This window comes from Muscardinus avellanarius (assembly GCF_963383645.1).
Source record: "Muscardinus avellanarius genome assembly, chromosome: 7".
Lineage (NCBI taxonomy): Eukaryota > Metazoa > Chordata > Mammalia > Rodentia > Gliridae > Muscardinus > Muscardinus avellanarius.
This window is the reverse complement of record NC_137793.1, coordinates 23,965,568-24,036,173: the sequence shown is the minus strand read 5'-3', so window position 1 is coordinate 24,036,173 and position 70,606 is coordinate 23,965,568. Positions and strand designations below refer to the sequence as shown.

Sequence of the window (70,606 nt, the reverse complement as noted above, 5' to 3'; positions counted from 1 at the left end):
GTTCCCATTCTGTACAATTTGCCCAGGTGACATGAATAACTCAGTGGTTTTGGGTCTATTCGAAGCTGTGGGCCCATTGCCACAATCAATTTGAGAACATTTTTTTTGTGTGTGTGTGTTGGGGGGGGTACTGGGATTCCTGGAAACCCTTCTACCTCCGGGCTACACTCCCAGACCTATTTTAATTTTTTTTTTTTTGAAACAGGATATCTTAAGCCAGCGTGGCTGGCTTTGAACCTGCGCGATCCTCCTGTCTCCGCCTCCCAAGCGCGGGGATTACAAGTGTGCGCCACCACGCCTGGCCAATTTGAGAATATTTTCATCACCCCAAAAAGAAATCCCCACCCCACCAGCAACCATTCCCCACCCTGACCCCGAGAACTCTGTAATCTACTTTCTGTCCCTGTAGATTTGTCTATTTTGGACATTAGTGGAATCACACAGTAGGCGGTCTTCCATAATACTTGGCACGATGCTTTCAAGGTTTCAAGGTTCTCCTCTGCTGAGGCACGTGGCAGTACTTCATTCCTGGTTTTGTTTTTTTTTTTTTTTTGGTTTTGTTTTTTTTTTTTGCAGGCCTGGGGATGGAACCCCCAGGGGCATTCGACCGCCAAGCTACACCCCCTGCCCTATTTTTTTTTTTCATTCTTTATTTTGAAACAGAGTCTCACTAAATTGCGGAGGACCTCACTAAGTAGCTGAAGGTGTCCGTGAACTGCAGTATTACAAGCGTGTGCCACCATGCCCGGCTTCATTCCTTTTTATAACTGAATAATATTCCATTGGCTGGATATGCCGCATTTTACTTATTCAGTCTTTGACGGACAGTTGAGTTGTTACCCTTTGGGGGGGTGTTAGGAATAGCGCTGTTCTGAGCATTCATGAACAAGACTTCATGGCGTGTCTGTCTTTATTTCTCTTGGTGATGTATCTAGGAGTGGAATCTATATTCTTTTAAATGAAAAAAAATCCCCCACGTAAAAATGTTAATAGTACGGAGTGGGTTTGAAACGTTAGCATAGCTTCAGTAGAACTGGCGGACTTTCTGACTGAGGGCTACAGCTGTACCGGGCATGTTCTAGAACTTGGAATATTTGCGCACAGGCGCCCAAATTCTTACTCCTGTTGTCCTCAGTGAAGAGGCCCAGAGATGGAACTATGACAAGAACGGGACTTCGTTCAATGGAGTATTAGATGCCACTTGAATTTAATCAACTGTTTGAGTTTCTTGACACCCACCCCTGAGAGTCAGTAACTCAGCCCGGAGGGAACAATGGCAGAAACTCATCATCGGGACCCAGGAGGGAAGCGGTGACTCTCTGTCCTCGCCCACTTTCGGCGTGTCCCTCTGGAGCCGGGATCCTTCCCTAGGTCCCCGGTGTGGGATGCCTCTTGAGTCCAGGACAGATGCAGAAGGGGAGGAGAAGGCCGTCCCCGTCCACCCCAGCCTGGCGCGCAGGATGCAGGGTCCACTGCAGCCGGGGGGACAAGGGCCCTCGAGGGCCGGGTCGGCGCTGGGCAGCCTTGGGCGCTCTCAGAGGATACACAACAGACACATCCTAACACGGAGGCCCTGCGTGCTTTCCGCTCTTGCGGTCTTAATGTGCATCTTTGTTTTTAAAGAAGATGCTCCTGTGCTCATGCATGGGGTGCCTGCTGTGGGCCAAGTGTTCTGAGGGACAGCCTAAATTTGGCCGCAGAATCCCACAGAAAGTAAGACAAGCAAAACAGCACAGAGCCCCCAGCTTTGTGTTGAAATGGCAGCTCTACAGGAGACATATTATTTTACTCTACCTCACAAATACATCATGTTTTATTTAGATCATATAAATACTGAATATATATATATATATTATGCTTTTTTGGTACTGGGGATTGAAACCAGGGGTGCTCTACCTCTGAGCTTTACCCCCAAAAGGCCTTGCTTTTTTTTTTTTTTTTTTTTTTTTTGGTGGTACCGGGGGTGGAACCCAGAGGCTTTCTACTTCTGGGCTATACTCCCAGACCCATTTTATATTTTATTTGGAAACAGGGTCTCACTAAGTTGCTGAGAGCCTCACTAAGTAGCTGAGGCTGGCTTCAAACCTGTGTGATCCTCCTGTCTCAGCCTCCCAAGCGCGGGGATTACAAGCGCGCGCCACCACGCCTGGCTAAGGCCTTGCTTTTTTTGAAATTTATTTTTATTGGTGCATTGTAATCATACATCACATTGGAATATAAGACTTGAGAGGATATACAAGCACACATCATCCAATTAGCCCTCATCCAGTCCCATTCCCTCCCCCTCCCTCGATCCCATGCTTGTTTGGTGATTAACTTTGATACATATGTTTATGTACCTCCTGCTTTTTAAAGAGGCTCCATCCTCCCTTATTCCATACCCTCTGATTGGTCACCTTAATTGCTTCACTATAGGGCCCTTTCTATAGCTCGACCACTTCTTGTTGCCCCTTTCCTCCTAGTTATTGCTGATAAGGGGAAGCATCTGGTTTTAATTTTCTGCAATATTTCTCTGTGCATGCCGCGTTGCAAATACCGATCCCACTCTTGACAGCCCCAGTTGTGGCCTGGCTACCCGGTGGACTGATCCAGACCTCGCTGGCTCAAGCAGCGGCTTTGCCTCATGGGAGGCCCCGATTCTGGTCTCGCTGGCCCCGACACTGGTCTAACCCCTCAGCTGGCTCCGATCCTGGCCTCGGAGGCCCCAGCACCGGCCTTCCTCACGGCAGGCTCCGATGCTGGCTGATGGCCCCAGCATCGGCCTAACCCCTCGGCAGGCTCCGATCCAGGCCTCGGAGGCCTCAGTAGCGGCCTTGCTTCACGGAAGGCTCCGATGCCGGCTGCTGGCCCCGGCACTGGTAAGGCCTTGCTTTTTAAGAATTTTTTTGAAACAGGATCTTATTAATTTGTTTTGTTTGTTTTGAAACAGGGCTCAAACCTGCAATTCTCCTGTCTCAGCCTCCCAAGTACCCTCCCACCACCCTCAGCCTCCCACCACCCTGCCTGGACCCGTGTGATGTTAATAAAAGTATATCTTCAACGGAGAAAATTTAGAAAATGTAGAAAAAATAAAATACATCCATAAAAACCACCTATGATCTCACATCACCCAGGGACGATCAACATGTCATGTCTTTCTTGCAGTCTTTCTTCTAGGTGTTGTCTTATATTATGGATATTTGTGTTAAGACAGGAATCATCTCGTGGTGTTTAATTCTGATGGTCCTGGCAGGGGCTCAGGGCCCTTGGCAGGAGGAAGCATCTTTAATGCACCTTCCTTCCCAGGGGAAGCCTGGATTTCTTCCTGTTTGTGTACTAATTCATCTCCACATCGCTATCACCTGCAGAGCCCAGGACACAACTAGCCAGCGCTGGCAGGGAGGGTTTCTAGAAGAGCCTAGGCTGGGTCCTGAGGCTGAGCCCAAGGTCAGGGATCCTGCCAGGCTCCAGGGCCTGAGCTCTCACTCCTCAGTCGGGGGAGCAGGTGCGTTCCCATTGGGAGGACCTGCGGGTGGGTCTGGCCTCCGCCCACGGCACAACTTCTAAATCAGGGCCCTGGATCTGCTATGCAAGTGACAGCTGAGAATCCCTGTGGCCCGGTGTTCTCTGCCAGAGTGACCGGGAGTGGGGGTGCAGAGGGGTGCCAAACAGCAGAGACCCTACTGCACCTCTTACCAGTCCTTCTCCCCAGGCTCACTGAGTCAAAAAGGAACTTCTCAGAGGAAACAAACAAACAAACAAACAAACAAACAAAATGGAAGCCGGGCCTGGTGGCGCACGCTTGTAATCCCCGCACTTGGGAGGCTGAGACAGGAGGATCGTGCAGGTTTGAAGCCAGCCTCAGCTGGTTTAAGAGACCCTGTCCCCAAATAAAATATAAAATAGGTCTGGGATTATAGCCCAGAGGTAGAAGGCCCCTGGGTTCCATTCCCAGTACCACCAAAACAAAACAAAACAAAGCAAAATGAACAAACAAACAAAACGCTCAGGCATGGGAGATAGCAACCTCAGCCTGGGAAGTAAAAGTGCTGGTTTCCTCCTTCCAGCAGTAGTAGAGCAAAGTTTTACCAAGATGGAAAAATAAAAAGAACCATAGAGGTTTGGTGCTGTGACTACTGCCCCAAGCCTCTCGGGACAGGTCTAGCTAGGAAGTGGGTGTTGCTGGCCCCACATCTCTAACGGCGAGGTAGAAACCGAGGCTGGAGAGTGGGGCGACTTGACTGTGGTCATATAGACAGTGGGGCGGCTCCAAGACATGCTGTTCACTCTGATGCCCCCTGCCCCAGCCCTGGTCATCCTGGGTGGCATGTGGCCCCCTCTTGGGCACTGAACTGGCTGATTGCCCCAACCCCCTCTCCTGTGCAGCGGGAAACCTGGCCTCCAAACCTCCAATACTGAATCTCAGTTTCCTGCAACCCCTAGGCTGGCGGCATGTGCAAATATTTATCCAGTAAATGGATACACAGAGAGGAAGCCTGCAGAGGGGGCCGGGCTGGGCTGGGGCTCTCAGCGGCAGACTATTGGCCTGCATAGGCCGTGTGCGTGCGCGCATGCCTGGACCCAGGCAGCACGGTGCAGTGGTCAAACACACAGACTCTGAGGCCAGGCTGCCCAGGTCTGAAGATCTCAGCTTTTCAGTGATGTGACCTTGGGCAAGTGACAGCCCTTCTGTGTGCTTGCCCCCCACACCCCGCCCCGTGAAACTATGGATTGGCCCATGACCTCTCATCTCCAGTGCAGCAGTGCTAGCATAGGAATTAGCACCATGCCTGGCGCAAAGCAAACCTTTTGGAATAAAAATGAAATATTGGGGACACGGAGTCACAATTGCAGATGAAGGGCTTTAAACAAGGGAGTATAGCCGGGCGCAGTGGTGCACGCTTTTAATCCCAGCATTTGGGAGGCTGAGACCTGAGGATCGCGGTTCGCAGACAGCCTCAGCTACTTAGTGAGGCCCTCTGCAACTCAGTGAGACCCGGTTCCAAAATAAAGAATAAAAAATAGGGCAGAGGGTGTAGCTCGGAGGTCGAATGACCCTGGGTTCCACCCCCAGGCCCATAATAATAATAACAATAATAATAACAACAACAACAACAACAACAACAATAATAATAATAATAATAATAAAATAAACAAGGGAGTAGCCACTGGCACCAGGAGGCTCCTTGGAGGAGGTAATGTGACTGGGAGAACATTATCATTCTATGGGGAGTCCCGAGGAGTTCCCTGGCTTGGGAAAGGGAAACTCACCTCAGGGCCCTCGAGGTCCCTGGCTTCCATGGCGAAAAGAATTTCAACACAATCCAGTCAGAGACAAAGGCAGAGGTTTAACTCAAGAAAAATAAAAATAAAGCTGGGCATGGTGGCGCACGCTTGTAATCCCAGCATTTGGGAGGCTGAGACTGGAGGATCTTGGTTCGCAGACAGCCTCAGCTACTTAGTGAGGCCCTTTGCAACTCAGTGAGACCCTGTTTCAAAATAAAGAATAAAAAATAGGACTGGGGGTGTAGCTCAGAAGTAGAATGCCCCTGGGTTCCACACACACCAGTACCACACACACACACACAAAAAAAATTGTGGGTATGATTAGAGCACCCACATCCTGCCATTAGACCTATTTATACTTTATTTGGAAACAGGGTCTCACTAAGTTGCTGAGAGCCTCACTAAGTAGCTGAGGCTGGCTTCGAACCTGTGCGATCCTCCTGTCTCAGCCTCCCAAACGCCGGGATTACAAGCGTGAGCCACCACGCCCAGTGTCCAGTGGTTTTTGATGAATGAAGTCCAAGGGCTAATGAAGGGTGTAAAATTACGAAGGCTTATCTTACATCATGGAAAGATAGAAAGACAGACTAGCTCCCGCACAGCAAAGGGCTCGTGAAAGGGAGTAACTACAACCAACCATCCAAGATTCTCCCTGCAACTTTGACTCGTCCTGCAGTTTTACCTCTGCTTTTTATGGGATTGATCAGAATTGCATCTTGGGACCCAAGGTCTTTTGTCAAATTTCAGTCCTTAATTTGAATTGTTATCTGTGGGCTGGCGGACTTTAATCTTTTGGGGCTGTCTGGTCTGCCTCCCTGCTTTGATTACCCTGGGACTCACCTGAATTTCCCCCTGCGGAAGGGGCTGAGGATTTGCTTTAATTTCCTTAGATCTTGCCTGGCCATTGTTGTCCCAAGTCCTATTAACCTTGCCTGGTTTTGTTCCTTTCGCAGATGGTTTATCTTTACCTTTTCTGACCCTAGGTGCTCTGCCCTAACTGCCTAGTTTTTCTAGCGCCTCAGGAGGGAGGAGGAGGAGGGAGGAGGAAAGGAATGGAGGAAGGACCAGGAAGGAAGTAAGGGTCAGATCCGGTGGGGTGGGGACGGAAGGGAGGGGAGAGGGAACCCCAGGTGCTAAGATATTCGGAGGACTTCCTGTCTGCCTAGCTCAGTGCATTGTGGGATACAAGCTGGAGGAAGCCTTTGGGGGGCAAATGTGTGGAGCTTTACATTTGGGAAAGAGAGCTGTAGAACTCAGCAGCAGAACTCAGAATGGACTCTAAAGACTTCCCTCTCCCTGCAAGGCCAGTTGGCTGGCTTCTAGAAAGTTCCACAGATTCCTGAGGGTCTGACCCTGTATGTAGCTCTGCTCCCAGCCCAGCCTCCAGCCCACAGCGGGAGGGTGTGGACTCAAGTTGGCGCCAAGGAGGAACTGCCCCAGCGTAGCAGCTCTGGAATGCTGTGGCTGCAACTAACTCGCTCCAGATTTACTCAGTTCCCGTCAGAACACGAAACCAGAGGGAAAAAAAACCCCCGAGGCCGGATTGATCAGCTCGGAGCTTAGCAACAGCACAACAGGCTGCATCAGCACCATCCTCAGCTAGGTGCTTCCCAACAGCCCGGGGCAGCGCGGCTCTGCCCCTCTGATGGCCCGCAGAGAGCTCGCCCTGGCCACCAGGGGTGGTGGCTGCGGTGCACACTGCATGTGCGGCCAGGGCCTTCCAGGGGTGGCTGGACCCCCGGCTCACCCACAAGCTCCCTGCTGCGGGCACCCAGTCCTCTAATGCAGCCAGCCGGGGCCTCCAGGTTGGCTCCATTGATGGACGGATTTCCAGATGCACACAGAGGCTGGGGGACTTGAGAGTTTAAAACATCCAGGCCGCCCTGGCCTCCTCCGGCACATCTGGCTGGCCGGGAGCTGAGCTGCTCCTGACCCAGTATTCCACCCCGCCCCCCCCTCCCCATGCCAGCTTCAGGCTCAGTGGCCAGCGCAGTGGTATAATCAACTATCTCGCATATTGAAAAATTTAGAAATTGCGGTTTCAAACACACACCCGTCCGCTCTCCTTAACCCTTAGCAGTCTATTTATTGCTTCAGGGGACCGTGAGTCTGGAGAAAGGGCTCTGGGAGGGGAACGTCTTCATGGGTAGGTGCCGAAGCCCGTCCCCTCTGTTGTGGAAGGAGCCTGGTGCTCCTGGCTGCAGGCAGGGCACATAGTAGATGCTCCGGAGGTAGCAGTTTTTCTGAGTGTTGCATATGACACTGAACCCCAGCAGGCAGGAAATCTGTAAATGAGGAAAGAGAATCCCAGATTGGGGCTCGAGATCACACGGCCAGAAGGGGCCGAGGCCAGTGAGCTCAGGCCTTGCTGTGAGCAGCCTCTGGTGGGTCCCCCGGCGCCACCTCTTCTCCAGGGGTTCAGGGAGAAGGACTGTGTCCAGGATGGGAACTCCAGGGTGCTGAGCACAGGATCCCGCTGGACAGCAGGACCACAAGGAGACGGCCTGGATTCCTCTGGTGCAGCCATTGTGGGGAGGCAGAGGACTGTCCAGGGATGGGGACTCTTTTTTTTTTTTTTTTTTGGTACTGGGGGTGGAACCCAGGGTCTTTCTACCTCTGGGCTATACTCCCAGACCTATTTAACATTTTATTTGGAAACAGGGTCTCACTAAGTTGCTGAGAGCCTCCCTAAAGTATCTGAGGCTGGCTTCGAACCTGTGCGATCCTCCTGTCTCAGCCTCCCAAGTGCGGGGATTACAAGCATGTGCCACCACACCCGGCCTGGGATGGGGACTCTTGGCTCACCCCGACCTCTCCTCCATTGGAACTTGCTCTAGACTTTGCTGCAGGGACAGAAGTCAGGACAGACTGTCCACATTTGGGGCCAGGAATGTGGCCATTTCCCCATCTGTCCGCCTCAGACTCACAGTCTGACTTCATTAATAGGGCTCAGAGTGCCCACTGAGGACAGAGACCCGTCCCGCCCTTCGGGGTCCTGTCTCAGGTGCTAGGAGGTGCGCAGTGCCCTCCTCCATGGTCCACAGCCCTGGCTGGAGCCCCTGGCCCACCGCTGGCTAGCTGGCCAGGGCAAGGAGCCTCTCACTAGGTCTCCGTGTTTTGCCACATGGGAGCCAAGAAGGTGAAGCGGCTCCTGTGGGGTGTTCATGTGGGGCGTTCCTGGCAGGCACACCACATATACTTCATTAGCACTTTATTATGGGAGACACTCCAGTGCTCCCACCCCGGGCCCGGCACCACCAGCAACAGTGTCACCTGGGAACCTGTTAGAAACCTGTTAGAAATGAGAATTCCCCTGCCCCACCCAGACCTGCTGAATCAGGAACTCTGGGGGCTGGGCCTAGGTTCTGTGTCTCACAAGCCCTCTAGGGGATTCTGATGTACACTTATGACCGAGCACCACTCTTTAAGGCCCCTGTGCCACTTCTCTGCCCCAAAGCCTCCCATGGCTCCACACTGCTTCTGGATCAAGTCTAAAGACCTGAGCCAGCATTCGAAGCCTTCTCCTGTTGGCCCTGGCTACCGTGAGGCGTCGGCCTGTTCCCCAGCCGGGTGATAGGCCGCTGAAGGCACAGCCTGTGACTCAGGCCTTGAACCTGTTTGCCTGCATCTCTCCAGGCTGGTGAACAGAGGGCAGAGAAAACGATGGTGTTTGTTGGCCCTGCGTGTGGCCCCTTTTGCTCCGGTGCTTGGAGCCTCTGTGTTCTCATCCATCCAATGGGGACAGCGTGTCCGCTAGGTCACTGTGAGGATCAAATCAGATCACCCATGGGTGCTCAGCCTGGTGCCTCACCAACAGCAGGCATCTTGGGGGTCTAACTTATCCCAAACTCGGGGAAGAGGTTTCAGAAGTCTGAGTTTCTCAGGCTTTACAAAAGGAAATAAACCATGTATTGCATAACACGTCGTTGAGGATCTTCTCCTATAAACAAAACCATGGATGCTTCTTTTTTTTTTTTTTTTTTGCGGGTCTGGGGATGGAACCCAGGGGCATTTGACCTCTGAGCTATACCCCCAGCCCTATTTTTTTATTCTTTATTTTGAAAACGGGTCTCACTGAGTTGCAGAGCCTCACTAAGTAGCTGAGGCTGTCCGTGAACCACGATCCTCCGGTGTCAGCCTCCCGAATGCTGGGATTACAAGCGTGCGCCACCATGCCCGGCACCATGGATTCTTCTGCATCAAAATGTATAAACACATGAAAGTGGAAAAATAAGGACTATAAAAAAATACATAGCTTTCCATCTGTTCAGGGTCATGCTGAGTCTCGTGGGCTGTATCCAGAAGGCAGTAGGGAGCCATGGAAGGCTTTAGAACAGAGAAGTGGCATGATCAGGTGGCTGCTTTAAAAGCGATACCCAAATATGAATGCACATGAGAGGCTCCCGAAACACTTGTTAAACACACACTGCTCAGCCCCACATGCTGTCGCTGGGACCTCATGGCTGCAGGTGAGGAAGGCAAGACCATCATCCCACTTTACGGGTGACAGAACCCCGAGGCTTGGGGCTTTGTGGATAGGGTGTGAGTGGAGTGGACCAGGCTTCACAGGCTCAGGGAGAGGCTGGTAGCAGAGGAAGAACAAAGCCATCGGGGTTCTGGTCCTGGTTCCCCCTCATCTTGGCTGTCTCACCAGCCACGCCACCTTGACTCCCTGCCCCTCAGTGTCCCCACCTGCAGATTGGGATGAGCGGTCAATCTTTGGGGAGGCCAAGGAGGAGAAGCTGAGATGGGGGTGCTGGGAACTCTGCCAGCTCTGCACTGACTTGAGACTGCCAGATGGAGCTCCAGAATTCCCCAGGCTCTGTCCCAGTCCACACCCAGCGTGCCCAGGCCTGCTGGAGAGTCCTGCCCACGGGTCTTACCTAAACCCCGTGAGGCCCATCGGTGCCACTCCGTGGTGCCGGGGCTCCACACTGGAGGGGGCACGGGGGCGGCTTCCTGCCTCCTATCGCACGCCTCCATATTTATCCAGAAGAATTAAAGTCAGCAGATTGCAGCGGTGCGTGTGCACAAGTCATAGCAGACAAGTTATAGAACCAGCTTAGGTGTCTGTCAGCAGATAGATGGGTAAAAAAAATGTGCTACATACCCACAATGGTGTTTTACTTAGCCGGAAAGAAGAATGAAATTATGCCATCTGCCACAAAGTGGATGGAAGCGGAGAGCATTATGTTAAGTGAAATAAGCCAGGCTCAGAAGGGTGAGGGCTGTGCTTCTTCCTCCCCTATGTGGGAACCCCTGTGGCTTCAGGCCTCATGGTCCCTTGCTCTCCCTATCTTATTTATTTATTTATTTATTTATTTATTTATTTATTTATTTGGTGGTACTGGGGGTGGAACCCAGAGGCTTTCTACCTCCGGGCTATACTCCCAGACCTATTTTATATTTTATTTGGAAACAGGGTCTCACTAAGTTGCTGAGAGCCTCACTAAGTAGCTAAGGCTGGCTTCGAGCCTGTGTGATCCTCCTGTCTCAGCCTCCCAAGCGCGGGGATTACAAGCGTGCGCCACCACGCTCGGCCTCCCTGTCTCTTTTAACAAAGGCACGAGCCTTCAGGAGGGAAGGACGTTCAGGTAGATCTCACATTGTTTATGTATCTCTCTATTTATAATCATTCATTTCCTGGAGCCAGGCTACCTGGTTCCAAATCATAAGACCTCTTGTTTCCAGCTGGGACCTCGTGCAAGTTACTTCCGATCGCTGTGCCTCAGGTTCCCTGTCTGTATAACTGAGCTAGAAGGGGACCCATCCCCAAGGGCTGTCGTGGGGCGAGGGAGCTAATGTTAGCAGTGTGCTTGGCAGAGTGGGGCCCATGGTTAACCACCAGTTGTATTCATTTTATGACAACCTTTTGTGGGTAGGAAGTGATTCCAGTTTTCCATTCAAGGTGGCAATATAACAGTTCCTTCCAGGAGCGATTTAGCTCACGGAACCAGTTAATAACAAACTTTAGGTTTTAGAACAAGTGCTCTGCAGGCTCAGCAAAAATCATCAAAGTGCTATGTGACCAACTAGGTTTGGGGTAATGATGCTCTGGCTTTTATGTAACCACCTCAAATAACTTTTACTTTGTGCCAGCCTCTCGTAAAGTGCCTTATTCATATTTGACTTATTTGAATTTTTGCAACCCTGTAAGGCAGAAACTTGTACCATCTCTGTTAGACAGGCGAGGAGACCGAGACACAGAGAATTGCACAGCCAGTGAACAAACTTGTAATTTCTGGTGCTAGCATCTGAGCTCTTGGCCGCACAGCCGGGAGGGCCGTTTTACAGAGGAAGACACTGAGGCCCAAAGAAAGGGGCAGGGACTCCTGAGTCTGGGATGGACAAAAACTGAGTATAAGAAGAACAGTGCTCCTGATCGCCAAGACAGAGTCCAAGGCCTGTGAGACAGGCCTTTCTTGTCCCTTGGCTCAGCTGCTCCTGTTGGAACGAGCTTGCTCTCCTGTCTCACAGACAGCAGTGTCCTTGCAATGGTACCATTTCTGATGAGTTAGGCCACTTTCCTTGGGAGGAATGTGGGGTCGCCTGGGGAGGTGACAGCCCTGGGGCCGCCCCACGAGCCAGGCGCTTCCTCTGTCCTGCTGAGTCTTCACCCCCACTCTGTGACATGAGCATAGGGAAACTGAGGCCCAGCAAGGTGGGGTGACCCATCCTTGGTGACACAACTGGGAAGAGGCCTGGGTGGGGTGTGAACACAGGTCCTGGGGCGCCGTGGGTGCCTGTCCAGCACCCCTTCCCTAACAGTCCCCAGGTGGCCTTCCAGGACCGGACCATTAGCACCGTCCATTCTCCCGGCTGCAGCCCTTGGTCCAGGGCGGTCACGTGACCTGAGACCAGTTGCCGCTGTCAGGGCCCCAGAGCAGCTTTCCTCAAGATGCTGAGCTCTTCCCTGAATCTTTTTTTGCTACCCCAACTTTTCAATAAAACAATATATACAAAAGAATACTTGGCAAGTTATAAAATGCCCCCACCTTCCCCTTTCTCCCTCTTTTTCTTCCTTCTACAGATAATAACAAAAACTCCAGTGGAGTGCTGTGCCTGGCAGGTAAGTAAGCTAACCCTCCTAGAACTCACAGTCTAGTTGAGGACGTGAACCAGTAACCAGTTAATTATTACCTGCGCTAATTGCCCTGATGGTTGAGTTCAGCCTCGCCCGTAATTGAGCAGGTGGAATGGGCTGCCCCGCCTGTCCCAGGCGCAGGCGGTGGGTCAGGGAGGCGTCACAGCCGGGGCTGGCTCCCGAAGACAGCAGGGGAAACGGGGTGAAGAATCCTGGGGAGGTGTTCCTGACGGGGCTCGGCCTGCGCAAAGGTGTGCAGACCTCAGACGGGAGGTGTGGTGTGTTTGCTCCGGCACAGGTGAGCACATCAGGGTGGCGGGGGGCAGGTCGCTGGGTGCGGGAGGTCGAGGCACAGGATAGAGAGGTGTCAGAGTTGCCGTGACCAGCCTGCCATGCCCGGGGTCAGAGCTGGGATCCTGAGCTGCTGTGGAGTTACTGCAGGGTTTCAAAGAACACGGTGCAGCAGAGCATGCCTCAAGAGGGCCACGTGGGGCTCGGGCAGGTGGCTGGAGTGGCCAGCCGGGGGGTCTGCACCTGGGGACTCTCTAGAGTCTAGTCCCACGCCCTGTACCCCAAACTCTGCCTTTCCTGCAAAGGTGATGAGACTCGCTAGCCCCTCCTGTGCTGTCAGTGGAAGCCTGTCACACTAAGCCAAGTGCTGGTCCCTGGGCCACTTGACCCAGCCTCCTGCCCCAGTCTCCTGACCATTCCTGCCATCTCTGGCCAGTTGGTCTTGGACAAGTCACTTCTCGTCTAGAAGCATCCATCTTTTACTTGGTGCCACCAGCAGAGTCCCACCCGCTTCACAGACCATGCTGAAGCCCAGGCCCCTTACCATGGCCAGAGTACTTTCCATCCAGGGCTGCGGCTGTGTGCTGTGTCCACACCCAGGTTCCCGCACTCCCACCGCTCTGCGCTGAGTCAGACCCTCGGCTAGCTTGGCAGCCTACCCCCGCGCCAAGGACCCCACCCCCTTCCTGCACACTCCAGGTCACAGCTGGGGTCCACTCATCACTGCTTGGAACACACAAGATGTTGTCAGAACTGCGGAAGGCACCCACACTGCCCTGGGTGGCTTCACACTGGAGACCTACTGACCTGGGTCATGGCTGCCATTTTCCTCTGACCATTCTGTGGGTCAAGGGGGCAACACAGGCTCAGGACAAATAGTTCCTTCCTTCCTTCTTTCCTTCCTTCCTTCTTTCCTTCCTTTCTTTCATCCATCCTTCATTTGTCCATCTGTCCATACATCTATCTATCCATCCACTCCTTCATCCATCATCTGTCTCTCCATCCATTTGTCCACTAGCTATCTATCCATCCATCCATCCATCCATCCATCCATCCATCTGCGCCCCACCTGTACCTCCCTGCACCCATTCATCCTCACTGAGCCCTCTCTCTACACCACACATGGCGCTGAGCTCTGCGGAGAAGAGGCTGTCTACACACAGCAGGGTGCAGCGTTAGGGGTTGAGGCATGAGGCCAGAGAGGTTCTCCGGTTCAGCATCATCTGGTGGGGGAAACACACACACAAGTAAACATGATACTTTTAGACTGGCACAGTTTCATGTGGGAAGGAAATGGGGTTGGACCATCCAGGGAGAGGAGCTGGGGCTCCTGGGAGTGCTGGCCGTGGGCGCAAACTGGACTTCTTGTTGGGTGGGCTGGAGGGAGTCTAAGCTGCAGCTAGGGAAGTTCGGGGCCTGAGGAAGGACAGCTCTCCCTCCAGAGACTGGAGGCCCCCGGGGCACAAGAAACCCACTTGGCCACAGGGGGAAAGCCTGGTTTGTGGCTCAGGTCTGACGCTCCCTGACTCTGACCTTGGGCAGGCCACCTCCCTGTTAGGTGAAAGGCCCAGGTTTCATGACCTCTAGACTCTTCCTGAGCGATGATAACATACAGCAGACATTCCACAGCCCAGAGGGTGCCACCTGGACGGGCTATACACGTGTGAATTTTCACTGTCCGTCCTCTCTTCCTTCTCTCCAGCAGCGCAGGGGACTTCTGGACCCCTGAACCTCTACTTTGGTTGTCTCTCCCTGGTTCCCATCTGTGAAAGGGACAGTGAAGCGCTTGGCCCATGCGAGTGCTGTCGTGGCTGCTGCAAGTCACGTGACCTCTCATCTGCGCCATATGGTGTGGGCACTGCTGGCATCCCGTGTCTCGGGCCGCTCTTGGTTCCTCCCGGTGATGTCCTGGGCCTGGGTGAGGGCCTCTGCGCCAGCGGCTCCCCGGCCTGGCCCTGCCTCCCTCCCCACTGCCTCTCCTCGGCCACTCTGTAGTGTTACAGTTTTATTTTCTCTGGATGCTGGCCAAGGCCCGAAGGGATCTTTCTTTTTTCTCTTGTATATTTGTTTATTATCTGTTTCCCCCTTTAGTTTGGAGGGGGGCAAACCTTCATCTTGTTCCTGTATATGTCCAGTGCCGAGTGTGTAGAAGGTGTGAAATACTTGTGTGTCAGAGAAAAAAGAGGAAGACAGGCAGGGAAGGAGGAAGGAAGTAGAGGGATGAAGAAGAGGAGAGGCCCATGGAGAGGCAGGCGGGGAGCCGGGGCCCCCCGCTACCTCCCACGGTGGCGGCCCTGGGAACGTTGTTGGGACGCTGGGGAGGCAGAGCTGATGGAGTGTCCAGGTCGGGAAATCCTCCACCTTGACTGCAGATCAGGCTCCTCACAAATGGTGCCTCTTGCATGGATGAGCGCGGCCTTGGGCACCAACGAGGGGCCTTTGCTGCCACCTGCTGGGCACTGAGGAAAGGGCTCCTGCGGTCACCATGGGAGGGGGTGTCCTGAGAGCTGGCCTGTACATTTATTCATAAATGTCAACAGTGTCAGCGATTGCAACTGCTATGGTTTCCTTTGTGGCTGCTTCATGTCCGGCAGTACACCTGGCACTTTAAAGACGCCTGGAGACGTGGCCGCTATTGTTCTCCTGTATTTGGACAGATGGCAAGGCAACTGAGGCTCAGAGAGAGGAGTGGCTTGGCCCCGGCCCCGGCTGGGGAATGGTCAGATCTCTCTGTCCCCACAGCGGGCTCCATGGCGTCCTGGAGGGCGGCAGGGAGGCGGGAGGCAGAGCTGACCGTGGCCTCCAGGGAGGATCAGGTCCCTTCCACGCTGCTGCCCCAGTCCAGGCCCTCCTTGGGATGTCCTTCCAGCCTCCTAAGCATTCACCCAGTACCAAAGATGGGGAAACCAAGGCATGGGCAGAGTGTGGGGCAGAAGGGAGTGTGACGTGAGACCTGCCCTAGCAATATCCCCGGGCACCCGGGCAGGCCACCCAAGGGAGGGAGGCCCGCACACAGGTCCACAGCCTGGACTCGCCTCCTCAAGTTCGGAGCTTTAGGGTCAGGTTGGCAGTGTGGGCCCGGAGTCCCCCAGGGCATGGATTCCAGGGGTGTGCCCCGCAGTGCATAGCCGCTGGGGTCAAGGGCCCGCCTGCCTCCAATGGAGGCCGTGTTGCTGATGTTAGAAACAGCAGCTCTCTTTGCCTGGCCCTGCTGTATTCTGGCTTTGTGATCCTGGGCAGCCTCCTCATCTCTCTGAGCCTTGGTTTATTCCTCTCTAAAACAGGACCACTCACAGCCCTGACCTCTTCAGGCTCACCTGAGAATCAAGTGAAAACAGGCTCATGAGCCCAGAGAGCCTCTCCAGCCCTCGGTAGGCAGCAACCTGAAGGACCCTATGGACACATCCCAGCCTTGTCTCTTGCCTCTCCAACGTGGAGAAGCAGGTACTGTGTTGTGATGCTTCTGCAGAGTTGGGGAAACTGAGTCACTGCGCCAGGAAGGGCCTAGGCCCAGGCTGCAGCCTGAGTCACAACCCTAATGCCAGGAACCTCCTCCAGCCACCCCCACCAGGAATGCCTCAAGCCTCCATCTGCGGTCCCCTTCTTCCCTGGCCACCCGCCAGGGCACTGGCGGGAGCCCACCGCGGCCAGGGGCTCCATCCTGGGGCGCTTCTATTCTTCTCAGATCTGCACTGTGGAGCAAGCACCCGGCGGGAGCCTGCGGTGTATCTGATGACTGACCCCATGTTTCCATGCAGTGAGGACATCGAGGCAGTCTGTCCAGGTCCTACACTGCACTGGGGTAGGACCCTGAGCTCTTGGTGTCCAGCAGAGAAAGCTCTGGGCGCTGGACTCCAGGGCCAGGCCTGGGATCCAAGGGCCGCAGCAGGAAGCCCCTCCCATGCTGACTTCCCCAGAAGTAGGACAGGCTTTGACGTCGGCACCGTCCCTGTTCCTCTGTGCGTCCACATTCCTGCCCTCCGGCACCAGGGTGGGGTCCTGATTTCCTCCCTTGGGCGCTGGCATTACAAACAGGAAGCTGGTCCAGGTGGGCGGGCCTGGCTGAGGGCAGGGGAGGATGGGTGGACGTCCACTCCAGGCCTCCAATCCTAGCAGGTGCCGACTGGGTCCTAGGCAACTGGAAAGGAGGAAAGATCTGTTAGAACTGCCCCGAGGGCTGTACTGTTCCCCCAGCTGCGCACGGAGCCTCTCACTGACCTTGCCCCTTTTGGTCCCACAGGTAGTTGTGCCAAGCAGGTGGCTGGCTCTGGTAATGGCCCCTGTGGGCAGAGCGCCGGCTCCAGCCATGGACTTCCCATGGGGCCTCTCATCCAGTCTCACTAGCATCTCACCTAGATTCCTTTGGCAGATTAAGTCAGTTGGCCAAAGCCCCATCGGCAGGGCAGGGATTTGTCCCCAGGGGCAGGGGGCTGGTCCAGAGCTGGCACTGGCAGCTAAGCCAGCCACAGCCCCTGCCAGCTCAGCCTCTTGGGCTGCCTGTTGAAAACGTTCATGTGATGGTGTCTGTCCTGGGCCAATCTCTTCCCCGGTGAAGTCCATACTCTGAGGATTCTGTGCCTTTGCTCTTCTGTTGCCCAAGCTCCTTGAAATGTATCAAGCCACTCCTTTCTCATCAGGATCAATCCCAGGTCAAAGAAGTGACGAGGTTCATGCCAGGTCCGGGTGGGAAGGGGCTGATCTGCAGTCCCCACCTGGTCTGGCTGGCCCCAGTCCTTCCCTGCTCAGGACTGCCGTGTGTCTGTGTGCGGAGGAATGGCTGGCTGTTCAGATGGCCCCGGGAGCCTGTGTTGAGGTGAGCTCCCATGTGGCCGTGAGCGCCCTCTGGGCTGCCTGATGGGCTCTGGGTTGCTGCAGAGACTGCAAGGCCTATGTGGGGGTTTTCTGCCCTGCCCACCAGGGGCACCAGCCCCTCCTTAGCTAGGGAGCAGCTCACTTTCCATGCCCTTCCCCTGGGTCTGCAGCCATCTGTAGCATGGCTCCTAGTGTGTGTGTTGGGGTGGGGGTCCTACACCCCAGAAAAGGCTCTGCAGACCTGTGGTTCTCCTGCTAGGTCCTGGATCAGAATGCCTAGGGTGCTTTGTGAAGACAGACGGCAGGGCCCATCTGGTGCCTCTGAAACGGGGGGTTTCTTGAGAAGAAAGCCAGTATTTCATCAAAGATGAAATGGGAGAAGAAACTCAGCATTTCCTTACCCACAGACCACAGGAAGGGGAGTAAATGGTTTATTGGAAGCAGCAGGGAATAGGGAAAAGTGGCCGAACACCCCAGAGGGACTGTCGGAACTCTGGAGTCCAGCAGCTGCCTTCAGGTCAATACTTGAGAGCATCCCAAGACGAATGCCTTCAATTGCAAGCTGCTTTCTTCCAGAGTCCACACAATCTGTCAGAAAAGAGGTGCAGGTCACCCCTAGGGGCCCTGGTTGGCCTTGATGTCCAGCAGAGGCCTTCAGGTCACTACCCGAGTGTATCCCAAGCCATGTGCCCTCAATTGCACTCTGCCTTCTCTCAAAGCTAACATGACCTGTGAGAGAGAAAAGCTCCCCAAAGGGGAGGGGTTCCCCAAGAGGGAAAAACCGTCCTGGTGGCTGGTCTAAGGTTTTATAGATGTCTGCGTGTCCTCTGTTGGTTGTGGTGAGTTTGGGATTTGGGGAATTCTGGGAAGCAGCTCTCAGAATTTGCATGTCCTTTGAAGAGTCTCCCTTCAGTAAAGTGTCAGACTTGCTCCAGTGATGTCTCCTGGGTTTATTGATTAGTAACCAGATGGTTTTGTGAAGCTTTGGTCCTTTTTATCTCTGAACCTTGGCCCCTTGCTCCTCAGGAAATTAAGTTTTTTCTACCGAGGCCTCTTCCCTATCTGCCTATTTCCTTTCTATCTCCTCACCTCTAATCCAGGAAGTTTGGGGGCCCTAGAGCAGAGCCAGGTGCTGCTGCTGGGACCATGTTTTGGGAACCACTGGAACTCAGGAAGTTGGTGCAAATGTGGTTACTGGGCAGCAAGGGATGAGAAAAGGGTCCCCAAACTCCAGTACAGCTGGGCCTCAGCTTCCTCATGGAGAACAACAGTGCCTACCTACCCCTCAGAGTTGAAAGGGCTGGAGGCATGCAAAAGGGAGGAAGCAGAACTTGCTTTTCTTTCCCACTCAGAAGTCCCTGTTCAAGCTGGCTCCTTCCTGCCGAGCTAATACATCAGTCCTTCCCCACACCCATGGGCTCCAGCTCTCATGGGAGCCGCATGGATTTTTTGCCCACCTATGAGGTGCAGGGTGTCCACAGGTCATAGGTGGGAAGTCGCAGAGGAGAGGTCACACCAGGGCTTCAGCCCCAGCTGCCTGCGGTGCTCAGCCCCTGCAGAAGACGCCAGGCACTTGGCTCCTACTCCCATTCGGGAGCAGACTCCTAATTCCAAGATTCCCATCTTATCCAGTTTTGTTTTCCATAATTTCAGTTATCTGTGGTCACCTGTGGTTAAAAAATATTAAATGAGAGCTGGGCATGGTGGCACAGACTTGTAATCCCAGCATCTGGGAGGCTGAGACAGGAGGATCCTGGTTCGCTGCCACTCGCAGTTACTTAGTGAGGCCTTCCGCAACTCAGTGAGACCCTGTTTCAAAATAAAGAATAAAAAATAGGCCTGGGAGTGTAGTTTGGAGGTAGAATGCCCATGTCCAGTACTGAAAAATAAATAAATAAATAAATAGGAAACCCCAGAAATAAACAATTCATAAGTTAAATTGTGCCCCTGAGACAGGAATTATCCCTCTGTCCAACACTCTATATACACTACCCACCCGTTAACTGTTTAGGAGGCATTTTGGTTATCAGATTGACTATTGTGATATTGCAGTGCATATCACAACTGCAGAGACTGCAAGACCTCCGTGGGGTTTTCTGCTCTGTCCCTCTCTCCTCATCTAGGGATCAGCTCAACTTCCACGCCCTTCCCCTGGGTCTGCAGCTGTCTGCAGCATGGCTCCTAGTGCGTATGTGTGTGTGAAGCACTCAGGGTGCTAAGTCGCCCTTATTTAACTTAAGAATGGCTCCAATGCATAAGAATAATGATGCTGGCAATTCAGATATGCCAAAGAGCAGCCTAATGGGCTTCCTCTAACCAAAAAGGTGAGTGTTCTTGATTCAATAGGGAAAGAAAAAGAATTGTCTGCTGAGGTTGTTAAGATCTACAGTAATAAGATTTATCCAGCTGGGTGTGGTGGCGCATGCTTGTAATCCCAGCATTTGGGAGGCTGAGACAGGAGGATTGCGGTTGTGGACAGCCTCAGCTACTTAATGACGCCCTTTGCACTCAGGTCTCAACAATGAGGTCATGTTTCAAAATAAAGAATATAAAATAGGGCTGGGGGTGTAGCTTGGAAGTAGAATGCCCCTGGGTTTCATCCTTATTACTACCATATATGTATATGTATATATATGTATATATATTATATATGAGGTAAGTAAGATTTATCCATGAAACAGTGAAGATGAAGAAAGAAATTCATGCTGGTTTTTCTATTAACCTCAAACTACAAAAGTTACCTAGAGGGCAGGATGAGTACTTAATTAAGATGAAAAAAGGCATTAAAATTGTGGTTGGAAAACATAGTATATATGAGTTTGGTGCTATTCATGTTTCCAGGCATTTGCTAGGGAGGACTGGCATATACAGTCTCTCCTGAGAATAGGGGGTACTGAATACACCACTACCCAGTGGGTCCACAGTGGATTTCCCGGGTTATGGCGCCCTCTGGTGGTCAGTACAGAGGGTGGGCCAGGAGAGCAGAGACCCTGATCCTGGACTTGCAAACTCTGTGAGGTTGTTGATTGAACCTGATGTTTGGGGTGCCTGTTGGGACATGCACTGAGGACACACTGAGGCCAAGAGAGACACCGTGGATGCTCTGGTCACACCACTGGAGAGGGCAGAAGTGATTCACACACTCAGATGGAATAGAAATGTCTGGAGGGAAGCTGGGTGTGGCGGTGCAGGCCTGTAATCCTGGTACTTGGAAGGTGGGGGCAGGAGGATTGCAGGCTCAAGGCCAGCCTCAGCAACCTCGTGAGACACTGTTTCAAGATAAAAAATAAAATGGGGCTGAGGATGTAGCTCAGAGTTAGAATGCCCCTGGGTTCAATCTCCAGTAGCAGCAAACAAGCAAGCAAGTAAGCAAGCAACCAACAGTGCCCATGAAGGTACAGCTGGAGCAGAGAGAGGACCAGACCCAGGAGAGAGGCCCTGGGAGAAATCCACCCTGCAGACACCTGGACGGACGTGGACTTCCAGCCTCCAGAACGGAGAGAGACTGCGTCCCTGTGGGCTCAGTCTCCAGGCTGCGGTGTTGTGTTCGGGTGTCTTTTTTTTTTTTTTTTTTTTTTGGTGGTACTGGGGTTCCTGGAAGCCCTTCTACCTCCGGGCTACACTCCCAGACCTATTTTTACATTTTATATTTGGAAACAGGGTCTCCTAAGCCAGCGCGCGCGGCTGGCTTCGAACCTACGCGATCCTCCTGTCTCTGCCTCCCAAGCGCGGGGATTACAAGCGTGTGCCACCACGCCTGGCTTGTTCGGGTGTCTTGAGGCGACTGAGACTGTGTTCGGCTTTCCGTGGTGCTCCTTACTCTTCCTACGCTCTTTCCATGTTTACCAGCTTTTTTTCTATCCAAGGTTTATTTGGGTATTTTATTTTGGCCTATATTGTAGTTTATCAATTTTCTCTTTAACTGTATTCCATTTTGTCTTCAACTGTATTTAATCTCTTTTTAAATGTATTAGTTCTGCCGGGTGTGGTGGCGTACGCTTGTAATCCCACATTTGGGAGGTGGAGCCAGGGATTGCGGTTCATGGACAGCCTCAGCTACTTAGTGAGGCCCTTTGCAACTCAGTGAGACCTTGTTTCAAAAAATTAAAAAGACTAAAAAAATAGGGCTGGGGGTGTAGCTCAGTAGTAGAATGCCCCTGGGTTCCATCCCCTTTACTGCCCCCCCCCAAAAGTATTAGTTCTCAGTTTTACTGATTTCCTTCCTTCCTTCCTTCCTTCCTTCCTTCCTTCCTTCCTCCCCCTCTCTCCTTCCTTCCTTCCTACCTTCCTTCCTTCCTTCCTTCCTTTTTTCCTTTCTCTCTCTCTTTCTTTCTTTCTCCCTCCTCTCCCTCCTCCTCTTTCTTTCTTTCTTTCTTTCTTCCTTTCTTTCTTTCTTTCTTTCTTTATTTCTTGCACAGGGGATTGGAACCCAGGGGTATTCTACCTCTGAGCTACACTCTTAGCCCTATTTTATTTTATTTTTTATTTTTGAAGCACGGTCTCCCTAAGCGAATGCACACTGGCCTGGAGCCTGCAATCCTCCTGTCTCAGCCTCTCGAGTACTGGGATTACAGGCGTGTGCCAGCATGCCTAGCAGATGCCACATATTTAAAGTATCTAACTGATCAGGGATAACAGATAATCCATACTCAGAGTTGGTGATGTTAGAGGGAGCGGCTCTTCCCCCTGAAGATGTGGCTGTTAACTGTCTCCCTTTTTCTGGGGGGCATTTTAGCAACGCAGATCTAACTCCCTAGGCCTGTGTGTGTGGCTGTTCACTGAACACTTTCTCCTGGAGGAAGTAGTCATCTTCAAGGACCTGCCTAACAGTGTCGTTGGTAATGAAAACTTTGGCATGCAATCAGAATGCTTATTGAAATGCTTATTCATAGGAGAAAGGTGAATAAATTATGGAGACCCAATCAACGAATACATGGAAGTGCATTTGTTAAAACAAATGATAAAATGCACAGTGGCAACCCAGAGAGTGCCACTCTATGGTATGAAAGGAACCCTGGACATCCTCGCTGAGGTCTGCGGCCCAGGCGAGCAGCCCGGGCCTGACCCGTGGGGTGGGAGAGAGAACAAGCTCTCTGGTGTCTCTTCTCTAAGGGCACCAATTCCAACAGGAGGTGGCCACTCCCAGGACCCAACCACCTCCCAAAGACCCCATCTTCCAATACCACCAATTTGGAGGTTAGGGCTCCAACATAGGGATTTAGGGGATTAGAATTCCTGTCCTGTTCTTACTAAAACAGCTTCTCTCTTTGTTGGTTTTCTCAGAATCTCCACTTCTCCCTCGGTGGACGACTTCGTCTCTTTTGTCACAGACAGTAGGAATCGTTAGAGACAAGTCTCCACACTGACCGCCAAGCCCACCTTCCTGCATGTTAGATACTTCCCTCTCCTCCTGGCTTTGTGGACCATGTTGACTTTGAGCAACTGAAACTGTGGAAAGTGAACCCATAAATCAGGGGACCCCTATGTGAGTCATCTAAAGATGGTCTGAGGCACACAGGAGGATGTGCATAGGTTCTGTGCAAAGACCGCACCATTTTATATAAGAGAGCTGAGCATCAGTAAAGTTTGGTACCTGTTGGGGTCCTGGGTCCAGTCCCTCCTGATACTGAGTGATGACTCTGATGCGGATGAAGAGCATGCAAACACAAAGGACCTCCTACTCTTGGGACAAATGGGGCTTCTGTGAATGGTTTTTGAATGAGACTTGACATAGGTCTGAAATATGGAGCACTGTGTATGCCAGGCAATAGAGACATCTTGCTAGGTTGTTGAAGCTGATCTAGTCTATGATCCTCCTGTCCCAGGCTCCCAAGTACGAGGGTTATTGGTATGTGTCCTTTCTGGATTCAGGAGGAGGGTGGAGGAGAGGCAGGAGCTGTCTGTGATGGTTTCTTGAGGATGTGTGATGGTTTGGATTTAGAATGTCCCTCCAGCCCTCACAGAAACAAGGTAGCAATGTAAGAGGCAGAGCTTGGTTGCTGGAGAGGAGTCCCTGGGAATATGGCCTTGGGGATTATATATCCTTCCTCCTCCTTTTGCTCTCTCTCTTTCTTTGTGTCTCTCTTTCTCTGCTTCCTGCTCCTTCCTTGAGTTCCACAGACACTGGCCTCACATGAACTGAAACCCCAAATCTCCAAAAACTATGAGAAAATAAATCTTCTTCCCTCTAAGTTGTGTGGCCATTCATTTTAGATGATAGCCATGAGAATGTTGACCAAGACAGAAACTGGTACCAGAGAAGTGGGATTGCTGCTCTATAGGTCTGCCCTTGTACTTTGTGAGTCTTTGGAACTGTTTTGTGAGAGGAATTTGGAAGGGCCAGAATGTGGCTAGAAAGGCGGACAGTAAAGACTGTGTGCAGGAGATGTCAGTGGGCAAAGGGGACTCCATAGGACAATGGAGTAAAGGCCACACATGTTACATTTTGGCAAAGAACCTACCGGCATTTGCCCATGTTCTGGAACTTTGCATGAGGCTGAATTTAAATATGATGGGCTGCTTAAGCTGGCAGAGGACATCTCAAGACAGCAAAGGTCGATGTCCACATTCAACAAATTTTATACCAAATTTTGGGAGTGGAAAGTAAAGCAGAGAGACTTTATAGATTTTCAGTTTGGCCAGAAAGGCATGTGTCCCTTTTGGAACACAAATGTTTACTCTGTGCTATTGTACATTGGATGTATGTAACTTGCTTTTTTTGTTTTTACAGGGGCTCACAGCCAAGAGTTTACTCTGAGTCTCTGGGGTCCAGAGATGATGCTGTGGAAGAAAGAAAGGTGGATGAAAGGATGAAGGAAGCAGTGGTCCTGATGGAGGAGGGCCAGTGTGGACCAGAGAGAGACGGGGTCACCAGGGGTCCAGGTGAAGGTGGGCCCAGTGGCTGTGATTACCAAGGACCCGGCAGCAGTGATTAAAGAGGGCACGAATACCTTTTATGCTGGTGTTCGATCTTAGTGCTCATGTAATGCTGGCTTTGCTGGGAAAAGGGGGGTCATGGAATCTTTCCCCCAGATTCCAAAGGACAGCCTGGGAAGCCAGGCAACATGTGGTAGGGTTGGAATCTCTGAAAGCAGGTCCAAATGCGGTCATTTATGAAACTGTGAGGTAAAGGCTACGAGAAAAACCTCTGAGATTCACAAGTACCAGAAATGTGGAATGTCTCCAAGGAAAGGCCGCAAGCTGTGAGCTATGGAACCAGCCTAGAAGAGCCAGTATGCCGTCCACTGCAGAGGGGTGGGCTGAAGAGGCCCCTTGGAGGTCACATCTCACCGCCATGCACCCAGATGCCAGAAGGGGAGCTGCAGGATCAAATGCTTGCCCTGCTGGATTTTGACACTATTCCCATTCTCTCTTTTATGGTCCCATTTCTCCCTTTTGGAATACAAATGTTTACTCTGTGCTCTTGTACATTGGATGTATATAACTTGCTTTTTTGTTTGTACAGGGGCTCACAGCCAACAATTTACTTTGAGTCTCAAAGGAGACTTTGGACTTGCACGTGTGTGTGTGTGTGTGTGTGTGTGTGTGTGTGTGTGTGTGTGCGTGCACGCAACTGGGGATGAAACCCGGGGGCATTCTACCTCCAAGCTAAGCTCTCAGCCTTATTTTATTCTTTTATTTTGAAACGGAGTCTCAATAAGCTGAGGAGGGTCTCACTAAGTTGCTGAGGCTGGCCGTGAACCTGCCATCCTCCTGTATCAGCCTCCCAAGTACTGGGATTACAAGGGTGTACCACCATGCCTAGCTTGGACTTGGACTTTTGAGTGATACTGGGACTATTAATACTGTGGGAACTCTTGGAGATGGACTAAATGTATTTTACACTGTTAGGTGGCTGTGGGGTCTAGGGGGGCAGGGGCAGAGTGTGATGATTTAGATTTAGAACATCCCCCTACCCCTCAAAGAAACAAGGTATCAATTTTGGAGGCAAGGCTTGGTTGCTGGAGAAGGGGGCTCCCTAGGGGTGTGGCCTTGGGGATCTCTCTCTCTCTCTCTCTCTCTCTCTCTCTCTCTCTCTCTCTCTCTCTCTCTCTCTCTCTCTCTCTCTCTCTCTCTCTCTCTCTCTCTCTCTCTCTCTCTTTCCACTTCACACCACCATGCCTTGAGCTCCGCAGACACTGACCTCACACATTCTGAACCCCCAAATCTCCAAAAAACCGTGAACAAGTAAAAATTCTTTTCTCTAAGTTGCGCAGTCAGTTGTTTTTAATTAGAGCAGTGAGATCATTGACTGAGACAAGATGTAAAGTTGTGGTCTGCATGGGGCCATCTAAAAAAGCCTATTATCAGGAACACAGATGACTGGAAAAAAAAAGTAGTGTCAAAAGAACACAATTCCTTTGCCTATATTTCTATTACTATGAAGAATCTGACATCCTACTTCCCTCCCCAACCTATACAGGCTTCCAAATTCCACTAAATCCTTTCCCCAGCCCTGACCTGCATGTGTCTTTGCTTCCCCCGCCCAGAACCCCAGCAAAAAGTAAAGAGAGAAGAACAAGCAAAACCAGTAGGATGACACAAAAAGGGACCAAAAAGCTCTCAAGTAGAGAAACTTGCTATCCGTGGGGATGGTCTGCAGCCAACCCCCATAACTATCAGAGGCCACCCCCTGCTGGAACACTTCCTCAGCTTCTCTCTCCACCACCATGCTATTTTTTCAGTGAAGAAGTACTTGGGGTGTCTCCTCAGTGCCGGGCCAGGTTCTGAGCTTTTGGGGCTCAACAGTAAACTGGATATTGTTAATGATTTACTCAAATAAGCAGAGGTTTACAGAAAGGTTGCATTTCTCTTTTTTGCTGTATCCTAACATCCTGGCAAGAGATGAGTGACTTGATGTGGGGCTAATTTAGGTACACGCTTCAGCTTCACATCCAGCCACGCAGCACTTCACTGAGAAAGATCAGGCCCTGCCCGAGCCCCAGCTCATCCGCCTGGGCCTCCACTTCCTCCAGACAACCCCAAACTCAGACATAGCCCCAGCCCCAGGGCCACATCGCCCCAACAACCCCTCCTCAGGCTAACCTATGTCCACATGGTCACTCGCAGGACCGGCCTCCCAGGTTGCCTTGTGCATCTGAAGGGTGTGTGGGGCGGGCGGGGAGCAGATCCGTCCAACCTGCCCCTGGGCGGCCCACCAGCCCATTCTTCATCCAGGTCTTTACCACTTCCCACTGTGGCCACTAGAGGACGACAATGCTTCACCTTCTGGGGAAAATATAAAATCCAACCTCTGTGCCCCACGTAGGAGCCTTAGACAGTCTGCTCAGAAGGCGGTTCCTAGGCGATGGACCCTCTGGAGGTCACTCGCCGTGGGAACCTGGCCCAGGGAGCTGCCAGTCAGCAGACTTGTTGGGAACTCCCCAAGGAACAAAGCCTGGTTGTTGGGTATGGAAAACGGGACCCGGCACCATCGTGCCTGCCCCAGGTCACTCCTGAATGCTCCAACATGTGCCCCTCAGCTTTTCAGTCCAGGAGCTTCTTTCTGCTGGGGATACTCAGTCCAACAGCTGTCTGCCTTCAAAGCCCACCCTTGTGTGGTCTCAGGGGAGGCTCCTCCCGTCTCAGGACCTCTGTTAGTGCCTACCGCAGGTGTAACAACTCCGGGGTAGATGGAGGTGCTGTCAGGTGGGAGGATCGGCTCTGGTCCCATCTAGACAGATCTGTAGGCCACCCATCTGGGGACCTAGAGGCACAGGGGTTGGGATGGCTCTGAATCATGGAGACAGTTCTTTTTTAGTGGAGGGGAGGGTGGCACCCAGTAAAGGAAGGGTGAGTCAGTGAGCATGGGAGACAGGTGGGTAGGGAGGCCGGAGGCTTTCCACAGGGGCTTCCTGATTATCTGTCCCGTGGTGGCCAGGGCATCTTCTCCCCAGGCCCTCTCCATCCTCGTGGCTCCCCGCTCTCCAACGGGGGAGGCCTGGCCCTTCCCACGCCTCTGCAGGAATGCAGGACCGCTCCTGGGAGTCGAGCTAGGCTGTGACTGTCCCTCTGGAACTGGAGGTCAGCCGGCCTCTACGCGTTCTTGGTGGGGATCCAGAACAAACAAGTGTTGAGGGGCCCGGCCAGCCCCTGCCGACTGACCAGACTGGTCATCCTGCGTTCCTTCTCTGTGGGAAGGGGGTGAATGAGTGCCAGGGTCCTGCATGGGGTAGGGCGGAATGGGGCTGTCAGGTTCTAGTATTTGGTGGATTCTGTGCTGGGACCCAGGGGTACAGACACAGGGTCACCTGCAGACATTCCTAAGACTGTTGTGGGTAGTCATTAAGGCAGGACAGAGCCATGGGGGCTAGATGAGGGAGGCCTGGGGCTTTGGGAGGGCAGAGGCAGCCCTCTTCGGGATGGGAGGAGGCAGAGTAGAGGCGAGGAGAGGTGGTGTTGCAGGGCCTATAACACTGGGGGAAACAATAACCGCCACCACATAGTTCCCCTTACACGGGGAATATGTTCCAAGTCTCCCCCCCCCACCCCCCCAGTGGATGTCTGGGACAGAGTATGTACTGGACGCTGCATCTTCAGGTTTATTCTACACATCCTGCAGCATCGTCTCACAGCACCAGGGTCCTCCATCCTTCCACAGCCTGCACCCTTTGCCTACGCTTGCACTTGGGGCCACTACTAATTCAAGTCAGAGCTGCTTGAACACAAGCACTGTTATGCCAGGAGGTTGAGCTCATAATCAAGACAGCCTCAGAGTGGCTGACAGATGACCATCTACAGCAGGGAGATGCTGGACGAAGGTACGCTTCACGTCCCGGCTTCAGATCACCGGTGGGATGGATCAGGCAGCGGGAGCTTTCTTTAAGGTATTCAGAAGGCTGCACGATTTACAACTTATGGACTGTCTATTTCTGGAATTTTCCAGTTGATGTGTGGACCAAGGTTGACCGTGGGTGACTGAATCCACAGAGAGTGAAACTGAGGATGGGGACTCTTCTATTAAGCCACTACTGAATGACAGCCACGGGCGGACACAGCTCCTCCTGGCAGAATCCAGGAGTTGGCCGGCGCCCCTTGTATCCGAGAGATGCAGCCACAGAGGTTTAGAGAGAGAGTGAATGACTTATCCAAGCTCTCTCAGCAGAGGCCAGCACAGCCCTAAGCTCGCCTCAGCCGGTGGAGCTCCCATCCAGCCTCCCGGGGGAGGAGGAAGAGGATCGAGGGGTCTCACAGCTCCAGGGATGCAGTCTCAGGAACGTTGGTGTGAGGCACCCTCAGGAGGCCCCTGGGAGCCAGGGCGTGCATCTTAACTCGGCCCGTCCAGATATTCCTAGGCCTCTCTGGGTAGCTGGACAGGGAGGAGAGGAATCGGGGCTCTCAGTCTGGGGAGGAAGGTGCAGACCTGGGTAGAAAGAAGAGCTGAGAGAGGAGGAGTCTGAGGCCGGGGACCAGGCCGCTGAGGTGCTGGTGGTGATGCGGTCTCTTCTCAGGCTCCTCGGAGCTTCTTCCTGTGTGCACTGAACAGTCAAGAGGTTGGGTTCTGTTCCCATCGCCAAATGCCTGGAAACTTTGTGTTTTCCACATCCTTGGGTGGGAGCCAAAAGCAGCTTCCAAGAGCCAGAGGAGCTGAGCCTGAGGAAAAAGCCAAAGTTCCCTGTCCCTGGGATTGAACGCAGAGACGCTGTGAGTCCGGCCGAAAGCTTCTCTGCCGCCCTCTTCAGGTACTGGGCCTGGTTCTTTCCCCCTCTCCTCTCTTTCCACCTTCTCTTTCTCTTCCTCTCCACCGGACAATTTACCTGCAGACAGGATGTGACGTGGTGGGGAGAGCCAGGCCTGATTTAAATCCTGCCTTCATCGCCAGGCGTGGTGGCGCACGCTCGTCATCCCAGCATTCGGGAGGCTGAGACCGGAGGATCGCGGTTCGCAGCCAGCCTCAGCTACTTAGTGAGGCCCTCTGCAACTCAGTGAGACCCTGTTTCAAAATAAAGAATACAAAAATAGGGCTGGGGGTGTGGCTCCGGGGTAGAAATCCTGTCCCACAGGTCCAGGGAGGCCCTGCTCCTCTCTGGGCCTCTCTCCATTTCTATAAAGTGAGACATGACACCTACTGGGCGATTGCCTGTGGGGTCGACAGGATCACAGGTGCCCGTGTTCCAGGCCCATTTGCCCATGAGCACCAGCAGCTCAGGATCTTGAGCGACAACTACGGGGAAGAAACCCTTTGGTCGTTGAGAGGCCACACGCAGAGCGGGATAAAGTCACTAAATGTGTCCGTCTGGGTTTTTTTCTCCCCCCCCCCTGAAAATATAAGCAATGATGGGATGTTCTTCAAAGAGCATGTGGGCGCTGTGCATACAGTTAGTGCTTATTAGATGATCTGTTACGATTTTTGTTAGTCCTGTAGGACCCTGGGGGGTGAGGACTTGAGAAGTCTGTGCAGGCACAGACTCCTTGAGGCTGGCTATGCGCCAGGCAGCGTGTGCACCCAACTTTAGAGGGGCATGGCCTGGGCTTCAATAGGAGTGTAAGTGGCCAGGAGAGAGGATGTTAATTACACCACAAGGGATCGAAGCCTTTATGCCCTGGGCTGGGCCTGTCCTTCAGCCTCAGAGCTGTACTGGTCCGAACACTGTTTAGGGGTCGGTCTTCCTCCAGACTGGGTGGCTCTTGAGAGCAAGGGCCAGGTCATACCTGGATCTGTATCATATGTGGGCATAGATGGGCTCAGATTGGGTTTTTGATCCATAGGGGTCCAAGGAAAGACAGCCCTGGGACGTTTCCTGAAATGTCTTAACTAAGGGTTACTGAGCTGACGTGATGTAAATTAGGAGTCACTGGGGCCACCTTGGTCACCACAAGGGACAGCCTGCCTAAGAGCCCTGCCAACCTGGAGGGAAGCGGGACGGAGATGGAGACCGATGCAGGGTGATATCCTGTGAACACCTGGATCCAGCCATTCCTGAAGCCAGACTGACCTTCTTGGTCAAGTGAATCAATAAATTTTACTCCTTCCCCCCCCTTAATGTGGACTTTCATTGAGTTTCAGTCTTTTATCCATCAAAGAGCCTAGATTATTAGCTGGCACTCATGAGACCATCCAACAGAATCAAGTGGCACCATGGAAAGATACCCTGGATGGGAGTGAGGAGCCTGGGTTTGGGGTAGACTCAGCCCCTAATCAAGGTCTTGGGCAAGGACTACCCAATGCCTCTGAATGGTTATGCCTTAACTCCAGCCCTAAACTGGAGGGACCTTGGTTCCTTGACCTGTAAATGGGAAGAACGTTGTTGCAAAGATTCATTGTGAGAAAGTATGAAAATAAGGGTTTTCTGCTCTGGATAAATGCTTGTTCTTTTCTCTTGTTCCTGCTCTGGATAAACGCTTGTTCTTTTCTCTTGTTCCTGAAGCTTGGTGTCACCAATCAGGGTTGGTCTAAACAGCCAGGGGGAGCAGGCCTGGGAGGCTCCTTCCCCTTCTGCCTCCTCCCCGGTCCTGATGCCACGGCAAAGCTCCGCCCCACAAACCACAGCCCTAAACCCTGGCCTGAAGGAAGCCCAGCCAACTGGTCAGCCTGGCCCGGCCACCTAGAAACTCGCAGGCCCTTATCTCTACCGTGACTAAATTTGGACCTTAAACTCACAGGCGATCAGCCTGGGAATTCCTGACAAATTCCAGCAAGGGCCAGCTGTTCTCTTTGTGGGTTTTTATTTTTATTTTTTAGTAGGAAGATGATTTTGCTCCGAGGAACAAGTTGAAATGAAGAAGTCATACTTGCTCGTCAGACAGCAAAGTCGCCAATGAAGCCATCACGCAGACACCGCCCGTGGACGTCTCGCTGCTTTCCTGCTGGTTTTTCCAATGCGTCGTGGTCAGGTTGGCTTCTCTTTCCATCCATGAGATCAGACCGTATGTGCGATTTCATATCTCGATTTTCTCACCGCATTTTAACACAGGCATGATCCCGTGTTATAAACTCTTCTGACAACTGTTACTTGTTGAGTGCCAGATGCTGTGCCTAGCACGTCCCCGGCATGATCTTAACAATGCTCACACCCGCCCCAGAATCGGGAGCCATTACGATTCTTGCTTTGCAGACGAGGAAACCAAGGCACCGAGAGGTTACAAGTCTCGGTCAGGCTCAGGTTGTCTGCATGGGGTCGATTCAACCTCCCCCTATAGAGATGTCTCTTGGTTTCGCCTGCCCAGGACCCATCTGTCATTGCTCCAGCTTTCCCTGGGAGAAGGGATTGCCCACTTTCAGTCCAAGGAAGACAGACCGGGACAGCTATTGGATGCCGCTGAGTATAAATCCTGGGTCTGACCAATCAGAGCCCCTACTTCCCTGGCATCAGAGACTGGTTCAGGGAGGTACTCATGATCCGCAATGGTCCACGCAGGGAAGAGAAAGGCAGGCTGTAGGCTGGGCTTGCAGGCCGCGTTCCTGAGAACCTGCTGGGGTGGAGGCGGTCAGAGTGAGGGGCAGACACCAAGTCTTGCCAGGCACTTAAAACACAGGGTCTGTTTGCATTCTAAGTGTGTTTGGCTGCTGGACTTCTAAGTAAAATGAGTCTGTTAGCCCCGTAAGCCTGTCCAGGTTGGCTTTCTGTCACTTGTAACCAGGAGTTTTGACAAGGACATCCTGCTCATTGAACATTAAGCTAACTTACAGTTTTTACCATTATAAATAACACTGCAATGAACATCTTTATACAAGGGCTTATCCTGACTTAATTTTTATTTCATTCTTTTTTGTGGTACTGGGGATTGAACAAGAGGCATTCTATTTCCCAGCTATACTCTCAGCCCTTTTTATGTTTTAAAACAGGATCTCACTAGATTGCTCAGTATTGCTATATTGCTGAGGCTGTCCTTAAACCCGTGATCCTCCTGTCTCGGCCTCCCAAGTACTGGGGTTACAAGCGTATACCACCCTGCCTGGCTAGCACTTACCCTTGATTAAAATTATTTCCAGGCTAGATTTTGACACAAGTGGCAAGTAAGGCTTTTAGGACATAGACATGTTGCAATTTAAGACACTGGCAAACTGTGCATGGTGGCACAGGCCTATAATCCCAGTACTTGGGAGACTGAGACAGGATGGCAGGTTTGAGGCCAGACTCAGCAATTTAGCGAGGCTCTCAGTGATTTAGGGAGAACCTGTTTCCAAGTAAAAAAATAAAATAGGGCTGGGGTTGCAGCTCAGAGATAGAATGCTCCCTGGGACCAATCCTTAGCACCACACAAAAAGAAAAAGAAAAAAAAAATAGGACTGGGGGTGTAGCTCAGAGGCAGAATGCCCCTGCTTTCAATCTCCAGGAACCCCACACCCCCACACAGAAAGACTGGCAACCATTTCGATCCCTCCCCTCCATGCCCCAATGTTGTATGTGAGTACAATTTTTAAAATTGAGTTCTGGAGACCATTTTTTTTTTTAACAAGCCAAAGTTGTATTTGTTTTTCAAACAGGAAAATTATGTTAATATAAAACAGATAAAAACGGACAAAAAAACCTCAAGACACACAACACACAAAGCACAACACAAAAAGACCAGTGCAAACCCTTCCCAACCCACTCCCTCGAGTTTCCAAGCCTTTATTACAGCTCCCCAGAGATTAGACTGTATTGGAGAGGTCACAGTATTGAATCAGAAAAATAAGAATAAGAGACACGTTTGAAAAGGTCTGTACACGGGTAGTGGGGAGGGGGCACACCTTATCATTCCAATATCAAAAACAATGCAGAAGGTTTTGCTGATTCTCCGCAGGTTTCCAGAGCCCAGGCGTGTCCACTAGTCCCCGTCCACATTTAAAGGTTGCTTTAAAAAAGGATAAAAAGTGCACAGACACTTTTGTAAGGCACAGACAGATTGTTATACAGGTGGTTTCACTGGGGACTTGGATGAGACAGTGAGAGTTTGAGAACTGCCGAGAGGCGGTGTGTTCCTGAGCCTGTTCCTGAACCGGGATAGAGCCAGGGCGGAGCACTGGGAAGTTCCCGTCCCTGCTTCAGCAGGAACACAGACAGCCCCATCCCACAGGGAAAACTCCTGAGGGGTCCAGCTGGGCCTGGGGAGGATCTCCAGGGCCTGGAAGTGGCCGCCAGCCCCCTCCCCGTGGCCCCTGGCAGGACCCTGCGGGTGCTGCCCAAGGCTATTGTGGTGGCAGCCCTCTGGCCACAGGTGCCTGCATTTCTAATGAGGAGGAGGTCTCCCAAAGCATGCAGGAGGTTCTAGTGCAGGACGGGTCACTGGGCATTTGCCTAGATGGGCCTGAGGCAACAGCACGGTCAGCAAAGCCCAGTGAACCTCACCATCCTCATCTCCACCAGAGCCGGGGACAGCTCTGCTCCATCTCCTAGCAGCCTGTGTGTCCTGAGCGCTCCACAATGTTTGTTGAATGTCCGTGTGAGGGGCCTTGCCAAGCCCCGGAGCACTCGTAACCTGGTCTGCTCTGCAGTCCTTTACTGAGAACCTACTATGCTCCGGCATAGGCCCTGACACCGGAGACACCAGAGCTGACAAGTCTGGTTGTGTCCTGCTCTGTGAGCTCCTCCAGCCTGTCTTTGGTGCCAGATTCCAGCCCTGTGTCTACAGCAGCCCATGCTGATTAGCGGGTGTCATGAGAGGGGGGCACTGCGGTTCAGAGGTTCAGGCTCAGGCGGGGAACAGTAGCTCCTGAGCTGAGTAGCTAAATTCCAAGAGCTCTCCGCTCTGGGAGCTCACTGGAAAAAGGAGCACTCTCTCTCTCGCTCTTGGAAATAGCCTCGTTTTCCAGAAGGCTACAGGTAGACAAGAACAAGACACAATAAATGGGGTATCTTCTGGCCTCCCATCCTGCCCTGGTATGCTGGCTGTCAAAGGTCTGGGTACAATGGGTACTGAGCCTGGACAGCAGGAGGCTGGGGACCCTGCTTGAGGGGTGGCAGTCCGGGGACCAGGAGGGTGGGGGCCAAGGCCGGGGGCCTCCCCTCAGTCACCCCACATGACACCCCCGTGTGGCTCAAGCCTTTGGGTGGGAACCCTAATCTCACGGAGTTCCCTCTACCTGGGGACAGTGTACAGTGAGCAGGTGCAGATGGAAAGAACAGGGTCCCCCGGGGCACGGGCAGCGCCTGGAACCCTGCACAGGGTCTTCCCAGCTGAGTTTCAAGATAGAAAACTGGGACCTGGGGCAGGCAGGGGGCACAGGGGACCGGCCAGCAGACAGGCCTGGGCTTGAATCCAGCCCTGCTGTCCCTGTGCTGTGATCTGAAATCACTCTACCCGCCCGCCCCGCTTCTCTCATCTGCCAAAAGGGGACAGTACCGTAGTATTTCAGGGATTCTACGCAGCAGTTTCACACTTGAACACCTCCGATTGGAATGGACTATGTAGTCCTGGCACCTTGCGGGTATAATTGGCAGTGTTTTCCTAGTGGTACACGAGAAGGTGCATCTTAAAACCACCTGGGTCTTAGGTGTGACTGGATGTGGCACTGATGCCTGCCTCCTGGATGAACTCATGAAGGCATCTCCCTAGCTGAGCGCCAAGGCACATGGTAGGTGTGGATAAAGGGCAGCAGTTCCTCTTGCTCTTCTCTTGCCCTTCCTCAAGACAAGAACATGGCAGGGGCATGTGCACATGCCCTCTGCAGCGCTGAATCCACCCATGCAGAACATCAGGAAGTGTCTGGCTTGCAGAACATAAACACCCCCTTGCGCACCCTTGGAAACAGGACGGCTATTTATAGTGGCTGCAAATCAGGTTCAACAGGCCACTGGCTCCTTTCTCCCCAGGTAGCAGGTCGCCAGGAGCTTGCCTGGCCCACCCTGGTGGGGTTTCCTGGGGGCCGCTGTGTGTGACCCCTGCCGAAAGGGCAAGAGGCAGGAAAGTGGGGCTGCTGCCCCGGGCCACTGAGACCAGGGAGTTAGTGATTGAGTCTCACTCTGGTCAGGGGGACAGCTGCCTGGAGTACAGGAAGTCCCTTCCCACGCAGGGCCCCACACCCAGCACAAGGGAAATGGAGTCTTCTACTAAAAAGATGTGGCCAGGCACCCAGGGCTGCCTAAGTCCTCAGACTCTTAAGGAGGCAAAAACTGGGTCCAGAAACTCCTCAAAATATTCAGCAGCAGAATTATACTCCGGGAACATTTCCCCAAATCAGCAGCCAGGAGAGAGAGAGTGGGGTTTCTGATGTTGAGGTCAGGTCAGAAAGCGCAGCCACTCCCAGCCAGAGAAGAAGCGGCTGGCCCGGCCCTCAACCGCCCCATGCACTGGCCGCTCCTCGGGGACTTGGTCTCATGAGGGCGGCCTGGCATGGCTCCTGGCAAGTGATTGTTTTATGACTGTGTAAACTCCCTGAATTGTTTTTCTCTCTCTTCCTCCCTCTCTCAGCAAGAGATGAATAGAAGTTGTAAGAAAAACACAAGCTGCTCTTTGCAAGGTGTCCCAGGCTCTTTAGAATGTTGCGCTGGTCTCCCAGAGGGCTCAGACGGAGGCTGGATTTAGATTTTCAACTAGGAACTGAGACGCCCAGGAACTTCCCTAAAGGTGCAGCTCAGGACTGGGCAGAAGTAGGGCCTAGAACGGGGAGTCAGAGGGGAAGGGCAGGCCTGGGCCAGCCCGCAGGCCCCAGCGAGGCCTGGGAGTCTACAGAGATGGGCCTGGGAGAAAGGTGGGTGGGGAGGGACAGGGTCCCAGGGCACACCAGCAAACAGGCCTGGAAGGAGAAGAATCCCAATGTCAGCACTTTGAGTTAAGGTCTCAATGACTAGTTAACATACTTATCCACACCTTAGTTATCAGCAGGGGAAGGGAAGCTGGGAATGGGGGTAAGGACCAGCAACACAGTCCTGGCTCCAGCTCCTGGTCCACCAGCACGTGGCCCTGGGAAGCCACAAGGCCCGGATGATGCTGAGCCCAGGGCCCAAGGCAGGAAACACGGAGAGCAGTCTGCAGTGGCGTTGCCAAGTAAGCCACCTGCCCCTCGGGGCCCCAGGCAGAGAGCTGGCCTCTTGCCTCCTGGGAGAAGGGAGGTGCTACAGAGACAGAAACATCCACGGGCCAGTGAAGGTGCTAAGTGCTCATCACCACACAGTCCAGGGGTGAAAGGGTGCAAAGATGCCCCGGCGCAGAGCGCCCAGCCCTAGCACCCACCAAAACGTGCCTCCAAGACTGAGTAAGAACCAAGAAAGCAGAGTGTTCTCTGACGTTCTCCGCCTACTTCCCCCGCGGAGCGGCTGCCTCTGAGCTGTAAACAACCAGTTATTTTTGCCTCCCCTTAGAAAATCGGAGCGTCTCCTTTCTCTACATCCAAAGGAGCTCTGCGTAGGTTCAGGCCCCATACATTCAAAACTGTCACGTCCTCAGAGAACGAAAAAGGTTTCTGGCCATGCCAACATCTGGGTTCCAGATTGCACATTCCTTAATGTTAAACAGCCTCCTGTTGCCAGGATCCCTGCACAAAACACCCATGCGCTCTCCCCTCTCTCACACCGATGCCCTTGGTGGCTCCCCGCAGACACCCCGACCTCAGGAAGAAGCACTGCACAGACAGAGGGCGCCCTTTTCCAGATGAAAGGTCACCAGGGTCGGGGGTGATCGCCAGGCAGTTCCTGAGCTGGCCTCTTGGGGGCAAAGCACTTTGGAGGCAGAGGCAGCCCTGGCCCCCAGGGCCTCCTTTCCACCACTGTCACACCTCGCCCACCTCAGAGAGTGGCTGCTGCCCACAGGCTCCCTAGGGACCATGGCGCCTAGCCCAGTGGGGCTTTGAAAGGTGACCTTGCTCCAGCCAGGCCGGTGGCTACGGCCTGTAGATCTTGATGACGTCCTTGATGGGCCTCCGGCAGATGGGGCAGCATGCCTGGGTCTGCCTCTTGAGGCGCTGGCCACAGTGGTGGCACAGGCACATGTGCCCGCACGTGTAGACGACGGTGTCCACCTCGCCGTCAAAGCACACGGTGCACTCCCCGTTCCTGCCGCCTGCCAGCTCTGGCGGGGACGAGCCTGGGGACACCGGGGGGCTCAGCGGGGAGCTGGGGGCCGTCACTGTGAGAGGAGAGCAGGGTCAGTGTTAGAAGTGGAGCATTCTGTTGGTGCTTCCACGGCGGAACTGGCCATCTGGAGAGACACTAGACCTTCTACCCTTCTATCCTGCCAGGATAAAGTCAAGATAAGGTGCCACCATCAGCACCTTTCGGGTTGCTGTGTCCTTAAGCTCCTCCCCACTCCCAGTGAAGCTCAGCAGAGGGCTGAGAAGGAGCCACCCTGTTCAGCCCCAGAAGGCCAAGGGTGCTGGAAACTGGCAAAGGGGCTGGGCCCACCCCTCCTTACCCAGGGACGACTCTGACGAGGAGGACTGGTTGACGCTGAAGGTCATATCCGAATCACTGTCATCCTGGGAGCCGCTGAAGGATCCGGATGGAGTGGTGCTCGCAGGACTGGACTGCAGGGTACCTGAGACCCAAACACACTCTGTGAGGGACCTGATGCCACCCACTGCTTCCCACTGTGCTTCCCTGGCCGCCCGGGGAGAGGGCAAGAGCCTCTTGGGGTTCTGCTAAGGACCCCGGAGCAGAGGCAACTGAGGTGGACATCCATTCTCATTGATTTCAGAAACAGTGCTGGGATGTTCTTTGGGGACACAGGTCCAGCTCAGACCAACAAGGACTTTTGTTCTTGATTTCACTGGTGGTTCAGGGAAGAACACATAACCCACATAAGGCCACAGAGGCTCGATGCTGTGGCTGTAGAGAACTGCTGGGAAAGAGAGGGCTCGTTCCACTGTGAGGTAAGCCTGGCACGGCGGGAGCCACCTTGTGCAAGGGCCCGCCTGTGAGAAATGCAGCTGTGCGCTGGAGAGATGGAATCCCGATGACATCCTCCCAACACCTAGGTCCAGCTGTTCCTGAATCCACCATATACTGCCAGACTTTGGAGTATGTGTGTCCACAATTCCCCTTTTGCTCAGGGCATTTATTTATTTAGTTAGTTAGTTATCTTATTTTATTTTGGTGGTACTGGGGGTGGAACCCAGAGGCTTTCTACCTCCGGGCTATAATCCCAGACCTATTTTCTATTTTATTGGAAACAGGGTCTCACTAAGTTGCTGAGAGCCTCACTAAGTAGCTGAGGCTGGCTTCGAACCTGTGGGATCCTCCTGTCTCAGCCTCCCAAGCGCGGGGATTAAAAGCGTGCGCCACCACGCCCGGCTTGCTCAGGGCATTTAGAATGGGACTTTGTTACAAGGCCTGTGACCACTGTCATAGTCAACATGCATGAGTGTTCTCCCCCAGCCTCACTGCCGACTGAGATAATAGGTTATTACTGAGGATGAAGAGAGAGAGGTGCAGCACCTCTGAGCTACTCAAAGAGAGATGACCAGTTATGCCGCCCTGCGGCTGGTCTGGGCAGGGCCCGGGCACCAGTCCTTGGTCTCCAGTAGTCCATTCTCCTCTTCCTGACCACTCGTGCTCCCCCTGGCTATTCTGCAGGTCTGGGGAGTTGGGGTGAGAAGGACTCTGGGCTTAGTTTTTGCAAAGCTCTAGAGGAGACTTGGACAATTCATGTCAGGATGAAATGACGTCCGAAAGTTTCTCAAAAATACAAAATCCAACTAAATAATCACCCAGCACCCTGCTCGTTCTTGGCCTTCATTTAGACACCAACAGTGGTGCTGTCACTACTCAGTCTCGTCAGACATGCTGTTTAGACAGAGCTACAGGCCCTGCAGTGCACATATGACTCCTACACAGAGGGAACTGAGGCCCAGAAGAATCTAGATTTGTCTGACACCTTCTTGGCTGGCTAGCCATGGGACTCTGGGACTGTCATTTCATTTCTCTGGGCTTCGAAGCTCTTATCTGTAGATGGAGATAATGATATCAACTCCACAGGGTCATTGGGAGAATAAAATGAAATGAGGTCACGCAGGCAAGGTTGGCTATTTCTGCTCTTGGACTTGGTACTGAGACCACAAGAGCGGTGCTGTCCGCTCTAGGAAGCCTCCTGGGGCCATTGCTCTCACCCTGCCTGGCCGGGAGGGAAGCTCTGGGCTGCCGCGATTCTAACACTGGGCACCTGTGCAGACTCTGCCCTCCTTGCATGCCTGGTGGGCTTCCTGTCTTCTGCGGCCCTGCCCTGGGTTCTCTGTGTTTATTTATAGCATAAGCAAAGGCAAGAATCTCGCCAAAACAGGACCACTCAAGCCTCCTTTCCACTTTCTGCGGACAGCGCTGTTGTGTGTGTGTGTGTGCGCGCACACGCACGCAAGCTACCGGGGACTGAATCCAGATGCATTCTACCTGAGCTATACCCCCAACCCTTTTTTGACTTTTTATTTTGCAACAGGGTCTTGCTAAGTGGCTGAGATTGGCTTCCAAACTGTGTTTCTCTTAGCAGAACCCTGGGATTACAGGTGTGTGCCACCACGCCTGGCACAGGGCCATTCTTATTCACTCTCCCGTGTGCCCTTGAGTTTACTTTTCCTGGGCATTCAAGTATTTTTTTGTTAAAGTCCTAATATAACGCATCCTAACACCTGCCATACAAACCACACAGGCCTTTTACCCATTACATATGACCTGCCAAGTCCCAAGCCCCGCCACCCACCTATCTGGGCCGGTGGTTTAGCAAGTGTGGTCCAGGGCTCACCGGCATCCTGGGGCCCTGGTTGGGGTCTCCTGCTGGGGACTCACCGAGCAGACGCAGCTGGCCGGCGGCGCCACCGCGCACGGCGAAGAAGGCCCAGAGAGGCTGCGAGGTGTCCACGCAGAGCAGGCGGCCGCGCGGGCGCCCATTGACGGCCAGCAGCACGTCCCCGCCGGGGCGCAGGGTGAAGCTGAGCGCGTCTCCGCCGCTGGGCACGGGCCCGGCGCGCGCCACCACCCAGTACTCCTTACGGTCCAGCAGCGCGTCGGGGTCTGCGGGCAGCTCGGCCGGCCGCAGCGCGCCCGGGTCGCACGAGGTGATGCCGAAGGCCAGCGCGCCCGGGGCGGCCAGCCCGGGCCGGCCCACCTCCACCAGCAGGCTGTCGCCGGGCCGCAGCGGGCGCTCGCAGAACACCAGCGAGCGGCCGCCGTCGGGCCGGGGCGCGCAGGCCACCCTGCGGTCGGCGGACAGGCTCACGTCGGGGCCGCGCGTGGCGTGGAAGCGCAGGTCGGCCTCCAGCAGCGCGGGCGAGGACGCGGGGCGCGGGCGCTCGCGGGGCGCGCACGGGACGTCGGCGGCCGGGGGCCCCGCGGCGCGGCCCAGCGCCAGGTGGCCCAGCTTGGCCACCACCTGGCTGTTCTCCAGCTCGTTGTTATCCAGGTTGGCCGTGTCGTGGCTGCCCGGCGGCAGGCAGGCGCTGAAGCGGGCCTGGCCCAGGCGCGCAGGCGGCAGCGTGTCCGCGAAGGCGCTCTCTGCGGGGACAGACAGACAGAGGAGTGAGGCCGGCCTCCCCCGCGCCGGCCCAGGCTCTCCGGCCCCCTGGCCCTACACTCACTCAATGACCACGGGGCTCAGAATGGGTTGTGTAGAGCCCTCGCTTTCTGTGACATCCTCTGCTCTGTGGATGGCTCCTTACTGCAGCCCTCCGGGGCCTTTTCCTGCCCCCTCCTTTTCCTCCATCCCTCCTCCCTCTTCTCCCCTTCTTCTCTCCCTCCTCCCCCCTTTCTCTCCACTCTCCTCCTCTTCCCTGCTATCTCCCTTCTTTATCTCCTTCCTTCCCTCCTTCCTTCCCTCTTCCCTCCCTCCCTTCAGAGGTTTCCATACACTTGAGCATTTAAGGGGCGTTTGAAAATCCTTTATTGTCTATCTCTCCAGTGCAACATAGGCCTCAGCAGGTGACAGGGGCTAGCTGAAGCTCCTTTCACACCTGATCTTACTTAATCCTTACAGGGACCCCTGAGGGGTAGGTCCTGTTACTACAGGAGCTTAGCAGAGGAGGGGGCTTCAGTGCAGAGCAGGAGGGAGCATGGCCAGAGGTGTACGGCTCTGGGGCCTGAAACCAGGCTGCCAGGCACCAGGCCTCCGCCCGCAAGCATGGGATATATAAGGTCTTCACAAGAGACTGATGGCATTCTATAGAAAAGAAAACCAAGAGGAAGTTTTTAAAAAGTCGGTTGTGAAAATACTTTTGAGTAGTTTTTGGTGCTATGAAAGATGAATGTTCTTAACGTTATGGTTTAAAAAAGAAAAGAAAACATAAAAGCCGGGCGTGATGGCGCATGCTTATAATCCCAGCACTGGGGAGGCTGAGACAGGAGGATGCAGTTCGCATACAGCCTCAGCTACTTAGTGAAGCCCTTTGCAACTCAGTGAGACACTGTTTCAAAATAAAGAATAAGAAATAGAGCTGGGGATGTAGTTTGGAGGTAGAATGCCCCTGAGTTCCATCCCCAGTACTAAAGAAAAAAACATAGTAAATACAGTATCATTCAGATAGCACAGGTCTTCCTTCTGCTTTGATTGCTGTATTATTTTCTGTCTCCTTAACTAGGATGTGAGTCCCTAGAGGGCAGGGGCTAGGCCAGTCTGCCCACCACCCCATCTTCAGGGCTTAATGGAGTGCTGGGCAAGTAGCTTTTATTATTAGTTTACTGAATGAATGAATGAATGAATGGGGTCACTGACCACCACTCTAAATAACAAAGCAATCAGAGAAAGAAACAGCCATGAAGATATTTTGAACAGCCAGATGGGGTGGCCACACTTGTAATCCCAGTACTTGGGAAGCAGAGACAGGATAAGTTCAAGGCTCAGCAACTGGCTGGTCTTGGTGGTGCATGCTTGTGATCCTGATACTTGGGAGGCTGAGACAGGAGGATTGCAGGTTCAAGGTCAGCATCAGAAGCTTAGTAAGAACCTCTGCAACTTAGTGAGACCCTGTTTCAAAATAAAGAATAAAAAATAGGGCTGAGGGATATAGCTTGGAGATAGAATGCCCCTGGGTTCAATCCCCATTTCTGGGTGGGCAGGGGGGGGGCTCAGCAACTTAATGAGACCCTATCTCAAATTAAAATATAAAAAGGCCTGGAGTGAAGCTCATGGTAGAGCACTCCTGGTTTCCATTCCTATTATGACACAACAAAATATATTGAAGATTTTTCTAGTGATAAAAATATTCTTTAACCATAATACATAAACAAGAAAAAGTATTTCTGAACATTTTAAGCCTAGCCCCTCTAAGCCAAGACTTTGTTAAATGTTGTCATTCTGTAGTTTGTATTATGGGGAAAGAAACCTCCTTTCTTAGTTTTCCAAATATACAAGCAAATCCTAATAATAAAAATTTTTAAAAAACTGTTTGCCCACCCTAGGCCCCAGTGAGGGTCTGATGTGCAGGCCCTAGACACCTTCCACTTAAACTGGCTCACAGCATCTCCTGGAAGCTCAAGCAACAGGGTCAGAGCCGCCCTTTACTTGAGGAATTTGATCCCCCTTCACCAGGGACCCAAGGTGGCCTCCTTGCCACTCTCAGCTCCTGGCTTGGGCTCTGCATACGTACCTTGTCTTAAAGGATATTTTCCCCTCTATAGCCCGAGGGAAGAAATGGGATTTCAAATTTGGTTCTTTTTTTTTTTTTTTTTTTTGGGTCTGGTGATGAAACCCAGGGGCATTTGACCACGAGCTATACCCCCTCCCCTATTTTTATTCTTTATTTTATTTTATTTATTTATTTTTGTGGTACTGAGGGTGGAACCCAGGAGCTTTTCTACCTTTGCACTATACTCCCAGACCTATTTTTTATACTTTATTTGGAAACAGGTTCTCACTAAGTTGCTGAGAGCCTAAGTAGCTAAGGCTGGCTTCGAACCTGCGCAATTCCTCCTGTCTCAGCCTCCCAGCATTGGAATTACAAGTGTGTGCTACCATGCCCGGCTTATTCTTTATTTTGAAACAGGATCTCGCTAAGTTGCGGAGGGCCTCACTAAGTAGCTGAAGCTGTCTGAGAACCGTGATCCTCCCGTCTCAGCCTCCCGAATGCTAGGATTTCAAGCGTGCGCCACCACGCCCAGCTTTCAAATTTGGTTCTTTAAAAGAGCATACTTGTGCCTATATCATTTTATTTACATACATAGGAAATCAAGTTCTGGAAGGAAATGTAAGAAAATGTCAATGGTAATGATCTCTTGGGGGTTAGATTATGACTTTCTTTTGATTTTCTGGCATTATCTATTTTTCTACAATAAACATGCTTGCTGCAAATTTTTATTAGAAAAACATCAATGCATATTTTTAAGCATTTCTCAATTCATAGTTAACCATATGGGAAACACCCCTGATATAACACTAAGTGAACAAAAGAGAATATGGAACAGAATATATGATTAGATTCTAATTTTGTGAGAAATGGACACACAGCACACGCAGGGAATGAAGGTGTAGGAGATACCTGGGAAGGGAGACGTCAGGTGAGGGCAGCTATCACTGGGCGGAAATTTCTTTCTTTATGGTTTTCTGATCTTCTCATTTTTTTATTGACTATATATTGATTTTGTAATCAGAAAGCAAAAGTGTACAAAAGAATAAAACAAGGACTGTCTTTGGAAAGACATTTTAGATAAGTGACGATCCTGGGAGCCTCTTGGAGCCCTCTCCCAGGACCTCTGGCCCCATTTCTGGGTGTCCTGCAAGCCAAGACTCAAGCTGGCTCAGCTCAGCTGGACCTGCCTGCTCTGGGCCCCCTCCCGCCTCTGCCGCCACCCCCAGCACCCCTCCTTCTTGCCCCCAGAGGCTCCACCCAGTGGCCTGGGCCCCGGTGTACCATACCCGAGAGCAGGCTGGCGTTGGGGACAGATCTGGCCTTGTGGTCTCAGCTAAGTCATTTCACCTCCAGGAGCCTCAGCCTCTTAGCTAAACAGTAGAATAATAGTGGAAACTCCGACACCCAAGTGTGGGGGTTAAGTTACTCTTATGAGTGTAACACAGAACATGGCACGCAGGTGCGCAAACCATGACGATTCTGATCATTATTCGTCCATTCATTTATTCCACAAAGTGTAGGGCTCCCTGGCATAGGGAAAGTGCTGCCGGGTGAACAGAGGCGGGTAGACAGGCTCAGCTCCTAGGTTAAAAGAGCTCCCATCCCAGTGGGGGGCAGACTCCCATGAAGCCATCTTGCACCAGACCCCAACGGGTGCCACCAGGAACCACCATGCCATGCGGCCCCGGGATGTGGGCACATTTCAGTGGGGACTCCAAGAGTCTGAGAGGTGGGCTGAGCTCTCAGGAAGCGACAGGGTTCTTGAAGAGGGTGCACAGGGAGACTGATGGGAAAGGGGCTGAGAGGGACCAGAAAGGGCCTGTGACGGTGATAAGCCAAGACCCGAAGGCCAGGAGCATGGCTAAGCTTCCTTGCTGTCTGGTCTGCAGTGCTGTGGCTTGGGTTGGCGCTGCTTGTTCAGTCTGCCTAGGCAGAGAAGGGACAGCAGGGCTGACGCTGGCCACTCCTGTCCCACCTGGCCAGAGAGATGAGGCAAAAAATCTAATCTACTCAGCCAAGCTTGACTGAGCCCTACAATGTTCAGTGCATCCTGGGGGGAAGGAAGAGTCCGGTGGGATGCCAGTGTCACTCAGCAAATGTGAGCCTCATTTCCCTCTCTGCAAGCCATCCCTGAGATGTACAGACTGAGAGGACACTGATCCTGCAGCTGTGCAACAGGGGGACACGACACCAGGGGAGTTCCACCTTTGGGTGATGGGATCCGTGGCTTTCGTGGCCCAATGACCAGGCCATGCCTTGGACGAGGGGTCTGGGGGACTGCACTCGGGACCCACGCATCCTGGCAGGGAGGCAGGGAGAGAGCAAGTGTGCATCCATGCAAGGGGCTCTGTGGGTCACAATCCTGGCCACACCCTGGGGTCATCTAAGGAAATGGGGGCCTGGGAGCCACCCCCAGAGTGGTGGGTGGGTGTAGCCTGAGAAGAGGGCTTTTCAGAGTGCCCCAGGGGTCACGACGACGTGCAGCTGAGACACCTGGTGTCTACGGGTGTCTCTGCCACTTCCTGGCCAGGTGGGCACACCCCTCCTCAGAACCCTGGATCCTTTGCCTAATCAGGGTGCCCAGGGTCCTGCCCTCTGCTGCAGCTGGACCTCCGTGTGGGAGGACAGTGGGCAAGACACAGCTCCACCATGCAAACACTATGTGGGCCCATGAATCCCTTTTGATTTCTGACACTAACTTTGGCTCAAGTTCTGGGACAATTAAAGGACACCTGCCCTGTAATATGGAAAGGGGCGTCCGTCAGACAAGGGTTGCTGAAGAATGTCTAGTTACACTTGAAGTTCATATAAACACACCCCCCTCACATGAGTATGTTCCGAATACTGCCTGAGACGTGCTCATGTTAAATATTTTTCATTGTTTATCTTAAATTCAAATTTAACTGGGTGTTCAGTATTTTTATTTGTGACATTTGGCTACGCTACCCAGATGCCATCTTGGGATTCTGCTTTTCGGGCTTTATCCAGCAGGGTCTCAGGTGAGGTCTGAGAGGTGAGGGAAGGAAGAAGGGTCCTAGGGGGGTTCTAGTCCAGAATTTCACAGCTGAGACTCTCTAAAGGCACCAGGTCACCTCCTTTTTCCTGGTGATGGACAGGAGCCCCCCGTGCTCCCGATCATCTGGACACCATCGCTGGGAAGCCAAGTTCTTCTGGGAATTATATTTTGGGAAAGAGGGGGAGGATCGGGAAGGCGGGGAGGACTTCTGAGGTTCTCAGGATGCTTCATCCTGGGCTGTCCTCAGTTACGTCTTGCTGTTTGCTCTAAATCAGGCTAAATCCTGCCTGCCTTGCTTTCTTCTGATTTTAACTCCCACAAATCATTGTTAACTTGGGAGAAAAAAAAGAAAACATATGTATCGTCACCTGGGTGTAACCAATGTCAACTTGCTTTTCCTCTAGTCCGGAATTCAACATTTATTGAGCCTCAATCACATTCCAGAAACTTCCCCGTCATTATCTCATATAATTTTTATTGAGGAAAATAACTTCATTGCTCTTTCTGATTGTAAAATCAATACAAGTGCTCTTCTCGCACACACTTCCCCGCTCTCTCAACTCGTAGACATAAGAAGGAAGTGAAGTTTGCCCATGATCCCTGATCCAAAAATCGAATTCCTTCTGATCTCCTCTCCCCTTTATTAGTTACAATCACTGTCCTACGACACCTGTGCCAGATACTTTCCACCAATTAACACAGTCCAAGGACTGCTTGCAGATAAGGAAGCAGAGGCTCTCAGGTGCTCTGCACCCTGAGTGTGGTGTGGACCCCTCCCCTCCTTGCCCTCGGGTCACAACAGGGCAGGGCTTCCAGGGAGTTTTGCTGGATCAGCAAATGAATGAGGCTGGGGGACGTCTGTATGTTCCCGGTTTTACTCAGCCTCAGTAAGTCATCAAAGGCTGCATCCAATTTGTACTTTTTAAAGATCCTAACCCACCTGTGCTGGTTCCAGAGGGCTGTGAGTTCCTGTCTGTGACCTGGCAATGTGGGTGGTGAATGAGCAGGGAGATGTGGGTGGGGCATGGCTGCTTCCAGTTATACAGAAACAAAGAGTAATGGGAGAACTGGGAGGGTTCCAAAGCCTGCATTTTCTTTTCTTTCTTTTTTTCTTTTTGTTTTTCTTTTTTCTTTTATTTATTTTTTCTTTCTTTCTTTCTTTCTTTCTTTTTTTTTTTTTTTTTTGGTGGTACTGGGATTCCTGGAAGCCCTTCTACCTCCGGGCTACACTCCCAGACCTGTTTTTATATTTTTTATTTGGAAACAGGGTCTCCTAAGCCAGTGCGCGCGGCTGGCTTCGAACCTGTGCGATCCTCCTGTCTCTGCCTCCCAAGCGCGGGGATTACAAGCGTGCGCCACCACGCCCGGCTTCTTTTCGTTTTTCTTTTCTTTTCTTTTTTTTCTTTTTCTTTTTTGCGGTACTCGGGACTGAATCCAAGGACATTCTACCTCTGAGCTACACCAGTCCTATTTTTTTTTAATTTAATTTTGAAACAGGTGTCACCAGGTGGATGAAAGTCTCACTGCTTGCTGAGGCTGTCCTGGAGCCTGTGATCCCCCTGTCTCAGTACTGAGAATATAAGCACACACGACCATGCCCAACTGGAAGCTTGTGCCTTGGTGGGCACAAGGTTAAAATGTCCATGTAAGGCAGGAAGCTTCTGGGCTTACAGACAGATGCAAAAATCCACCAAAACCCCACCGTCTTTAGATGTGTGCATTTCATTACAGGTAAATTACATACAGGGCTATGACTACACCTGAAAAACCTATTCGCCCTTCTTTCTCCCCAGAGACCAAGGCTGGTTGGTTCAGGTGCAGTCTGTAGGTTCAGGGGCTAAGGTCTCAATCAGAGAGTAGATAAGCGATTGCCGGGGGCTACAGGAGGGGAGAACAGGGAATGGCTACTTAATGGAGTAGGCATCCCTGCGTGTGTTGAGGGGAGAATTAAATGTTTTGGAACTAGACAGAGATGGTGGTTGCTAACTGAAGTCCACTCATTTGTATGCTTTGAAATGGTTACTATCCTGCTAGGTGAGTTTTGCCTCAATTAAAAAATATCCCCTTCTATGCCCAAATATGTGTCTATACACACACACACACACACACACACACACACACACACACACAGACACACACACAATTTCCCCCATGCAACCAGGCTCTGACACCCCCTTCCCCTTAAAAGTAAGAACACGCAAAACTTCTGGGTGGTTAAAAGCAGAAGTGGGGCATCACAGAGACCTCTGTTCTAGACCTGCCTCTCCAACCTGCCATGTAAATATATGGTCTTGAGATAAAGGCAGTGAACTTTGGCCCCTAGAGATGCCCCCGCCAGGGCTCCCTCTCTGCCTCCCCAGTGGATCCCGAGGCTCCCGAGGACCAGGGTAAGTTTGTCTGCGGGGGAGTGAATGAACGGATGGCGAGCCACGGAGGTGAGCGCTGGAATGAATTCCTGTGCAGGTCATGTGCCAGTGAGTAAATCATCAAGAGAGCAAAGGAATGATCAGCACCCAGGGAGGAGGAAGAAAAGGCGGCAGCTGGTCTCAGCACGGACCCTGGGGCCACCTGCTCCTCCAGCCCCAGCAATTGGCCTCTCTCCGCCTCAGTTTCCCCTCTGCACAGCGGGGAGGGCGGGTGGTTGTGAAGAGAGTTAAGACTTGAAGGGCCCCTGGCCGGCGAGCCCTCCCCGGAGGAGCGCGCGAGGAGGAAGCGCCACGTGGGTCCTCGCTGGTACCTACCGAGCAGCTGCACCTCATCCGTGATGCCGTACACGTCGATGAGCGCCCAGAGAGGGCCGCCCACGGCCACGCCGCAGTGGAAGAGCACCGGGTCGCCGTCGTTGACGCTGTAGAAGACGCGGCCGTGGCGGTCGGCCCAGTACGCCAGCACCGTGTCGCGCAGGGCCAGGTTCTCGGGCAGCGCCTTGGCCCAGTAGCCGGGCCGCGTGACCAGGTCGGGGCAGGCGTACTTGGGGATGTCCTGCGCGCTCATGAGCGATGGGTCGTGTGCCGTGAAGCCGAAGCGCAGCGCGCCGCTCCAGCCGGGCCGCACGGCCACCAGGCGCAGCCGCACCTGCTCGTACAGCCGGATGGGCCTCTGCGTGAAGGTGACGCCATTGCAGAAGCTGTTGCGCCTCGTGGCCCGGCGGGAGTGGCCGTCCAGGCGCACGTTCTTGCCCTTGGCCTGCGCATGGAAGCGCGGCGCCTCGCCCAGGAGAGCACGCCGCTCGGGTCCGGGGCCACAGCATGGCCGGGTGGTCAGCAGGCGCGCAGGAGGGCTGGAGTCTGCAAGAGAGAATGGACGTCAGGCCTGGGCTCCTGTGAAAACCATTTCCTCTTAAATCTCATCTTAGGGTATATTCATTTCGAGTCACCCCTCCATGCCAGTCTGGTATGGAGCTGTATTTCTATTTTCTGTATTTCTATCTTTTAATAAACTTCTTTAAATCTTCAAAAAAAAAAAAAAACTCATCTTAGACTGGTAAACTTTAGGAGGTTCTAGGCTAGACCAAAGGGAAGCCACCCCCAGTCGCTTTGACTACCCTCTTCACAGATAAGCAAACAGATGCATAATGGTGTCTGTGTTAAAAGGTTCCAGGCTAGATCAAAGGGAGGCCACCCCCAAATCCCTGCCACTACAAAGCCACTGTGCCTGTTTCATAGATGGGCAAACAGATGCTTAATGGCCCAAGATAAGTACAAGCACCCTTCTGCTCAGGCTGCCAGCCCCACGGAGCTCAGCATGACAGGCAGCCAAAGGTCAAATGCCTTCTCCATTCACATCAGATTCCCCCAAATCTAGAATCTTCCTCCCAGGACCACCACTGGGCTGCAGAGTCCCTCCAAAGGCAACACAGACCCTGGAGGCCTGGGGAGGCCTGAAGGTGTCTGGCTGTTTTCCTCTGTGCAATTCTTATTCAAAGGCAAGTCAGACCCAGGCCCAGAAGGCGTCTGTTCTCTTGAGATCCCTGTGGCAGCCTGGACTCCAGGCTCTGTGATGCTTCTCAGCTGAGTGATATGGATACGACCCTGTCCTTTTTCCAGCCTGTTTTCTTGCCTCTGAGATGGGGGCTTTCCTTAATTTACACAGCTGCTAAAAGATTAAGTCCCTAAATACTAGCTGGCACGCAAAGTAAGTGTGTAATAGGCCCCTAATAATCTGATATTACAGAGGTTCCCCTGACACACAGAACACCAAACAAGGCATTCTTTGTGAGCAAGTCGGCTTTTATAGAACATATGCCTTTGAGGGTTCCTCTCTAAGGAAATTCTGTGCTGAAGGACCTGGGAGTCCTTGGGTGGCCTCCTTTCGGAGAAACTGGCCATTGCTCATGAACCCAGGGGGCACAATGTTGAGTGGGAGTCAGCTCCGCCCCCTGCGGCTCCTCCTCCCACCTGGTGCTGTTCCCAGGAGGGGCAGGTGGGTGAGCTCAGGATGTTAAGAACAGCACCCCGGGGGAGGAGAGGCCACCATGAGAACCACCCGCCCCTGCCCAGCCGCAGCCGTGCCATGCTCCACTCGGGAAGGTGGTGAGTTCAGCTGGAGCTGAGGCGATGGGACCTAGGGCAGGAGAAAGTGGCAGGAAGGATGCTCCAGCCCCGGAGGGAGGAAGTTGTACAGGAAAGCTGGGCGGCCCCTCTTCAAACAGAAACGGCTGACCCACGGGAGACAATCTCCAAGGAACAAAGCCAAGGCCCCACATTAGGAAAAGAACCGCAGGGAGCTCAGTTATTCAGTCACTTGACAAACGCTAAGAGAATGGCTGGAACGTGCCAGCCTCCAGGAGAGGCGCTGGGCAGGCAGCAGTCCCCATCCGACGGGGCGCCCACACGGATGGGGCTGACATTCCCACAGGCCAAGTCCGCCAACGAGTAAGGCACTCTGCCTGGTGAGATGCAATTTAGAGAAAAATGCAGCACGGAAGAGGGGCAGAGAGGGCGTGACCTTGGGATTTGCAGGGAGGGTCTACAGATGGGGGACCTGCAGGGAGAGACCTAAAGAAAGTGAAAGAGGGAGCCATGGAGGTGTCTGGAGGAGAGCAGTCCAAGGAGAGGGAACAGCACGTGCGAGGCTCGGAGGTGTGACCAGCGAACAAGGAGCCAGCAGCCTGAATGGTGTGAGGAGACAGGGCAGTAGATGGAAATGAGGTGAGAGCCTGGTGGCGGGGTGGGCACGGTCCTGTAGCTGTTCTTTGGGTTTTTAATTCGATTGTGTTAGTCTGAGTGAGCTGACACATGAGGTTCGGAGCGGCGCAGTGGTAAGACTGCTCAGGCCCGGGGTGTGCGGTGCACCAGGGGCGGGGGCTGGACGCGCCTGCTGAGTGACCCCCAGGCAGAGATGACAGCAGCTCCGTATGGGGGACCATAAAGGCGGAGAGAGGGAGGGTCGGATTCTGGATGCGTCTTGAAGGCTGTAGAGATCTGGAGGCTTTAACTAGTTCTTCCAGAGAGAAAGGGTAAGCATTCAGTGCACCTGCTGGGATGCTCAAATTCGACCAATGGATATGGCCTTGGGATCCGGGTTCTATTACACACGCTGGAAGGGAAGCCAAGTGTGTGTGGGGGGGGCAGGGGCTTTGTCCTCGCCCACCCCGTGCCCAGCAGGAGGGGCTCGGGCCCTTCTCCAGCCCGGCCGGCCCACAGATGGGCAGTGGCCTCCATGGAGAAGGGACGGCCCAAGTCAAGGTCAGTTGGGGTCAGGCAGGAAAGCGTTTGTGGGCTTTTCTGGCCGGCTACCCTGATGCAAGGGAATCTCAGAGATTGCTCCTGCCCAAGGGCTGGCCAAGCCACCTCCAGAGGCCCTGGCTTTCTGTCCCCATAACTGCGTAAATTTACAAGGGACACTCGCCCCGGGCAGTCATTTGCCACGCACTTCCTCACCTGATCCTCACAGGTAAGGATCACTGTTACCCACCCCATCATGTGAATGAAGAAATGGATTTTCAGAGAGGTTGAGGTGTTTGCCGAAAGCCTCACAGCTGGTTTCACTAAAGTCAGAGCTGGGATTGAAGCCAGGTGTGCATGACTTCCAGACTTTATAGCCACCTTGCCCTACTCTGCCCTTTAGGAACTACCATGGGATGAGCGAAGGGCTGGGCAGAGATATGGGCAGGTGCCTGTCAGCTCCCTCCATGACCCGCAGGCCTGGGGGCACCAGGCTGGCACAGGAGGGCAGCCGGCCAATGTCCATGCACTCCACACCCCCTGCCCTGCAGGTCACCTGTGTGCTGACCTCGTGGGGAGCCGAGTCTCCCCTCAGCTGACAGGCCTGGGGGAGGGCAGGTGCTGGGTACCGGCACCAGGCTGGGTCTTGGGGGGGCAGCGGGGAGCCCAACAGGCAGGGGCAGGAGCTGAGATCTACAGGAGGGCAAAGTGTAGGCGGATGTGGCATAGCGCGCTGAGGCTGGGCGGCTGCTGCTCTGCGGGGCTAAGGGGCCAGGGTGCTGCAGCGGAGAGGCCCAGGACTCCTGTGCGCAGCATGATCAAGAGGAAGCTATGACTTCAGGAGGAGAGGTGCTAGGGACCCTGCTGGCCACCTCTGGGACCACAGGGACAAGAGGACGGGCTGGCCTGGAAGGGGTTTCAGAAGACAAAATTCCAAACGAGGCTGCCCGGTATGAGCCATCGGCAGAGGCATGGGGGTGGCAGAGGCCGCGTCCCCACCCACACAGTGGCCTTGCACCAGCCACGCCGCTTCTGAACTAATAACTTCCTCCAGTGTCCAACAGGCCAAGGTCCCTTCCGGCTGGTAAATTCTCCAGGAAACATTAATATGCCCGCAGATCAAAAGCCCTTCTGAGCCCTGAAGGACAGGGGCCAACCATATCTGATGGTTTCGATCGCCCCTTCCCTTTCCAGGTCTGCTTCCCAATCTTCTTTCCCATCAGAGTTTCCTGACAAAGCAGCTCAGGGATCCTGAGCAGATGTTCCTTCAGAGTTGTGGCAGAACGTAAAGGAATCCTGGGGTGGGAGACCCACTGCCTGTGACTATAAGGGGACATTCCTGCTAACCCAGCTATACGTTAGGATAAAGCACGCCCAAGTGAAGTTTACATATTTGTCTAATTCTGATTATATGATCCGACTTCCTCCGGGGAATGAGGGATAAACATTCTATTCCCCCTCCTCTCTGAGGCCAGAGCCCTGACGGGTGATAAAGAAAACCAGAGTGAAAACATTTCTGAGGATGTGTTATTTACACGAATTGAAGAGGCTTAAAATAAACGAACAACAATAAGCAATCCCCAAATTGCATGCCGACATCTGCGTTTAGCTCAGTGCAGAGAAAGTGGTTCCTACCAGGAACGAAAATGTGGAGGTGGACACAGAGGGCCTCGTGGACCATCCCAGCCTGGAGATGTCACACCCCCTGCCCCCTAGGAAACCTGAAATTCATCATTTAAACTACTGCAACAAACGACAGCCACATGATTGAATGTGTGGGAAAGAGAAGACTCTGCTGGCCCCGTGGCTCCCCGGCTCACACCCCCAACTCCAACCATATTTCTAGTTGTAGTTTTCATAGCTGCAGCCCTGACCCTGTGAGAGAACTGCTTCTGGGCCCCTCTGCTTGCCATGTCCAGCGCTGGACAGTCCAGTTCTCAAAATGAACCTTTACCGCAGGAATACTGCCCCATTTTCAAGAAGAAAAGCAATGCTCCAACAGACAGCCAAAGCGCGTCTGCTGAGATGTGAGCTCAGCCCGGGAGACCCAGACCAGTGCTGCCCAGCCCGATGCCCGCCCTCCTTACTGCAGAAGGGCTGAGCAGGACCAGCTCCTTCCTCTAACTTATCTGATTCTGTGCACGGTCCTTTCTTTTCTGACTCCACACACACGGCCCACGTGGCCCCCAGCCTTGGACCAAGGGTCCCACTGTCTCCACCTACTGATCATGTCAGCCACCCCCCACCCCCTAAGTGGCTGCCTCTTTGGGGCACAGGTTCTCAGCCAGGGGCACCGGATCCAGATTAAATATTCCATTTCTAGGGACTGGCCAGGAAGAGGCCCCCCAAACCATGCCAGGAACCCACCCCATATTCCTCTCCTCCCACAAAGGCTGACCCAGTACGTAGGGTACTATCTATGATCTATGAGTGCCCATCGTCTTTCAGCCAGGCACCAGGTCCAGGGACTGCAAAGACCAGTCAGGTAAGGGAGTCCTGAGAGATGGGACCCAGCAGCTGCCCTCTGGTTCCCAGGAGGAGGAAGAGAAACAAGAGGGGGAGGAGGAGGAGGAGGAGGAGGAGGAGCCAGCTCCAGCCTCAACCCCTTGGTAACCTGCTGCTCCAGCAGTTGGGGGGCACTTGGTAAAAAGAACAGCGCCCTTAGCTGAGCATGGTGGTGCATCCCTGCAATATCCTGGTATTTGGGAGGCTGGGACAGGAGAATCGCAGGTTCGAAGCCAGCCTCAGCAAGTTAACAGGACCCTCAGTAACTTGGCGAGACCCAGTTTCAGAATAAAAAAATAGAATGGTAGAATGCCCTGGGTTCAATCTTCAGTACCCCTTCCCCAAAAAAGGGACAATGCCCTTGCTATACATGAGTGGGTAGAGGTTTTAGAGGCCCATGACAAGTGTCTACAGATGGGTAGGGAGAAGGGGACTCTGCCGCCATGCCCAGCTTGGGCCAGGTTGTTCTGGGAGATGGGTGAGCCCAAGGATGGCTCCTGAGAGGCATGGTTTACTTCACAGGTATGAGTACACACTGTGCCTGGCTGCTAACTGGTCTGAGGGCCCTTGAGGAAGTCAGTTCCCCTCTGGAAGCTGTGGTTCATCATCTGTGAGTGGTGTGTGACCTCAGACCCCACCCCAGACCGCTGGTAGGCCACGAGCACAGAGCGAGCGCCTAGCAGAAACCCTGGCCCACAGCAGGTACCCAGCCCACCTCCACTGCCCTCATTTGAGTCCAGCCAGTGGGTAAGCCCCTTGCCGCCAGCAACTTCAGGGTTTTTAGATTTCAACGAGAAGTGGTTCAGAGGAGGTTGGGCTTGGAGTCAGACCAGGTTGAAATTCGGGTTCTGTTGGTTATTGGCTGTGTGATCCTGAGGTTCATGTTTAACTTCTCTGGGCCTCAAGCAGACCTAGAAAACTAGAGTTATCTCCACCCCACAAGACCACTGTGAGGATGGTGCAAGGCTAGCCTATCAACACGAAGCATGTAGCATGTAGGGCAGGCTCGTTACACATTCAGGCCCTTCCTTTCCCCACCTTATGTAGTTCCTTTGACTAGGGAAGGTTTATTCCTGGATCAGAGATGCCCACCGGTGGCAGCTGGGAAGCTTCATTCTGAAAGCTTTCTCTTCCAGAGAGAGGGCTCGTGACCTCAGCCAGGACGGGCCCCTTGGAAGCCCCTGGGTCACCTCCCCTTGCTGCCCAAGGTCACAGGCCTATTTTTGAACTTGCCCAGCAGTGCCCCAGATGTGCACTGTGCCACCCTTCCCCAGCCCTTCCTTTGATCTAAAAAGAGCCCAAGGAAATGGCCTTTACTGCCACTGGGCAGCAGAAAGCACTGCCCCAGCTTCTCTGGCTTAGACGTGACGGCTTCCCGCGTGCTGGCCTTGCGGATGCTCCAATGGCTGAGGCTGTGGCGGGTGGGTCCTCTCCAACTAGGACCGGGGACCCAGCCAGAGAGGCCCCTCTGCCACTCCTCTTACTGAGAGGGTTGTGCCGGCTGATGTGTGATTGGCTCCTGCTATGGGTTTGCTCTTCAGTGCAGTCTGCAGGGCAGTTTCTGCCACCTTTGGAGGAGGACAGAGAGGCTTCCGGGCTCTGTCCCTCCAGGTCCCCAGGGAGCTATTTGTAACCATGGGCTGACGGTGGGCAAAGCGCTGTTGGTCCCACTGAGAGCAATAGAAGCGGATGGGCCTGTCTCCCCAGAAACAACCTACACCCCATGTGCATGACCCCACATTCAGCTTCAGGGGCTTGCTGGGCCCTTATGACGTTCATCCTTGGGCTGTAGCCCTTGAACGGAAAAACCTCCCATTCAGGAGACATTTGCCCAAGTCCAAAATGCAAACTGTCACTGCTGGCATGGGGAGCAACGTGTGTGCTTTGGACAAACCAAGGTTTCCCGCCACACCAAGAGGGCAAGGACATGGGTGTCCTCTGGCAGCAGGAGGGACTTTCCATTGGTGGGTTTGAAGGGCGCTAGTAAAAGAATAACCAGCCCTCCCTCACCTCTGCCAAACCAGTGACAGGGGACAGACGCTGGTTTGCTGGGACTTTGTTCTCTGCTTTAGAGGCCTGGCCAGCCGGCACCCTAACTGGAAGAGGGCCAGCCATGCTGGAAACCGCCCCTGGGCTTTGCAAACAAAGCCTAGCAACAACTGCTGGGAGAAGGCTGTGGGGGGAGCCACCATGGAGAGGCTCCAGGGAAGAAGTGAGCACCCGGGGCGAGGTGCCCATCAAAGCTCAGCAGGTGCTGGGTTCTCAGGCAGCTCTAACGCCCCGCTGGGCCCTCCTGGGATCTCTTCTTGATAAAGGGACCCAGGGAACCACCATTGCAGGCGGCCACTCCCAGGGAGGGTCCAGGGCAGTGAAGGGATGCCCCTCATCCCCTCCCACCACTTCACCTCCTCCACCTGACAGCACAGGGTCCCCTCCGCTCCTGCCACAGCCCACGCCGCTGCAGGGACCTGTGCCAACAAGTTACACACAGGCCTCGCCCCTAGGCTGGGAAGGGCAGTGGGATGGGCTCATGGACCCGTGCTGCTCTGCAGTCAGAGGATGAGAAGGGATGCGGAGGGACACTGGAGGCCCGGCCAGGAGACGAGCTGCAGACACCAGGGAGCTGCCCGAGACAAGGGGTGGAGACGGAGTCAGGGGTTATACCACAAAGGGTCTTAAAGACCAGGCAGAGAGGGTGAAAGTTTTCAAGGCTCTGCAGCATTTGGAGCTGGGAAGAAATGCCCATGAATCTACCTCTGTGAAGAAGGAGATTCAAGAGAAGCCGGGCATGGTGGTGCATGCTTATAATCCTAGCATTTGGGAGGCTGAGACAGGAGGATCGTAGTTTGCCAACAGCCTCAGCTACTACTTTGCAACTAAGTGAGACCCTGTTTCAAAATAAAGAATAAAAAATAGGGCTGGGGGTGTAGCTCAGAGGTAGAATGCCCCTGGGTTCCATCCCCAGTACTGAAAAAAAAAAAAAAAAAAAAGATTCAAACCATGGGCCTTCTATTCTTCCCTGCCTGTCAATATAACCCAGTGCAGCAAGAGTGTCCAAGAGAGAGGTCCAGGTTTTGAATGTCACTTCCAACGGCTGGCATGGTCCTGCCCCTCGGTGCCCGCTTCTCTTCCTTCTCCTTCTGGTGGCCCCTGGCAGCTGCCCGTGGAAACGCTGGCTACATTTGCCAGGCCTGCCAGCTTTCCTCTTTGCCATGGGGACCACCACGCCCCGAGCCCAGGTGGTGCCCAGAGCCTGGCGGCCGGAGACTCTGCCCTGGACCAGCACCTGCAGCAGCTGCAGAGCCGGGACTCGGAGCCACAGATCTGCTGGGCCTGGAGCAGCGCTGCTTCCATGGAGGAAATACACATTCACCCACGCCCAGCAGCTGGGCCAAAGGCTTGCAGCCCCAAAGCCCCCGTTTGCATCTGACCTGCAAGGGAGGAGCTAGACTTGGCACAGAAGTGGAAGCCACCTCGGGCAACATCCTGGCCTGGTGTCAGGCAGGGAGCTGGTGGGGGTGGGGGGGTAACATCAATCAGCCCACCGCGTGCCACTCAAAGGCCACAGTTTGGTGGAATTTGCAATGAACAATAAGCAAAGCATCTAAAAAAGGAAAACGGGTGACTGATCATAGGGGTTCTCGTGCCTAGAGTCCCTGAGGCTGAAAAAGAACTGGAGCGGGCGGTCACAATGGGAAATGGGAAGGCGGTGGCCACCCACCCCCGGCCTCCTACACCGACAGCACACACCGAGCACAAGCGGCGAGCGGCCCCAGGCCACAGCCAGGAAGTGAGAGCGAGGGCACTGGCGCCCCATCCTGGCTCCAGGGGCAGGACAAAGATGCTGTGCTACTTTAGGCAGGATATGACTGGAGCATGGTGCCAGGCACACAGTAGGTCAGTTCATGTGACCTTGATGAATGCTGCTCACAGACATCGCTTGCCACCACGTGGGGCCTGCTCCAGACGCCCGTGGGCCAGCAGCACAGGGCAGTGTGGAACGAGCAGCCAGGGAGGTGTTGGCAAGCACAGCCCGGAGCCAGGAGCCCTGCGCTCTGGGCAGCACCGGGGCCTTTCTACAGCCCATGAGCCCATTTCACAGGTGGAGACATCTGACCCAAGGGGGAGGGAGCTGGCCCACGGCCACAGCGCAGGTAAACCACAGGGACAGAACCCAAAGCTGGGTGTGTCTCAGGATCTGCAGAATTGCTTTCCTAGCCAGGTGGGAACCACTCGGTCATATTTCATGGAGACCTGTGAGGTGTGACAGAGAGAAGCCCTAGTTGGTCGTAATGCCTGCCCCCCCAGGACTGTGGACTTGGGAGTATCGATTCCTTGTCTCCAAGGAAGAGGTAATGGCCAGTCACTGGGCCCCACCTGTGCTGGGCTCAGACTTCTCAGGGAGTCTACTATGGATTCGCCATGGCAACCCCAAGATGCAGGGAGATACCATCATTCTGCCCATCCTGAAGACTAGAAAGTGGAGACACAGAGAAGGAAAGTGGCTAGCCCAGGATCACACAGCATAGACATGGTGGACCCAACCAGGGACTGTCTCCCAAACCTGGGCTCTTTCCACAGCCTCTTAGGAATCTGGCTAATCTGTAATGGTCTTGTGAGCCTGTGCAAGGCTCTGGGCCTTTGTGTGCCCATCCACCGAACAGGAGATGAGCGGGACAAGGTGACTGGCAGCACTCTGGTCCAGGAGTCAGAAGCCTGGGGCCACCTCCCTGAGGATGAAGTTTTGGGCTGGGTCCTGGACATATGGAAATTCCACTCTGCCATCTCCTGCCCTTGACCCCAGAGCCTTTTGGTAAAGGAAGTTCTGAGCACCGACGACCACTGGCCCGGAGTGGAAAGTTACCAAGCAGACCAGCTTCGGAGACACTGGGTGTGTGTGCCCACCCCACTCATAAATCCACCCAATCCACCCTCCTTAGTGAAGGGAAGGCTAAGCCATGCCCAAGGGATGTCACTGTGGTATACACCATGTGTAATGTTGAGGATGTAAACAAAACCCGGTCTTTAATAGCTGTGGGCACCGTGCCGAGCCAGCGCAGCCGAGACACCCCACCCCGTTCCCCCAGTAGCTGACTCATTACAGAACTTCCCCCACTGATCAGAGGAGAGGCAGGAGGCCAGCTTGGACCCACAGGAAGGAGGGGGTGGCCATCTGAGGTGGCTGCTCCTGCTCAGAACACCTGTGGACAGAGGTCGGAAGAGGGAGAGGCGCCACTGTTCTGTGCCTTGGTGTCCTGATCTGTAAGATGGGGCCAGCCCCACCGATCCTCAGAACTGGCAGGATTGCCAAACAAGACTGGGAAGAGCTCTGCCAGAGTTCAGCAGATGATGGCTGGACAGTATTTCGCATGAGACCCCATGGCCAAAGATCTTTAACTGACCGTTCCTCCAGGACCCCTCAGATTCTCCAGGGACACCTGTGTTAAGTCCAGGAGGCTAAACACCAGTGTCGCCGCAGTGACGTCACTTCCCAGACGGCTTCCACAGTTAGACAGCCCTTTCTTTGGCTGAGCTGAGATCTGCCTCCACGTGAGGCCCATTGGCGCGCTTCCCCATCAAGTGTGCAGGCAGCCGCAGGCTCCACCCACCCCGGGCTGTGCCGCTGGGCCCCTCTGCTCCCCTGGGGATGACGTGGCCCTTTTACTGCCATCTGGAAAGCCCTCAGGACATCACTCACTGACCTGCCTTGGCAGAGGATGGAGCTATGCACACCAGACCCTGGGGAGATATCAGAGGGGGTCCCTCACGTGGAGCCCACCGGCCACCGTAGTGTTCCACGCTGCCATGCTGAGAGGTAGGGCGTGGGACGAACGACTGAAGAATTAGGGGAACAACTAGGAATTAATCTGCCAGGATTTATGAATGTGCACAGATTTCTGCTAAATACTATGAAGGCTTCCATAGCGAATGAGACATCCCTCCCACCTGACACCCCACCCCCACCCAGCCGTCTCCCCTTCTGCAAGCTCCTTTCCTCTAGCAGGAACCACGCTGGACTGCCTGAGCTGTGTGCCCTGGCAAGTTACTCTCCCTCTCTGCACCTCGGTTCCTCTACCAGTGGGATTAATAACAGCAGAGCTCTCAGAGGGCTGGCCCTCAAGGTGTACAGCTGCTTAGAACAGCGCCTGGCACCGAGGGCTGCATGATTTGAGGAAGTAGTTAGTATTCTTTTGATTCTGTCTCTTCTTAGAGCACCTGATCCAGGGCTGAGCATGGAGCAGGGGCAATACACAATCCTAACAGGTGTACCCGCCCATGAACAATTTCTACTTGCCAGACCCTGCATACCTGAGAAGTAACACCATCACCCTTCTGCAGAAGGGGAAACTGAGGCTTGGGGCTTAGGTCACTTCTCTGGTGGACAAGGGACAGGGCAGAGACGCAGGCCCAAGAAGTGAAGGACCCTGCCAGCCTAAGGGGCTACGAGCCTGAGCACTGTGATGGTGGGCACAAAGCCGATGCCCCCGCCTGCAGGCCAGCCTTAATCCAGGATGGCTAAGGGGCTCTCCTCCCCGCCCTCGCTGCTGAGAAGGGGGCTGCCTGGCGCTGGGGGGCAGGTGTGGGGGGCCATGGTGGCTGCTGAACAGCAGGTGGCAGTTAGAGGAGCTGAATCTACCTTGCAGGAGGAAGGGCTGCAGAGTTCGCATTTCCCCTCTCCTCTAGGTAGACTCCAGAGGCCATACTCTCTCTTCCGGTTCTAGAATCTAGAGCCCTGGATGAGGTGGGCTGCAGTGCACAGAAGTAATTCATCTTCAGATGGCATAGGAAGGGATTCCGGGGTGCTGAGAATGAGGTGGGTAGCAGGTAGGGGGCAGCCTGGGTGTCAGGGAGGTCCTGGACAGGCTAGGCCTGGGGTCCATTTGGCTCTACCATCTCCTGACTGCTTGATCGTACTAAGCCTTGGTTTCCTCCTCTGCTGACGGTGATGTGGCAGCCATCCTCTGGAAGCCACATGCCGACGACTAAATGGGACACCAGCCAGATGAAGGGTGCAGCCCAGGTGAGCGCTGGCTACCTTTGGCGGCGACCTGACGCGCTCGCTCCCCGCTGCACTAACCACACCGCCTGGTTCTGGGCTTCTATTTTAAGCCCTCAGAGAGCATTACTAAATACAGAAAGCCCTTTGGTCCAAAAGAGCGACAGAGCTGACTCTGCCTGCCCATGGGGACATTAAACAGCCTGTTCCCGGCCTTGGCGGCAGAGGAGCCCTGGACACACAGTTCCTTCTGGCCAAGGCAGCTCATCACCGTGCCTGGAGTGCCTGGTATCCACAGCTCTCCAAGGCTCCCCAAGGCTCACGAGTCCAGAAACCAGAGAAGCCAGTCGTCAATGGGCCCCAGGAACAGTACACCCATAGCTCAGCCAGGAAGCGGGACATCTGCATCTGGGGTGGGTGCAGGCCCACCTCTCTGGACAAGGACGATCAGGTCTCCCTCACACCCTGTGTGGCTTGTCCTCAGCCTCTCTGAGCTATCACGCGGCCCTGCAAATCGAGGACATGCAGAGCCCCTCTAAAGGGTTGCTTGAGGACTGTGGGGCATGGAGGCAGACCAACATGCTTCCTTCACACGGAACTCTCCTTCCCACCCTTGCTGCCTGGAAGGAGGACCACCTGGCGCTGGGAGGCAGATGTGGGGGGCCATGGTGGCTCCTGCTAGGAGGCAGCATTTGGAGGAGCTGAGTCCACCTGGCAGGAGGAAGGGCTGCAGAGCTCACATTCACTCTCTCCTCTGGGAGACTGCACAGCCAACGCAGAGAAAACCCTGGCTTGGTCAGGCGTGGACTAACTTAATGATTAAACCCAGCTCACAGTTTGAATCCAGCCACTTCTCCAAGCAGAACGCTGGTGAACCCCAGAGGCGCTCAGGGAAGGGCCAGGAATGTGCTGGTGGGAGAGGAAGGGAAAAAAAAATCCCTCCTCCCAGTCCCCATCCTGGAATGCTGCCCTCCGCCATTACCACCTGTTTAAACCTTTATTTCCCCCATACAAAACCCAGGTGAGGGCAGAGAAAGTGGAGAGAAAAGACCCGGTGGTGTTTGGAATCACAAACACCAGTGTCCTCGAAGATTCAGCTTTGCCACTGCTCGTGTGAGCTGGGGCAAGTGTCTTCCTCCTGTGCTTCAGTCTCCTCATGTCTAAAATGGAGGAGAATGGAGCCTTACATTGCAGGATTGAACCACAACTGGAGAGAGAATGCACGAAGCTCACAGTAGGTGCTTCGCAGAGGCAAGGTCCCGTGCTGGCCCTGCACACACCAGGCGTACAGCGTGTTCATCTGAACATGCAAGCCATTTCCTTATTACACACCATACACAGCACACACCATGCACAGGGTGCATGCACCAATAAGTGTTCCCTCAGCCTGGGGTTGGGAGGATACTGCATGTCAGAGGAAGGACGCAGGCACTTTGGAGCTAAATAAACCTGGGTTTCAATCCTGGCTCTGCCCACTGAAGGAGCGGTGTGGGACAGGACAATGCATTTTGCCTCTCTAAGCCTTTGTTTCTCACGTGCAGAATGGGCTGACAATTCCTACCTTACAGAGCTGTTGGAAGATCGAAATTCACTCATTCCTTGGACATCTATTTACTGAATATCTACTCTATACTCAGCCTTGCTCCAGGTTCTCAACATACGGCAGTGAACCAGATAGAAGTGTACCTGGGGAGACAGACGGCCAACCACAAGACAGCGCATCACACGGAGAGACAGGCTTAGGAGAAGCATAGAGCAGGGTAGAGGGGGTGGGGAGGGCCCTGGGGCCACGACAAAGAAGCAGGGGAGAGCGGGGGTCTGGGCAGAACGTCCCGGCAGAGGGATCGGCAAGTGTGAGCGTCTCAGAAGCCGAGAAGCATGCTTGGCGTGTAAATGAAGCCGCATATGCAAGAAGCCTGGCACGGAATCCAGGTGCTCGGCAAATGCCAGCTCTCTATTTCAAGTCCCGCAAAACGAACCCCACGCATGTGTCCTTTTCCGGAGAAGGAAAGCACAGGATTCTTCGGGGCAGGCCTGAGCCAAGCATTATCTCAGTGGAAGACATAGGCAATGCTGGGTCTCTGCCACCCAGCTCTCCAGCCCCTGCTGGGCCCTGGGCTCAGGGATGAGCTACCAGGGACACAGGCTGATCGAGCCATGGCTATGTCCTCAGGGAGCCCCAAGGAGAGCCATGGAGAGGGCCATGATACTGCAGCATGGTCAGATGAATAAGCAGAACTTAAGGCAGCCAGGTAGCAAAGTGAAGGATGGACTGTGGGTGGTCAGGGAGGCTTCCTGGAAGAGGCAGCACTGAACAGGATTCCAAAGGATGGACCAGACAAGAAAGGATGTTCCAGGTGGTGTGAGGTGCATCATCTGCTGGGCAGAGAGGTTCAAAAAACAGTGCAGCGTGTGGAAGAAACGAGGAACAGACAGATTGGAAAACTACCCAGCCCTTTGTGTTCTTGGCACCTGCAGAATAACAAGGTACAGGAATTCCAGTGGTCCCCTCCTCAAACTTGGTACAAGCCTTGAGCCCCACATAAGGGCAGGAATTTCCCACACTTAGACGCACCATTGGTGACCAACCTCGCCTAGGGCCCCAGAACCAGTGCTGTGTGGGATAGACTCACCAACTCCCCAGGTCTAAATAGCCCAGCCCACATGTCTACCTCTCCCCTCTCTCCCAGGTTCACCCACGGGTGGCAAAACAGCTTATTCATAGGAAAACATAAATGTTTCTTTATTAAGAAACTGAATAAAGGGGCTAGTGGGAAGGTGCCCCTGTTCCACATCCCTTGAGGGTAGGAGGGTTTCTGCTGCCATTTCAGCCCTCATTGATACCTCCTTGGGGGGTGGGTTTCCTCATTTCTGCAGCAGCCTGTGCTCAAGAAGTGAAGGTCAGCCTCCAGTAAGCAGTCCAGATTCCAGACCTCTCTCTGCCGCTGACCGGCCAGGCCCTCTGCATCTCTGAGAGTTGGAAGGCCCCAGTGCCAGGTCTCAAGTTGCCCAAAGGCTCCTTAGGTAGGAGGAGTTGGTTCCTCTTCCAAAACCCAGTGACTACAGGCCAGGCACCACCTATCTCAATCCCCCCAGGGGAGGAAACTAGTATTTTGTGATAACTGCATGTACCTCCTAGAAGCAGGGACTGTGGGCAGTGATAGGGCAGAGATAGGGTGATGGGTCCCTCTCCTAAAACCTCACACTGAATTTAACCCACAGCCAACCTGCTTCTCCACTGAGCTGAGCCTTTGCACTGCACCACACACACACACACACACACACACACACACACCCCTCACCTTCTGCCCAAAGGATTCCATAAACACCCGGCCTTAAACCCAAAGGCTTCTTCTACAGACCTGGAGGGGCAGAGGGGGGTGGGCAGACCATAGCCCCTCCAGATGCTCCTCCTGCTGACCCGGGGCGAGACATCTGTTGTCTCGCACTTCAGTTTCTTCATTTATGAAATTGGGGTACACATATTTAGGGCAAAGTTTCTCTGCATACTGTGCTCAGGTATGCAAGCAAGGTTGGGGAGAACCTCCCCGGGGGGCTGATCTGCTCCCACTACGACCGGTTTTTAAAAAACATATTATTTCCAGCCAGGCCTCCTCTTCCTCCCCACTCCCACTCCGTTCACCCTCCAAATCTCCTTACTCTGGTCAGGGAAATTCTAGGGTTTTACCTAGGGGGCGATGCGTTCTGCATGAGCTGCTCGTCTGGGGCTTTAGAGCCCCCAGCTGAGCCGACACCAGAGGGGGGCGCAGCCGGGGTGCGCGTGGGAAGCGGCCCAGGCGAGGTAGCGTGTGCGTGGGGGCGCGGGCCGGCTGCAAGCCTGGGACCCTGGTGAACACCTCCCCCACTCTGAGCTGCAGTCTGGGCACGACCGGCGGCTTCTGGCCGTCGAAAGCCGGGGCGAGCCGGCCCCCAGTCCCCTCCCTCCCGGGGTCGCCCCAGGCTCCTTCATCTGCGCCCTCGGGCTCGAACAAAGGCCAGAGGGATCGCGACATCGCTCCAGCCGCCCTTCCGCGCATCTGGCCAAAGCCGGGAGAACCAGGACCCGGGTCCCCAAGGTAACCAGCACGCGGTACCCTCCCCCAGAGCGACATGCCCAGCGGCAGGGCGCTGGGAGCCGGCCGCGGAGAGCGGCGGACAGTCCGGCCCGGGGTGCGCCCGGGCTCCGAGGGGCGTGGGGCGGCTCTCCGGAGTCACCGCGGGCGCCGGGGGAGAGGAGAAGCCGCGCCCGCCTCCAGGGCTGGGCTCCGCGTACCTGGCAGGGTCCGATGCATCGTGTTGCCCATCGCGGCTGAGGGCGAGGGGGCCGCGAGCTGGCGAGGTTACTCCCGCGGCGGGCCGGGGGCCGGGACCCGGCGCCGGGGCATCGCCGCTGCACCGGGAGTCGGCGGCGGCAGCTGGCGGGCGCGGGAGGCGACGGCGGGAGGGGGCGGAGCTACCGGCCGGCCCCGCCCCGCCCCCGCCGCCCCCGCCTCCCGAGCGGGCGGGGCCGGGCCGCCGCGTCTTTTGAAAGTTTGCACCGGCGGCTGCCGGGCGCGCTGAGCCTCCCGCCCTGCCGCTCCCGCCCTGCCGGTGCCCTCGGGTGCCAAGCCGTCGCCCGCTGGCCTTTGCCACTTAAATCCAACACTTGGAGAAGCCTACTGTGTGCACGGCCTTTTCCAGGCTCTGGGCCACAGTGGGGCGGGCCCTCGCTGGGGAGTGCCAGGCCTGGTGCTAGGAGTGGGGTAGGGTGGGCAGGACGTGTGCTCGGGCCCAAGGTCGCCCTTGGAACAGAGGAAAAGGTTGAAGACAGGCCAGCCGAGGTGCCCGGGGTGGGGCACCTCGGCCATAGGTAGGAGTAGGAGAAACTTAGGTGGTGCCCAAAGGTTGGGGACCCCTATTCATTCATTCACTCAGTCACTGGTTCATTAAAGAAGTACGAATGTATAGGGAGCCCATCCTCTGTGCCAAGGCACGGCGCCCGGCCTGTAGATCACGCAGGGTCCCCACGCTAAACAGGGCTGCTCGTGGTGAAAATAGAAATGACAAGCAATTAAGATCACGTGGTAGCGTGATCAAAGCCAGGAAGAAAAAAATAGGGAGCGGTGGGCGGCATTTTGGGGGGTGTGGGGAAGAATCTGGGGTGTGAAGCGCCATCTGATGGACACAGTGAGGAGTGCTCCTGTGGAGGGGGTGGCAGGGGTTTCTCCTTCATTCATCCCTTTTCATTCACAGGGTAGGGCTTTCCTGACCCCGATCTGCGCAGGCGCCTGGGCCACACACTCTGTTGGGCATTCCCCCCACAAACCTGAGCGCTGAGGCCAGGGAGCTGCAATGATTTGACAAGATGACTCCATTCCTTAAGACTTTACGAGACAGGCATCAATGCCTCCACTGTACAGGTGGGGAAACTGAGGCTCACTCAGAGCAGAGAGATGCTGAGGTCTCCCAGCGCCAAGAGACAAGACAAGCTGGGAGCCATGGGAGTAAAAGGGGGTTCCCAGGAGAGCGCCTCGTGCCTCGGGTCCTCTGGTGCCCTCTGTCCTCCGGTGACCATACCAGAGGGTGCTTTTGCTCCAAGGTCGCCCAGAGCCTGCCTGCGCCTCCAGGGAGCCACGCCCAGGCTTATCTCACATCTTAACCTAAGGTGCCTCGTGTTTTACACCTGCACTGTAGGTGCCCTCTCGGTTACTTAATTTTTAACCGCAGTCCGCTTGGGAAAGGGGTATTGGCAAAATGCACCTGCAGCTCATGAAGACTTGGGACGTAGGCAGAGGTCAGCACTGTACAATATGCGTCCGTTTACTCAGATAAAGAAATGCAGAGCTAGCCCTGTGACCGCCGAGCTGCCGAGCCTTTACAGGGTGACTTTCAGAGCACCCCGGTGAGTGCTGTGTTGTGTAGGTCACAAGCTCTGCCCCTCAGCTGATGGTGTGTCCCCCACCCCAGGGCGCAGGGGTACCCACAGCAGAGACACTGTCCGGTGGGTGCTTGGTGGTGGGTTTGGAAGGGCTGTGTTTGAGTCTAAATCCCTGTGCAATAGACATACTCTGAAAAACTGCTCCCTACGATGATGGTGGCACTAGTATCAAACCACATGAAAAAAATGGGATCAGCCAGTCATGGTGGTGCAGCCTTGGAATTCCAGTCCTTGGGAGGCTGAGAGAGGAGGACTGCAAGTTCAAGGCCAGCCCTCAGCCACTTAGTGAGGCCCTCCCTCAGCGGCTTAGGGAAGCCCTGTTTCAAAAAGTAAATAAATAAATAAAATAGGGCTGGGAGTATGGCACAGAGGTAGAACACTCCTGGGTTCAATCCCCAGTACTACACACACACACACACACACACACACACACACACACACACACAAACACACACACTGAATTAAGTAGCTTCTTCAATTTTGAAAGTGGACAAAAGCAACTTTCCCAAATTAGCATTTTATGTAAGTACAAATTTTTTAATACGGTGTCTAGTGAAGGTAGTAAGTTAAATGTTACAAGTGGGCATTTGAATGTTTGATCTTGACCTCTTAGAGTACATGTTACTCAACTTTATTTTTATTTATTTTTTCACTTATTTTTGCAGTGCTGGAGATGGAACCCAGGGCCTTATGCTTTCCAGGTGAATTCTCCACACCCCAGCCCCTATATTATTCAGCTTTACTGTGCCTCTGCTCCTGGGAGGATGGGGACTACCCTCAACCTTTATTTGTACTTCCTTATATTTGGGCATCCACGGCAGTCGCTCATGCTTCTGAGGCCCCAGTTTCTGCACTTTCTCCTGTCCCCCAGTTACACCCTCGAGGCAGGAGCTGCAGCTGCCGCCCGTTCGGTCCTCTCCAGCTCCAGGTGGAAGTTCCAGATGCACACTCACTGTCTGTGAATCCCCAGGGCCCACCAGGGCTGCCCCCGGCTCAGTGCACAGTTGAACAAATTGTCTGCAGAAGTGCATTGCTCTGAGCTGGGAGAAGACAAGAAAGAAGAAAGGAGAGAAAGGAGGAGGAAAGGGAGAGAGAGAGGAAAAGGAAGAGAAGGGGTGTGAAGAAATGGGTTTTAAGCTGGGCATGGTGATGCACGCTTGTAATCCCAGCATTTGGGAGGCTGAGACAGGAGGATCATGGTCCGAGGACAGCCTCAGCTACTTAGTGAGGCCCTTTGCAACTCAGTGAGACCCTGTTTCAAAATAAGGAATGAAAAATATGGCTGGGGTGTAGCTCGGAGGAATGCCTTTGGGTTCCATCCCCAGTACTGAAAAAGAAAAAAGAAAGAAAGAAAGAAAGAAAGAAAGAAAGAAAGAAAGAAAGAAAGAAAGAAAGGGGTCTTAGTGGCTAGCAGCCCTGCATGGGCCTTGGTGCAATCAAGAGTGATATAGCAAGTAAAACAGCAATGCATTAACAGAAATGTAGTCGTTTCTGTGCAAGCTCTGGGCCACATACAGTAGGGAGCAAAGACTGCTGTTCCATGTCCATCCCCACCCCATGTTCCATTATTCAGACTGAAACACTGAGGCCCTAGCAGGTGCAACGACTCATCCAAGATGACCTTACTCTAAGCTGACTGTAGTTGCCAGGCTTGTGTGTCCCTTAAGACCCTATGAGATATGCAGCATTACCCCCACTGCACAGTGGGGCTGGAGACCAATGATTGGAGTCGCAGAACCATTTTCCATAGTTACTAAAGGGTCCATGGGGCTTGGGGGACAGGACAGGGCATCTTTGGGTCTGGGAAGTCATCTTCATTCTTTTTTTTTTTTTTTTTTTTTTTGGTGGTACTGAGGATGGAACCCTTCTACCTTCGGGCTACACTCCCAGACCTACTTTATATTTTATTTGGAAACAGGGTCTCCTAAGCCAGCACGCGTGGCTGGCTTCAAACTTGTGCGTGATCCTCCTGTCTCTGCCTCCCAAGCCCGGGGATTACAAGCGTGCGCCACCACACCCGACTGTCATCTTCATTCTTAACAGCTCCTTATGCATGCAGGTACACTCATGCACACACACGCACACACATACACACACACACACCAGCCCATTGGCCACATCTAGGTCCGTCACGCAGACCACGCCCCTCCTTTGGCACCTGTCCCGCACTTGGGTGGCAGGGCCCCTGGGTGGGGCTGCCTCTTTCTCACAGGCAGTGTCAGGGAAGCCTCCAGTGGGAGGCTGGCGGGCTCCTGTGCCACTCCTTGGGCAGGCCCCAGCAGGCCCCGCGCCTTCAGGAGTGGCCAGGCAGGTGCACCTGGTAAATGAGTGTGTGCACACTGAGCTGGGGCGCCCATGGCTGTACCTGGGTGAGATGGCCCTTTCCTCTAGGGTATTTCCTCTACTTTTTCCACAGCCCAGAATCTTGGCTGGAGATAAACTATAGACCTGGGTTTTTAAATCACTACAGGAAGGCTCTGCTTCTGCATAAACCCTGCCTTTCAAACCTTGATTTCCAAACCTACCATGTCTTCACCTGCAAAAGCATTGATTTTCATGTGCTGGCCACAGAGTTCTCGCCACACTGCAGGTACCAGGCCATGCTCTGTGAATTTATTCTGTTCTGCAGGAGAGGAAGGTGAAGCTCCAAGAAGAAGGACACCTGCCAGTTGGGAGAAGGCAGAAGAAGCCAAAGGTTCCTGCTCATTTCTCTCTTTTCACAGACAAGGAAACCGGCTCCGGCACTTGCTGGAGTGGCACAGCAATAAAAAGAGAGGCTGGGGGGGGGTGTCTGAGTTTCTCTGGCTTCAGAACTGACACACTGACCTTGCCTCAATGAGAAAGTCACTGTCCTGATGTGCAGAATCTGGCAGCTATGTACATGGCAGCCTAAGCAAAAAGGGAAAGTCAGCTCCCGCCACGGTTCTCCATAACTAGTTTCCTTGCAGACACACACTGAGACCTGAAGCCAGGTCCCAGGAAGCTCATTTAAGAAGAAGGAATTCTTGAGTTTGTCCAGAAACATATTAATGAAGTTCAGAGGGATTGGGTCTATGTTGACCATCTAAAAAGACCAAAGGCTGATATGTTCCTGAAGTCTTACGGAGTCACAGAAGCCCCAGGACTAGAACCCAGTCCACTCTGACCCCAGAGTCCATGCTGTCCTCCTCTGGACCCTTCGGGTGGCTGAGAGTTTGCAAAGTTTCCCATCCTGCCTGGAGCATCTAGAGGGCTGGTGACAAAAAGATAAAGGACGGCCATTTGTTGAAAAAGAAGAACAAAGTAGAAGAATTTGCCCTACTGGATATTGATACCAATTGTAATGCTAAAGTAGATAAGTGTGACATTGGAGCATGGGTAGATGAGTACACCACTGGGTGAGAGAAAGGAGCCAGACATCCACTGACACAAATGTGGCACCGCCAGGTAACGGGGAAAGGATGATGACTGGCACTGGCAAGTCCACATAGGAAAAAACCAAGCTGATCCCTACCTCACACCATGTGCAATGTTGATTTTAGAGGGGTTGTAGACCTACATGTTAAAGGCAAAATGTGGAATATCTAGAAAACACCACAAGAATGTCAGTGTGGTAAAAAAAAAAAAGACTCCCTAACACAACCCCCAAAGAGCTAATATAACAAAAGG

General features: G+C 53.7%; 1 protein-coding gene across 3 annotated transcripts; it reads right to left on the bottom strand.

Annotated features, from left to right (window-relative positions):
* Positions 1-37,193: 37,193 nt before the first annotated feature.
* Positions 37,194-65,345, bottom strand: NEURL1B (neuralized E3 ubiquitin protein ligase 1B; the record flags this gene model as incomplete). 3 transcript variants are annotated; one of them, XM_080699446.1, is made up of 5 exons in its annotated part: positions 37,194-37,438; positions 37,724-37,846; positions 40,087-40,791; positions 48,615-49,160; positions 65,315-65,345. In XM_080699446.1, the coding sequence occupies 5 exons, from the start codon at positions 65,343-65,345 to the stop codon at positions 37,194-37,196; spliced, it is 1,650 nt and encodes a 549-aa protein (XP_080555572.1). The 3 variants fall into 3 exon arrangements, with proteins under 3 accessions (XP_080555572.1, XP_080555574.1, XP_080555573.1); XM_080699448.1 differs by lacking the exon at positions 40,087-40,791; XM_080699447.1 differs by lacking the exon at positions 48,615-49,160.
* Positions 65,346-70,606: the final 5,261 nt, after the last annotated feature.